Genomic DNA, 70,170 nt, shown 5'->3' on the forward strand with positions numbered 1-70,170 from the left:
GCTAGTTGCTCCCTAGTCCCCTGCCCCATCCTGTGCAAAGGTCCTCTGATGAGGATAGCCCCTTGGAATGGGCATGGAAAAGTCTTGTGGGATGGCAGCTGTTAGCCTTTGCCTAGTCAGCCTTTCTGAGTACCCTGGGCAGTCTTCCAGGATAGGGATGAGGATGAGGATGGGGATGGAGATGGAGATGGAGAAAGGGATGGAGATGGAGTTGGAGAGATGGACAGGGATGGGAATAGGGATGGAGATGTAAGTGGAGATTGCAAAGTAGGGGCAGAGAGGGAGACAGCTCCTCCCCATCCCATACATTACCCCCAAAAGACTGAGTCAGCAGCCTGAGGCCCAGGGAGGAGGAATGGGGATTTTGAAGTCCCCAGGGGCCTAGCTGTCTGGGTCAGGAGCCTGTGGTCACCAGGCTCTGCTGGAAACTCTTGTGGAAAGTCTGGGAAAATATGCAGGAAGGGGAGGAGCTGAGGAAAACATAGGAGAAGGGCTCAGCAGGGGAGAGAAGGAGATTTGGGAAGAGAGGATATAGGACAAAGAATCACACCAAAAAGGACTTAGAGGAGAAGGAGAGAAACATGATTTCTATGTCCTCTTCTGAGTCTTTAAGATACTTGGAGACCTCTCCTGCTCCCCACCCCTCCACCTCAAGCCTGCTCTTCTCCAATCTAAACATCCTCATTCTCTTCATATTATCTGGTTGCCCTTCTCCAGACAATATCCAGCACTGTCCAAAGCTGAAACAGGAGGTAGTGAGTTCCCTGTCTTTGGGGGCTAAGGTGGAGATATTACAGACGGGCTATTGATCAGGTAGACACCTTTTGAGGCCCCTTCTGACTCTGAGAATCTCTGATATTATCTAGCCCAAACCTCACATTTCACAGAGGAAGACCTTTGGGTCCAGAGACATCCAGTGAGTTTTCCAAGGTCATACAATTTGTAAGAGACAGAGGCAGGATTCATTCCTATAACTACAAATAAGCATTTATACCTTCCCCTAGACCATCATTGTACAGATGCAGTAACTGAGAACCAGAGATGTCAAATGTTTTGCCCACAGTCACACAGAGCTGACTCTGAGTGAAAAATGAAAAGCTGAGATTCCAACTGAGATTCTTCAGTCCCAAAGTCAATGTTTTGACCTCCCTGTTGAGAGCAGAAACCCCTAGGTGGAAGAGGGGGAGGGAGGGAGCCAAGTGATCTTAGGGTCCCATCTGGAAAATGGGGGGCGGTGTAAACATTCCTTTCTCCCCTCCCAATCTTCACTATATCACAAGACTATTGCCAAGATTAATAGAGAGGCCAGGGTTTGAGACAGCTCTGTAACTTCTCCCATAGAAAGAATTCAATTCAGCTCAGCAATTAGGTAGCCACACTGGGTGACAGCTGGTGTAATAAAAAGGATATAAAAATCAGAGGACATGGTTCCAAATCTGACCTCTCCTATTTGCTATCTGTATGACCTTTCATTTCTCTGGGCCTCTGTTTCCCTTTCTGTAAAATGACAGAGTTAGACTAGGTGGCTTCTAAGTTTCCTTAATTTATGATCCTAGACCTCTTCTCTAACATAAGGGGGTAGAAGTAGATGGTTCTGAGGTCCCTTGCAGGTCTTAATTTATCATCCTAAAATGCTGTGTACAAGGCTCTGTATTGGACCATGGAGGCACCCTTGTGACCATGTCATTTAATCTCTTTGGGTCTCAGTCTCCTCATCCGTAAAATGGGAGAGTTGGGCTGGATCTCCTCTGAGGTCTCAATCTGGGACTTTATGATTCCTTTCTGTCCTGAACTCTCTTTCCTTTGGGGGATCCACCAGGAGAGGCAGCTTGGACTAATTTATAGATTGGAGCCAAATTTGTCATTAGAGAATCATGAGTTTAATTTCTACCTGAGATACTGACAAGCCATGTGATCAACAGCAAATTACCTCCCCCCCCCCCGACTTAATATCCTCTTCTGTAAAACCAAGGGGTTAGACTAGATGACCCCTGAAGTCCCTTCCTGCTCTAGGATTCTCTAGGTAAATGTAAGGTTGTTTGAGCCAAGAGGGAACTCTGATACCTATGAGGTAGGAGAGTGTCAGGGAAGGCTTCATGGAGGAGTTGGAGCTCAAATGAAGTTAGACTCTGAGAGGCAGAGCTGAGCTGGAAGGGCATTTGAGGCTCAAAGGGAGGGACGGAATGCTGAGTTCCAGTTCAGGGAGTAGTCTGCTTTGGCTGGAAGAGAGAGCACAGAGTAGTGATTGGAATCATTAGCGATCTCATTTCTAGGCTTTAGTTGCCTCATTTCCCCTACTGGGAGTCAGGATTTGCAGTTAGAAGGAAGTGCAAGAGATCATTTGGCTCATTTTACAGAGGAGTAAACTGAGGCCTGAAGCAGGAAAGTGATTTGCCCAAGGTCATACAAGTTCTAAGTAGCAGAGCTCAGTTCTCTGTCTCTCCAAGTCCTCTGCCACCAAATCCATACTTCCATAGTATGGCACTGCCCCCTCCCCCATTGCATCAAGGACTCCTTCCTCTACCCTCCCCCAGCAGCTCCCCAATCCTAGGGTGAGGAACTGGCCTCCAGCTGATCTCTTTGACCTCAGTTACTCATCTTAGCACTAGGGAAGGCAAAGGAGGCTGAAGAGGGAGGGAGGGAGACTGATTGAAACCAGCTGGGACCAGGAGCTCTTATGTAATGCCGGTCTGTGCCTGGACTGGCTGGGGCGGGCCAATCCTGCTCTGACTAGGACTTTAGCAGCAAAGCATCCCCTCCCTGGCCTGCTTCCCTGTCACCGCCTCATCTTTACCCAGGCTTGCCTGGTTTTTGGCTAAGCCATCAGAGCCCAGAGCTTCGATGTCCCTTCCAATCAAGTGGTCCATTGTCTTGCCTAGAGAGCGGGGCGGCGAGGGGCGGGGGTGGTGGTGCTGTCTCACTCTCTTCGCTAAATTCCTGGCCGACTCAGGTTTAGCATTTGGGGAGGAAAGGGACTGCTTCAGGGGATGAAGGAACCCTGTTTGGCCTGGGTAGGGAAGGTAAGATACAGAACAGGACATCAACTAGTGGACATTGAGAGGTGGGGTCCCCTTATTATCTGCACAAAGCTTCAATTTTGTCATCCCCTCGATCTCCCCTTCTATTGTCTCTTTCTCTGTCTCTCTGTCTCTCCGTCTCTCTCTCTGTCTCTCTGTCTCTCTCTGTCTCTCACACACACCCACACACACCCACACACACCCCCCCATAGGTAACTGGAAGAAAGGGAGATAGGACAGTCCCTGACAGTGAGGGTTTCCGCAAGGGGTAGCAGGGAGAAGGGGTCAGTAATGAGAGATTCTTAACTGAAAAGAGCCCATCTCTCCACCCTTCACCCCCCATCAGGCTGTGTAAGCTCAGCTTCAGAGCATCGTCGACTCAGATAGTTTTATAAATGATATAAAGGAAGCATAAAGAGGGGAGGGGACTCCCCCAAAGGCACCCAGCATCAGTGGCAAGAGTCCAAAGGAGGCCCTCTCGCCTTACTATTTCACTCCTAACAGAAGGGACTTCGGGCGCCAATCCCTCAATTGATAGATGGGGAAACTGAGAGTCAGAGAAGTGACTTTCCCAAGGTCTCAAGGCAGTGGCAGAGTTCGGGGGCTAGAAGCTAGATTCTGCGCACATTCCTAGAGTTCGGCCTCCTGTCCCAAGCTCTGAGGGCGCCTTCGTAAGCCGCGGGATGCCCCGGCCACGCTCTGGCCGGCCCAGGATCATGCCACATCCATTTGCTCACTTCATCACCCGGCTCCCAGATACACGCGCCCCGAGCCCCAGGCACAAGGGTGGGTCGTGCCTCCGCAGCTCTGCTGGGGCGGGGTCCTGCCCCCTCCCCTCCGCACCCTCCCTCAGCACCGGGTCAGCTGTGCCTACAGCTGCGGGCTCTGCATCCCCAGCCCGCTAGGCTGAACAAAGCGAACCTGGATGGAGAGGGTGGGGGAAGAAGGGGGAGCCCACGGAGCGGGGCCTGTGCGGCTCAACAGTGACCCCTGCCGCCCAATCTCCGTACCAGCAACCCCGAGCCTGGCCGGGCTATCAACCAGGGACCCAGCCCAGGATGTCCAGAGCCACGGCCTCTCTCCTTTCCTCACCCCCCCCCCCATTCCTCCCCCCGGCCCCGCCCTCCGTCCTCCAATAAGGGGCTAGTAGATCCCCGCGGCCCATCTTGACTGTTGTTAGGCAAATTGTTTATCATCCTTGGGAAATCGAGGCTCGAGACAACGTGCCCCGTGCCCCAGTAGCAAGAAAGCCTGGGAGCTAAGACTTCGGTTGTTGTTTCAGTCCTGTCCCATTCATTCTTCTGACCCCATCTGGGGTTTTCCTGGCAGAGATGCTGCAGTTATTTGCCATTTCCTTCTGCAGCGCATTTTGCAAATGAAGAAACTGAGGCAAACTGGAGAAGCGATTTGCTTGGTGTCACACAGCTAGTGAGTATGTGAGGCCAATTTTTAACTCAGATCTTACTGTTTCCAGGCAATGTCAGAGCTAGGAGGGGCCTGAGAACAGGGGATGTCAGGGCTGGGAGGAGCCTGAGCATAGGGGATGTCAGGGCTGGGAGAGACCTGAGAACAGGGGATGTCAGGGCTGGAAGAGGTCTGAGAACAGGGAATTAGAGCCCTTCCAATCTACCCCCCCTCATTTTACACTGGAGACAACTGAGATAAGAATGAGTTGTCCAAAGTCCCATGGGCAGCTAGTGGCTGAGCCATTCCTAGAAGCCAGGACTCCCAGCCCAGCACCTTGTTCACAAGGCCATGCTTTAGAGCCTGTCGTTGTATGTGCATGTACATGTGCATATATGTTTGGGTGCATGTATCAGAAATGTTAGTGCTGGAAGGGATTTTGATGTGGACCCGTGGATGTTTGTTTAGATCTCGTGTAAGATAGGAATCAGAATACATTTTCAACTGTAAATGCTTGTGTGAGGTATGCGTGTGGATAAAATTCAGGCTATCCTCAGAGCCTCCAAACTGTACTAAGACTTGGGGAATGCCCTATGTGCCAAGCACCTGTATGTATTCAGCTAGAACCTTTGACCTCTGGGGCCTGATGAGACCTCAGTGTGTGTATATGTGTGTGTGAGTGTGTGTGTATGTGTGTGTGTGTGTGTGTGTGTGTGTCCCTACAAATGTGTGGGAACGTTGCTTGTGAGACTGGCAGTAGTTTCAGTATGTGCCATGTGGGTGCATGTTTGTACTTTGGGTTGACCCTGTGTACTCTGTCAGAAAGCCCAGGTGATGTGATGTTTGCTCAGGGTTCTGTGGGGGAGGCAGAGGTCAGCAGGTTTCCGAGAATAAATATTTACATATTTTCTGCTCATTAAAGCTGAAAGGACCAGTAAAGCTGGGACTCCTTCTGCCTGAGCAGGTCAAAGGCCCAACAAATCCATCCCCCTTCTCTGATTTGTTCCGAGGACTTGCCTCAGGTGCTTGGGAGGGACTAGCCCCGGGAAGTGCACTGAGGAGCCAAGAAATTTGTAGGAGAGTCCTATACTCCCCAGAGTGAAGCTGGGACCAGAGATGGGCAGGCGGGACAAGCTTTGGGAGAGGTGGGGGGCCTCTGAACTCTGCCACTGAGCACAAGAGAGGACCTTCCCTTCTCTGGGACTCATCGGTGGAGTAAAGGCATCAAAAGAGGTGGGCTCTACAGTGCCTCAGATCTAACATTCAATTCCCCAAACCCCCTCCCAGCCCTGACATCCCCTGTTCTGAGGCCCCTCCCAGCCCTGACATCCCCTATTCCCAGGGCCTTCCTAGCTCTGAAAATGTATGGTCTAAGGCCCCTCCCAACTCTGCTATTCCTGTTCAAAGATCACTCTTAGATCTGACATTCTCTGCTCCTATGGGAGGCCATGAGCACTGAACTCCTGCCTGAAGGAAATGGATTTTTCTATTCCTGGGAAAGCAGAGAGAGACAAGGGCCCCATCCCAGTGGCCTCTGCACCAAAGCTTGTAGTCTCCTCACGTACAGTCCTGGGCTGGTGTCTGGCACAAGGCCTGGATGCTTCCAGCAACCCCTGCAGTTTGTGCTGCCTCCTCCTCCCAGGCTGCAGATGCTGGGGAGGGGTCCAGGAGCAAACACGTGCGTGCCCACACACCCAGCTTTGTGCAAGTGTATAAAGGGACTTGTCTGTCCATTTGTACTGAGGGCACATGTTCCTGGGCACATTTGCATCTGTGGGATGGGGAGAAGGTGAATCATTGGTGTGGGGTGGGTGGGCAGGGGGAGGGAACCAACATGCTTTATACACTCCAAACATCAATGAATAAGCCCACTGGTCAGCAGAGACTGAACTCCAAGGTCACAGGGAATACAACCACACACACACACACACACACACACACACACACACACACACACCTGCACAAGTCCACTCTCCTTCCTAAGTCATAAATATATGAGCTCCCTGGAAGCTCATGTCTGCCAAATCTAGTAATAAGTGAGGTCCTAACAGCTTCCAAATAATAAAATATCAGCACTGGGAGAGGCCTTAGAAGAGGAGCTGCGAGGGGACTTAGGACAGGGGATGTCAGAGGGGTGGGAGGGGCCTTAGAACATGGAATGGCAGAGTTTAAATAATCAAGATAATTATCTTTTCCTTAATGCTTAAAAGCCTGAGAAGCTTTCCTCACAATGGTCCTGTGAGGCTTGCAGTGAAAGTGACAGGATGCCCGTTATCAGAAAATAGTCTCAGAGAGGTGTGAGGCCTTTCCCATGGGTATTCAGCTAGTAAGTTTCACATCCTAGACTTGGAGTTCAGGTTTCTCCTGACTTCAAGGACATAGATTATGAGAAATTTGGAGGGGACTAAGAAATAATTTTGTCTCCATTTTACAGAAAGGGAAACTGAGGATCCTAAAGGAAGTACATTGCCCAAGGTCAGGAAGCATCCTGATATGATATATGATATGATAAGATACAATACAATGTGATATGATATGGTATGATGACATGATATGACCATGGAGTTGGATTCATGGAGACCTGAGTTCAAATTCAGCCTCAGATACTAACTGTGTGACCATGGGCAGGACACTTTACCTCTGCCTGCCTTAGTTTCTTCATCTGTAAAATGGGGATAATAACAGAATCTGTCTCCCAGGGTTGTTGTGAGTATCAAATGGGACAAAATTTGTAAAGTGCTCAGCATAGTGCCTGAAACATAGTGGGCACTTTATAAATGCTTATTCCCTTATAAAGTTATTAGAATAGGTATACACATATTAAATAAAGCATGTTATTTAAGGTTACACAAAGTATTACTATGTACATGTATTATATAAATACATAGATATGATATGTAATTATATTTTAAATGATACATAATTTTAAAATATAATCACATATGATATATAATTATATGGCATACATAATTACATATAAATATGCATGTATATATCAACAAAGACAAAGGAAACTGAGGCAAACAAGGTTAAGTGACTTGCCTAGGGTCATTCAGCTAGTAAGTGTCTGAAGCCAGATTTGAATGGATTTGAATATGAGTTTTCGTGACACTGTACCTAGCACTCTATCCAATGTGCTACTAAGCTGCTCCAGGGTAAATATACTACAGGATGTGTATTACTTATAGGATACATATAGGATTGATCCAGGATACATACATATGGGATAAATATACTATAATTCAAGGTAATTCAAGGAGTGACCCAGCCAAAACTGATGTCAAAAGAGCTGCCCAGAGCCTATCTGGGGTGCCTAGAAGACCCTGGGTGGCCCAAACTGTGAGAACTCAGACTCCCCACTCCATTCCAAGCCTTAAACCCATCCTCCTTTCCCAAGGGTCCTCTCCAGAAGGTATCTTTAGGTGCCTTTCCATCTGCCCTATAGCCGAATCCCCCCTCTATGTGTTATGTCTCTCTCCGACTCTCCCCAGTTAGAATGTGAACTTGTTGAGTGAAGGTACTCTCTTGCCTTTCTATGTGAACTTAATATAGTATTTGCCACATCTTACACACTTAATCAGTGTTTGTTTTCATTTGTTCCAAACAGCTAGGTTGCTGCTCAGTGAATAAAGTACCAAGTTTAGAATCTGAAAAATCTGTCTTTGAATCCTGTCTCAGCACTTAGCTATATGACCTTCAGGCAAGTCACTTACCCTCTCTGAGGGTAAAATGGACATAAAAATAACAGCTACCTCATGGGGTTGTTGTGAGGATCAAAATGCGAATCTTAAAGCATTCTATATTATATATAATTTACATGTATACATTTAATTATATATTATTATATCATATTCAGATGTGTACACACATATACACATATGTGTGCATAATTACACACATACATATAAAAATTATTCCTATTCTCAATTCAAGCAAGGAAAAGGGCAAATGAGTTTTAACTCTCATTGCTATCTTCTTTTAGAGCTATTGATACTTCAGGTACTGGCTATTCCAAGTAACACTTTCTAAAGGAATTTTACACATCAAAGACTTCAGGCAGATAACTAGATATGATGGAAAGTATACTAGACACCAAGAGCAGAAACTCAGGGATCGTGAGATCATTGATTTAGATGCTAGAAGGGAGCTCATAGGTCATTTAGTCTAACCACCTTTTCTTTTTTTTTTAACAAATAAAGAAATTGAGTCCCACTGTAGTTAAGTGATTTACTCAAGGGTTTAAGGGTAAATGTATCAGAGATAGAATTTGAACCCAGATCCAAAGCCAATATTCTTTCCATCAATTACCTTGCTTCCTCATCCCAGCTTGGACAATGACCAGTTATGTTATCTTCAGTAAGCTATTTCCCTCTCTAAACCTCAATTTCCTCATCTGTAAAATGGAGCAAATAATACTTATAGTCATATTTCTGCCTCACAGGGTTGAAAACAAAGAAAGTTTTTTTTTTCATTTGGAACTTCTCTAGAAATCTCCATCATTGGTGTCTTTATTAAGAAATACACAACAGGAAAAGGGTAATTTCCTTGAAGGACTACCCTCTATTATCCTCTATGAGAAACAGGGCTCCCATCACCATTAGGGTTTTCTCAACATTATCCACTGCTAATTACTGCTAATGGTATCTAGAGGTCACTTAGCCCCACCCCTCATTTTATAGATAACAAAACAGGTTCAGAAAAGGGATGTAATAGGCAGGATTCACACCCAGCTCTTTGGACTCCAAACTCTGCTACCCACCATTTCATTTGCCTTCTCTCAGTGGCCCCTCAGAATTGTAGGCTCGTAGGCCTGGGTGTTCTTTCCTAATGTCTGCCCCTGCCACTCCCCTCCCTTTCCCCTGACAGATACACACACACACACACACACACACACACACACGCTTTGGATCCTCCTTTTTCTTTTAAGTGCTGAAGCCTTCCTCCCCTCACTCTCCCCGTAGCTGGCCATCTTTGTCCTCTGGCTCAGGACTCAGGATGGAGAGTTAATGCTATGGACCACCGTTGCCTAGCAACAGTCTTTTCAGAGAAAGTTCAAGGTGAGCCTACTGTGAGAGTGGGGTGGGAGAGAGAGCCAAGAAGATGGAGGAGACAGAGAGGAAGGATTCTACTGTTTTCTCAAGCCCCTCCCCTCACTGCCCCCTGCCCAGTTCCAGTCCTGGGGTCCCGAACCGCAGGGCACATGTACCAAATAGGTCTCTTCCTGTGTCACCCTCCCCAGTTCAAAAGGCATCCTCCCACATCCCTCATTCTTCACAATATATGCCCTCTTTATTTCCTCACAGATCCATCCAAGTCTGAGGATCTTAAAACTTTAAAACTAGAAGGGACCTTAGAGGTCACTTAGTCCAACTCCTTCATTTTACAAATGGGGGAAATTGAGGTATAGAGGAAGAACATAACTTATCATAGATCCCAGAGCTACTGAGTGACAGAAAACCACCTTTGTATTTCCTCCAGAAATGATTCTTTCCCTGATCCTTACTTCCCTGCCACCCCAATAGTGCAGACCTTTGCCCTTTCCTCACCCCACCCCCCAATCATGTATCATTTCCTCTTTCAGGAGTAGCTGGAGAAGCATGGGGATTCTGGGTGGAGTATCCTAGCTTCACCATCACTCCCTCCCTAACAGAGTGGGGTGAAGAGGGAATTGTGACATTTGTCCAGCCAACCGAGAGGGTTATAGAGAACAAGAAATGAGATCTGTCTGGAATAATAATTATTTCTCAGGTTTCATCCAACAAACATTTATTAAATGTCTTCCAAGTCTGAAGCATTGTATCACACTTGAGATTTACAGAGTGATTTCTCATCTATAATCCCACTGGGCCCTCACAACAGCCCTGTGAGGTAGGTAGGGAAGGGATAAATCACTCCCATTTTACAGATAAAGAGTATGGAGGCTAGGAAGGTTGATTTTATTTGGTCAGGGTCCTACAGCTACTGAACGTCAGGGCCAGGATTGAACCCAGGGCTTCTGACTGAGTCCAGAGCTCCTTTCACTACTGTGCTCTCCAAGTCCCTTCTAGGTACATATAAACCCATGTACATATGTGACTAGAGCCCCTGAACCCTTGGGCCCCACAGGCTGGCCTTTTGAGGATTGGCCTGGTCAACTCTGTGACCTCCTTCCATCTGCCCTCCACAGAATAGCTCTCATCCTCTTACAGCTGCTTCTTTCCTCCAAACTCCCTTTTCCCCTAGCTTCTCTCCCCACCTTCACTCTCCATCAGCAAAGCTGTCCAAGACTACAAAGGAGCATCCTCAGTGGAGTCACCCCAATACTAAGATAAGGATGAAAAGTGAGAAGATGAAAATACATCCTTCCCCCTTCCCAGACCAATAGAATTCACTAAAAATGTCAGAATGGATCAGCCAATGAGACTAGCCTTACTTCTTATCTCCATCCCAAGTGTGTTTCTACTGGTTAAATACTGGGTGGATTTAAAAGTCCAGGACACTGAGGGGATTGGGGTGGAGGAGAAGATAAGGCAAGGAAATATGGAAGGGGTTTGTTGGATCATTGACTTTAGATTTGGAAGGGATCTTAGAGGGCATCTAGTCCAACCATTCCATTTGATAGATGAGTAAACTGATGACCAGAGAGGTGAAGTGATTTGCCCAAGATAATTCAGCCAGTAAATAAATAGCATGAGGACTTCCCCTTCTCCAATAAGGAGATAAGGAGAAAAATTCACTTTCAGTTAGAGCATGTTAGTGATGTTGGTTCAAGGGTCAAAAAATGTCAGAGTTGGCAGGACCTCCATGGCCATCTGGTCCAACTCATACCTGAGCATAAATCCCTTACACAACATCTCCAATAAGGGGTCATCTGGCCTCTGCTGGAAGACCTCTAATGAGGAGGAATGGGTCTTCATGAGGCAATCTATCTATTCCATGGACAGCTCTAATGGTTAAGAAGCTTCTTCTGTAGAGCTGAGATCTGCCTCTTGCCAAGCCTCAGTCCCATACTTCTAGTTCTGTTCTTTGGACCAGGCAGGACAGATCTGCCACTTCTCCCACACAACAGCTCTTTAGGTATTTGAAGAAAACTTTCATCAGATTTAGAGTTGAATGACCCCAACATAATTTAATCCAACCCCGTTGTTATTCAGATAAAGAAACTGAGTCACAGAGGTAACATAACAGCATCATAGAACCATAGTTTAAGGACTGGAAAAGACCCCAAGGGTCATTTAATCCATCCTACTCATTTTACAGATGAGGAAACTGAGTCCCAGAGAAAATTAGTGACTTTACTAAGGTCACAAAGCTATAAAGTGATAAAGCTGAGATTCAGATACACTTCCTTCAATCACCTCTCATAAAACACGATGTCCAGTCCCCTCACCATTTTGACCACTATCTTTTGAACACAGCACCATTGGTCAACTCTTAAAACAGGACACCCAGGATTGGACACAATACCCTAGGTGTGGCCTACTCACATCTGGAGAAGAGAAGGATCATCATCCAGGAGCTATTACATCCAGATCCCAAAACTCCCCTCTTCCTAAGACACTTAAAGGGCAGCTCCTTGGGAAAGAGCCTATGGTCACTTATCTCAATCAGCCCGAGTCCTTCCTGCTCCCAGTTAAAGACACAGGAAAATCAGTCTGGACCTGGGAGGGCTCTTAGGTATCCCTGTGTCCAAACTTCTCATTTTGTAGATGAGGAAACTGAGTACCCCAGAAGTTAAGTGACTTGGCCATGGACATGCAGAATTCTATCTCTTTCCTTCAACCAACCCACCATCTTTTTCCTCAACACTGTCTCATCAACCAGTCCCCTTCCCAATGGTGGAGATGAATTTTAGGGGGTGCCTAGGGCCCCCACTCCCCACTCAGTGGCACCCCAAACCCTTCGCTCTCATCTTCTCTCCAGTTCCTCTCCCTTTCCCCTGCTCAGTCATGTTCCATTGATTATAAATAGCTTGTCTTCGAAGTATTGGGTTTCTCCCCACCAGTCAGCTCCTCTGGGAGAGGTTTCTGTTCACTGCCACAGGATCTGCAGGGTGGGTACTCCTTCCCACCATTGCCTGGTTGGCTGATCTGACTGACACGCCCATTCATCTCCTTTCTAGCTTCTCTTTCATCATCCTCATCTTCCTCTTCTTCCTCTGTCTTTTCGGGGGGCCCAGTGGGTGGCTCTTGATTTCGGACCTTCCTAGAGGGCCGGAGCAAGACCCTTCGGAAACCCTGCTTGAAGCGGTAAGAGAGGAAACCGTAGATGATAGGGTTGGCGCAGCTGTTGGCATAAGGCAGCACCACCACCAGGAAGTAGACGCCGAAGAGGGAGGGTTCCTCAGGCAGGGGACAGACCACGTTGACGATGTTCAGCACATAGAAAGGCAACCAGCACAGCACAAAAAGTGCCACCACAACCACCACCATGCGGGTGACACGCCTCTCAGATCGCCGTCGCTTGGATGATGTCACCTGGACCCGCCGACTGGCTGAACGAACCTTGACCACAATGAGCAGATAGCAGAGGCAGATCACCAGCAGTGGCCCAAAGAACCCCAGAGCCGCAGTGTAGACAATAAAGCCCGTCTGCCAGGCTGCAGCTGGCTCAGGCCACTGGATGTGACAGGTGTTCATGCCACGTGGGACTCCTGAGAAAACCACCACGGGCAGCACCACAATTGCTGAGGCCACCCATACAGCAGCACTCACTGCACGGGCCACAGGGGCCGTCCGCCAGCGGGACGACCTGGTTGGATGTACCACAGCCAGATAGCGGTCCACGCTCATGACAGTCAGGCAGAAGATGCTGGTAAATTGGTTGATACTGTCAACAGCCATGACCAGGCGACACATCAAGGAGCCAAACGGCCAGTAGGAGAGAGCATTCTGGGCAGCCAGGAAGGGCAGACCCAGCATAAATAGCTCGTCAGCCAGGGCCAGGTTGAGAATGTAGACATTGGTCACTGATGGACTCACAGTGTGCCGAAGTACCACATAAATCACCAGTGAATTGCCCAGCAGGCCCACCACACACACAGCCAGGTATACCAGAGGGATCAGAACACCACTCACATCTAGTCCTATGCTGGCTGGGGATGTGGACAGGTTTCCCATGAAAGAGTCTTCTGGCCAGGTGAGGGAGATATTCTCTGGTTCTGAGGATGCAGACACTGGAGAGGGAAAGCTGGTGATGTCCATAGTGGGTGGAGAGACCAGTCAAATGGGAGAGTGGCAAAGATGGTGGTCAGCAGAGGTCACCTTCAAGGACTACAATCAGTTCCAATCCTGGGGAGGAAAGACACAGAGTTATGTAATATATATGTGACAAATAATCTCTGATAACTTTTTCTGTCATTCCTTCAAACTTGTCCCAATCCTTGGTAGAAAACAGAATGGAAGTATGACAAGGAGAAAGAGAGGTCATTTACATCTGAGGGATGGATGGAGAGAAAGCAGTGTATCTCAGACTTCCTAGTGTCAGATTTTGAAGGAACCTGAGAACACTGGGAACATTACAACCAAAGATATAAGCTTGGAGGGATCTTGGAACATTGGATGTCATGGTTGAGATAGACCTTAGAACTTAAAATTTCAGAGCTTGGAGGAATCTTAGAACATGGTATGTCACAACTGCAAGAGACCTTAGAACTTGGAATGTCAAAGCTTAGGATGGTCTTGAACATGTTATGTCAGAACTAGGAAAGATTTCAGAACCCAGACTGTTAGAACATCAGAGACGTTAAAACTGAGAATGTCAGAGCTTAGAAGACCTTAGAACAAAAAAAGTCAGACCAGGGAGAAATCTTAGAATATAGATTGCCAGAACATCAAGGACATTAGAATGGAGAATGTCAGAACCTGGAGGGATCTTAGAATATGGAAGATTAGAAGTGAGAGATCTTAGAGCATGAGATGTTAGATCTGGGAGAGACCTTAGAACATAGAATGCTGGTACACAAAATGTTGAAACTGAAAGAGATCTTAGCTGTCATGTAGTACAACTACTGAATTTAAAAATGGGGGAAAAGATGGGGAAACTGAGACTCAAAGAGAATTAACTTGACTGAAGTCACCTAGTAAGTTATCATCAGAGCTATAATGGGAACCCTAGTCTCCTGACTACCTGCTCAGTATCCTTCCTATTATATGATGCCACTTCTCCTTGTTGAGACCTGGGATCTGGAACCCTTGTGCCCTATGTTTACCTTTGCCCTCAGAGCTTCCATCACAGAGTGTCACCTCCTGGCATCTCAGATCTAGAACAGTGAATTGCTTACCTAGGGTTCTAGAGACCCTAGTTTGGGAGTTAGGACCCGATTTCCCTCACTACCATCCCTTTCTGCCTTCTGCCCATCACCACCACCCCAACACACCCACCCACACCCACACCCACATGCCCCCCCCCCCACATACCCCCCCCCCCACATACACAATCAGCCAATTACATAATCTCAGAGTTGGAAGGTACCCAGAGATGAGCAAATCCAACCCTTAATCGTCTCTGGTATCATTGACAAGTGGTTATCCAGCCTTCTGCTTGAAGACCTCCAGGGATTTTTCCTTTCTGCACCTTCTAGAGCTTTAAGAGAACTCAGAATGTGACCAAACCAACCCTTTCATTGTTACAGATGAGGAAAATGAGGCTAAGGAAAATATAAATGGCATTTCCAAGATCACTGATGTAACAAATATCAGTAGGATCTGAAGTCACGTTCTTTGACTCCCTTCTACTACAGGACTAGTGAGAAGGTTGGTCAATAGCTGGGTGGGGGTGAGAGCAAGAAATTACAGTTTCTCTGACATGAAACAGGACATGATAACTGGTTTTCATCCCTTCATGTTTTCTTTCTTCTTGGCCCTCCCTTGTCCCTCATGGGACAGCCCCAGGGCTAACTTTAAGGCTAGATCTTGGAAGATGCGTCTTTTGGCAAGTTTTTATGCAGGTAAAGAAAAAAGAGATAGGTTTCTTCTCTCTCCAAATCTCTCCTGGTCTTCAGAGTAATGTTAGAGAAACTACTTTCCCTCCCTAGTCACCTACTCATTTGGTTTCTTTTACTCTCATTTTTGAGTTCTAAGAGAGGGAAATGAAAATAACCTTTGAAAAGTAAGGACTCAGAGAGAGTTTCTGTTTGATAGAAGCTCCCTGAGGGCAGGGCTAATATCAAATTTTGTATCCTTTTGTCTGCCTTTATATCTCTAGGACCAAACACAGGGTCTGCTATATAATAAGCATGTGGTCGATACATGCTTGTAGATCGATTGATTGGAGTGGAGATAATTTAATGGGGAAAAAAGGGTGACTCTACCTGGTCTCTCAAGTTATTAGGGGGAGGTTTTTTAAATCTCTTTATTCAAACTGAATCTATTTAAGAATACGCTCCTTGGATCCCCTTTCTCCATTACTCAAATCTCTGTTATCAGTCATTACGGATCCCTGCATGACTCTTTCCCACCTCTAACCCTTTGTGTCCTATTGTCCCCCCCAACTCGGACATTCCACGTCTTAAGGTTCTCTCCAAGTTCTATCATGTTCTCTCCCGTATTTTATAGAGATCACCTAGTCCTTCCCTTTCATTTCACCCAGTAATTATCCTAATGTTAACAGCAGTTTAAGTTTCCATGGCGTTTCATAAAGCTCTTTTCACACTACCAAGCACCGACATGAGGATGATCATTCCCAAGTTTAAAATGAGAGATGGACATATATCTAGTAAGCAGTAGAGCCGTTTGACTGACTAAGTGTCTGATCAACCAAGCAACTGACTGATTGCCTACCTGCCAACCTGCCTGCCTACCTGTCTGCCTGAGGGTTTCGGTGGCCAATAAGTCTGAAGATGAAACTTATGCTCAGCAGATGCCAGGATTCCCTAAACCTTCCTACCCCTTTCCAAGTAACATAGAGCCTCTGCCTGAGGGCATCCCTTAGCCAGTGCTACTAAGTAAAGAGAGAGAAATGTTGAGAGGTTCTCCCCAAGGGCAAGATTAGCCCTAGGTATCAGGAGAACAGGAGGTTGACTATAAGCATATTCCCCTATATCTACACATTGACCTCTGCCCTACCCTAATTGCTCCTCTAGGGATCTAGTTCTGTAAGTCCTGATCTCTCTACCACCCTCTATAAAGCCAAATGATCAAGAAGTTAGCATTTTAGGTACCTGGGATAGCTAAAATTTCTAGGATGTAAGGGGAAGAAATGGTGAGAGAATGGAAATTAGGAAGGCTCCAAGGACAAGGACTTTTACATTCTACCTCCAGAACCCAATGGTAATGATGCTACCACTGTTCTGTAACCCACAGGAACAGGGCTGGTCTTTTCCACCCTTGCCCCTTTCCACCAATTGGCCCATCCCAAGGCTGGGGCAAGGACTTGAGAAGAGATGTACTCGTAGAATCATTTAAACTTCTTCTGACCCTAACCATGCCTCACCTTGGCTATTTTCTTGTGATGCCAACCTGTCTCTTGGTGCTTCTGCTGTTGGCACAATCTCCGAGGGCTGTGTGGTACTGAGAAGTAAACACCAGCTCAACCTAACAAGCTCCAGACCCCTGGATCATGCTTCATTCTGCCTCTACTTTCACTTCTTACATTGGTCACAGGAAGCAAATCAACAGTGCCATTATTTCTGCCAAGGGTCTATTGAGTGACTCCTGTACAGTAGTGTGGTAAGTCAGACATAATCTTAAGATTCAGGAAAACCCAACCTTAACTCTGGCCACTGACACATTTTGGCTGTGTGAGCTTGGGCAAGTAACTTAAATAGCAATCTAAGACTAGTGAAGAGGAGTCTCGAGCCTACACTGACAGGGGGAATTTCCTCATCCTAGATTTCCTTATGTCAGTGAAGTCACAAGTCTAGTCTCTGTCTCTAACTCTATGACTTCACTCACCATCCCTGCAACTTTGAGACAAAAACAACCCTCTCTAGACATCACTCCCCTACATGTGTTGTATTTGAATGTAAGCTCTTTGACGCAGAGGATATCTCTTTTTTATGTTCGTGTCCCCAGAGCTACATAGTGAATGCTTAATAAGTTCTTTCTCATTCATTCATTCATTTATGTTGGTTGAAACCTTAGACACAAGCCCCTCTTTCCCCTCCTTACAGATGCTCTGATACCCTAGGAGAGGAAGAGGGAGCCTTGAAGTTGGCCTATCCTAGCTTCCAATGCCTTAGAGTCCAACTGTCCTGAGAGAACAGAGGAAGTAGGACCCTGAGCTTTGCTCTGCTTCTCTCTTAGGACCATCCATTTTTTTCTGGGCCCTCTCTAGCTATTCCCCCTCTCACCATGCTCTACAAACAGAGTGAGGGCAGAAATTTTATGTTCAGAAGCTCACACTTCCTTTCAGAGTGGGGAGAGGAGACACTGGAAAAGAGGGCAAAAAATATTATCCCCAGAAAAATTGATTAGCTTACATCTTCCTCTTCTTTCTCTCTTCCCCTTCCGGCCCTCCCCACATCGGACTTCACCTTTCCTGAAATGAAAAAGTCCATTGGCCTGTTGGGAGAGCTGAGGAGCAAGACTGCAGCTCTCTGTAACCGCCAAAATTAGCTCTGCAATCTAGGTGACGTCTTTCTTTCCAAGGGACTCAGATATAATTGTATTCATTCTCCGGGTCTGGGAGAGGGAAGGAAGGATAGGTTATTTGTTTCTGTCTGGGATCTTTACAGGGGATGGACTCGATGTCCAGCCCCTGTGTTCTAAGGAGCTATGAGAGTCCAGGACTCATTTCACAAAATGTAGAAGGGATGGAAGTCCAGAGACAGAGAATATCTTGTTCAAGGTCACAGCAAACCTGAAATTTATGCTCCCTTCTAGCTTTCAAGCTGGGGTCCATGACCCTATGGTGCAGGAGTCACAAAGCTTTCTGTAGACTGCACTTAGATCCATGCTGTGGCTCATCCCCTTGACTCCCCCACCCCTGCCTCTCCTCTACCCCATCTCTGTCCGCGAGCTCTGCCCCTTGGGCACAGTGAGTCACTGACTTCTCCCCTTCCCTGCCGCGTCTTTCTGCCCAGGCCTTGATCCTTTCAGTTGGTTCAAGTTTTCCACCCACTCAGCAGTTCTCTGAAATATCATAGAATCAGAGAATGTCAGAGCTGCAAGGAACCTCAGAATTTCTTATATCCAGCTCCCTGGTCTGGCAGTTCTCCCCTGTTAGACCTGGTTAATTCATCCTTTAAAGCTCAGCGTAAAGGTCAGCTTCTTCTTCATTAAACCTTCTCTGTTGTCTCCTCCAACTGCTAACCCCCTTCCTCCTCTGACCCCACAGATCCCATTGTTCACCCATCTTTTATTCACTTACCATATCAGCTGGATGGTTCAGCGGTTAGAGCACCAAGCCTGGAGTCAGGAAGACCTGAGTTCAAATTCAGCCTGAGACACTTACTAGCTGTGTGACCCTGGGCATGTCACTTCACCATGTTTGCCTTAGTTTCCTTATCTGTAAAATGAGCTGGAGAAGGAACTGGCAAACCACTCCAGTGTCTTTGCCAAGAAACAATGGGGTCACAAAAAGTCAGACATGACTGAAATAATTGAACAACATCAACTTGTACTATTGCAAATATTTCACTTATTAGAATTAGCATCCTATCTCCCTTCTAGGAGGTGACCTCCTTGAGAAATCGTCTGTGTTTTGTAACTTTATGTTTCCCAAAGAGCAATTGATAGGCACTTAAATATTTCTTTAATGAATGAATGAACTTGAAAATTCAGTGACTTGCCTAAGGTAACACAACTGTTTAGAGTCAGAACCTAGAGCAGGAGCCAGGACTCTTGACTACCAGTGTAATCCTGTTCCCATTCTATCATACTGCTTACAGGTTTCTCTTTGCATTCGCCCATGTCCCGTTGCCATGGAATAAACATGGATTTTCCCATTCTGGTCCAGCCCCCAGATTTCCTGGTCCTTCTTTTATCCAGAACCCAAATTCAGCCTAGCTTAGCCTAGGGAATTTGATTTTCTACCTCTTCCTCTGAATTTAGACCAGAGGAAGAGAAGGAAGAGAAAGATCTGGAATGGGTAAGGGCTGATGGAAAGGTTCCTCCCAGCTCTAACACCCCAATTTTGGTCAAAGGTGCAGGGGACGGAGCAGTCGGGATTGCCTTAGTTTTGCAGTGAGTTACTGGGGGAGAGAACAGCTTTCTCCTCCCAACAGAAGAAAGGATACAGATTCTATCTTCTTGACCCTTTCTCTAAAGGGTGGGAGCAATGCAGATCTGACCCACTGGTCATTCCATTCCCATAGTTCCACGTCATGGAATTAAGCTGGAAAAGTTCCAGGGAGGATGTCCCATCCCAGGCAATGGGACAAGAGGCAGAGACTCCTTGGTCATTAGGGAAAATGGTAGCAACATGGCAAACCACAAAGGGTAGGGTATGGAAGGAAACTCTATCTCTGCATGACTTTGAGCATGGGCCTCAGTTTCCTCATCTGTAAGACAGGGAGGGAGAAATAGATGATCCCTAAGGTCCCTTCCCATTCTAATATCTTTGATCACAGGTCCTTGCTGGTTCCAGCATTCTATGATACATTGCCCTTCCCAGTGCTATCTGTATCGCAGCCCAAAGGTCACTTCTAGCCTTAACATGCTACATTTTAAAGTTTCTTCTGGTTCTAATGTTCGTTCTTGTTCTAACCTCATGGACCCTAACCATCTATACTACTTCAAATACTGATATCCTAAGACTGGCAGTTCTATTTCCAAGGTTCCTCCAACAATCCCAGGAGGTTTTCCCTGTCCTTTCCACTTCCCCCCTAAAATCCAAGATCTCCAGCCACCACCTGATGCCACCCTCACCCTTCCTGCCCCATGCTGACTCAAACTCAGGCTCTGGACAGAGGAGGACCAGGGAGGGGACTTATAGGGTGTAAGCCTCAATAGTAATAATAGGACTTTTGGCCTTCTTACCTGCTTGTCAGATGAGGGGTTCCCTCGTTGGTTCATCTGTTCCCCCCTCTTCCCTTGTCTGGGTTAGGGTGCTCCCACAGCTCCTTCCCTGGGCCTGGGTTGGGGGGTCTCTTAGGGTCTGGTCTCCTGTTGAAGCTTGCCCTCCCAGTGCCCCAGCCTCCAGTTTCCAGCTGTGCCCCACAAAGGGGCACCCCACTAGCCCCGAGATGGCCACATCTGTCTGTTGAGGGTCTCCCATATGATTTTCATCCCTGCCTTCCCATCGATGCTGAGCGATTCTCCCCACATGCCTCCTGGAAGGAGTCTGGGTACAAGAAAGAGGTCAAGAGGTGGGTGTTGGCAGAGGAGGGAGAATTTAGGGAGAGACCCTCCACGAGGGAAGGAGAGCTCCTGAGGGTGTCAGGCAGAGGGTGTCAGGCAGCCTCAGAAGCCAACAAGAATAAAGGAAATTCGGTAAGGGGAGAGGGCAAGAGGATAGAGGGGCAGAGGGATGAGGGGGTTAGAAAGACACAATGAGTGGGTAGCAAGATGGAGGGGGAGTGCTTAGCAAGGGAGCGAGAGATGCCTGAAGAGCAAGAGAAAAGGAGGAAGGAGAGAAAGAGAAGGGGAGAGAGAAGGAGTGATGCAGGGAGAGAGGTAACAACAGAGAAAGGAAGAATGAGGGGGTGGTAAGGAGAATGACAGAGAATGACTGTGCCACAGATGGTGACAGAGAGCCAGGGAAGAGGAGAAAAAGAATGAGGGGGTGTGGAAGGGAGGGGGGAGAGAGAGAGAGAGAGAGAGAGAGAGAGAGAGAGAGAGAGAGAGAGAGAGAGAGAGAGAGAGAGGAGAGAGAGAGAGAGAAGGAGGGGGAGAGGGAGAGGGAGGGAGGAGGGAAGGAGGAGGGGCAGAGAGGGAATGCAGAGAGCAGGTGCCTAGTGTGAGAGGATGGGAGGAAGGACAGAAGGTTAGAGAGAAGGGGGAGGGAGAAGGAGAGAAGGAGAGAGAGAAAGGGGGAGGGGGAAGACCCTTGTTACCGGGGAGATTTCAGCCACCCACGCTGGGCCTTGGAGCTAAGAGCTAGTTCAAGTTAGAGAAGTGGGCCCAGCAGCAGAAGGAAGTAGGGTGCCAGCCCAAAGCAGGCCCCCACCCCTCCACCGCCCCTCGTCTGCTGCTCCCTACATCAATCTCCTTCTGTTTTCCAGGATAACATCTGTCACTCCCTCCTCTCCTCGACCCTCCGAACCCTGTTCTCCCAAGGAAATGGGACAATGAGCAGGTTCTGGCCGAGTTGATGAGCCTCAGAAAACAGATGGGTGCAGTGGACAGGAGGGGGAAGACTCGCCTTTACAAAGGAGCCATAGTGCTATGGTGGAGAGACCACCGGGTCTGGAGTAACAGTATCAGCATGCAAATCTCAATTCTGGCTTCTACCACCTTGGTGACAAAGTCACTTTGCTTCCTTGGGACTCTGTTTCCTCATCTGTAAAAAGAAAGGACTGGTCTCTGAAGTCCTTTCAGTTCTAAATATATGAGCCTATCAGTTTCTTCATTTGACCTGACTGGGTCTCAGTTTCCTCATTTGTCAAAGGAGAGGTTTGGACTAAATGTCCTCTGATGCATTTTCCATCCCCAGGTCTACAAACCCACAACCCTGCCTGCGAGGCTTCCTCCCTGTGTGACCTTGAATAAAGCACTTCATGTCTCCAGGTTTCTACTTCTTCACATGGAAAATGAGGAAGTTTAACTAGATGATCTCTGAGGTCCCTCATGTTCAAGTCCCATGTGTAGTAACCTTGGACCCTGTCCCCTTTTCCTTCCTTCTCTTCCCTGATTCCCAAGGCTCCATGGGCAGCAACAGTTTTCCAACCCACTGTGTGAGCATGGGTACAAATCACCGAATCTCCATTGGCTTAGCTCTTCTATTCTGGGGTAGATATACCCCATTAACAGTACCGAAAGGTCACCCCCAGGCTGGGCATCTCTGGTCAACCAGATGGACCTTTAGATATCCCTTCTCTCCCCTGTGATTTATGTCCTCTGTTCCCCAGCGATTTTTCCTCCAGTGGTCTCATCTGGCAAATTCTTGTGATCAGTCGGTCCAAGACTTTAACCATGGAAGAAAGAAATGTATTTCCAAGTCTGGCCCCCCAAAAGCAGGCAGGGGAACCCCAGAAGCAGTTTTCAGGCCTCAGTTCCCATGGCTACCCCCAAAGGATGAAAAAGATCAAGCAACACTTAAACAAAGAGAACAGACTGCCTGACTCTGGAGGACTTGGCTTCAAGTCATCATCATTATCAAGAAGTATTTATTAAGCACCTACTATATACCAAGCCCTGTGCTAAGTGGTGGGGATAGATAGGAAGGCAAAAGCACAGTCCCTTCCCACAAGGAGCTTATAATCTAGTGGGGTAGACAACATGCAAGCAATTATAAACATACAAGGTACATACAGTGTACATGGAAGGTAATCTCAAAAGGGAAGGTCCTAGTGGGGATGGAGCCTTAGAAAGACTCCTTGCAGAAGGTGAAATTTGAACTAAGTCTTCAAGGAAGCCAGGGAAGGGGTGGGGAAGAGACATATTTCTTGGCTATGCTGTTGGGTAGGTAACTTAAACCTCTCAGATTCCTCATCTATAAAATGAGGAGGGTTGGAGCATGTAGCTCCTGAGAATTCTCTCAGGTCTGAATCTGTGACAGAAGCCTACTCCTTCCACCAAAACAGATTTCAACCCCTTCCATACTTTGCTAGACTATTTTTTTGGTGACTTGATGCAGAAAAAGACAAATTCCTTCCCTGGTGACCAATCAGTCCTCTGGTAATGAGCCTCTCTAAGCTGAGCCAAGCTAGTCCTTGGATGACGAGCGCATCATGAGTCATTCGGCTCATTCTGAGTCTTCCTTGTTTTGTGGGCCCTGACATGGTTGGCCTAGCCTTCAAGGCCTCAGGGTCATCTGCACAGCCCAATGAATCATCAGACAAGGGCTTTCGTATAGGGTCCGCAGAGCAGGGAGGAAAAAACTGTGAGGTTTGCAAGAAAGGAATTTGACCTTGGGTGCCTCCACTTTCTCATCTGTGAAAGGGAGGTGATATCACCTGGATTTCTGGTGTGATGATTTCACAGGGGGATTGTGATGATCAAATGAATTGTTTTTAAACTCTGAAAGAGCTTAAAGAGTCCGGAGCACTTTACAAATGTAGAAGATGATTGTTACAAAGAATTTCGGGTGCACCCTGCTGATCCCTGAGCCCCTTGTGTCAGAGAATGAGGGATCATATCCAGGGGCTCTGGAATCAAATGGTCTGGGTTCAAATCACACCTCTGATGCTTAGTCTTGGGCAAGTTATTTTATTTCTTTGTGTATAAAATAGAGGAGAGAGGGTTGGATTAGATGGTCTATGAGGTCCAGCTCAAGGTCAATGATCCTATGATCCTCCCTGGGCCTCAGTTTCCATATCTGTAAAATGAGAGGTTGAACTGGGTGGCTTCTGAGATCCCTCTCAGCTCTAGAGACATAATCCTGTGAATACTGGACTAAACTAGCAGTGATCGTTACTAGTTCTATGATCATGGACAGTTCCATTGACCTATCTGGGCCACAGTTTCATCATCTCTAAAATTAGGGGGTCCAATAAAGGGTCTCTGAGGCTCCTTCCACCTCTAGATTTAGGATTCTTTGATCTTGATTGGTTGCTAGTAATTCAGAGTAGTTCTTAACCAGGGGTCCAGAAACCCCAAAGGAGTCAGTATAGATATTTCAGTAGTTCTGTGAAATTTTTAAAAGACATATTTTGATCCACAACTGGAGAAAAAACTATAGGGTCAGAAAGCAGAATAAAGTGACTATTTTCTCTTTTGTTTTATTTTGTTTTTTTCTAATGGTTTCTCTCATTCGTTTTCATTCTTTTTATGCAACATGACTAATGTGAAAATGTGTTTAATAGAACTGTATGGGTAGAGCCCATATAAGATTGCATGTTGTTGAGGGGAGGGAGCAGAGAAGGAAGGGGAGAAAATTTATAGATTGTTGAAAACTGAAAACAAATTAATTGTAAAAAAGAGACATTCTGATAGATGAATATTTAGAGAAATATAAACTACCTAGAATAATAGAAGAGGAAATAGAATGTTTAAATAGCCCTATCTTAGAAAAAAAATTGAACAAGTCATAAATGAGCTCCAGAAGGAAAAAAATCTATTTTGATAACTGTCTCAACAGAATCAACTCATATTGTAAACTCCTGGAAGGCAGGGACTGTCTTTTGTCTCTTTTTGTATTCCCAGAGATTAGCAGAGTGCTTGGTACACAGTAGACACATAACAAAAATTGATTACTGATTAATTGATTAAGAATTACTTTCCTTTGTAATACTAAGCATTTTATTTTATTCATTTAAAAGCATGATTCTAAGAAGGATTGCCAAAGTGGTCCATTACACCCAGAGAGAGAAAGGCTAAGGACCCGTCTTCTCCAGCAGCTTCATTAGGTCAGCTCACTCCTCCACAGTACCATCTTCCAAAAAACAGCTTCCTTTTTCCTGTCAGTCTGGAGCCATCTTCATTCATAGTACCCTTCTAGGGCTGAGAAGGAGAATAGTGCTCTCCATGATTTGGACATTTTCGTCCAAGCTATAGATTGCCTTTTGGGCATCGCTCTGCAGAGGACCAGACCTAACTGGCCCCACATAATTCACAAACAGGTCCTTTTCCAGTGGTCTAGAGGAAAACAAACCTAACTGGGAGTTGTGAGGATGGGATTTTATCCCTGACTTCAAGTAATTTGCAGTATGACCTTGGGCAAGTCCCTTCCCCCAATCTCTGGTCCTCTGATTCTGTGTGGTCATGGGCAATTCACTTCCTCCTTCAGGGCCTCACTTTTTTCCTTTATGAAATGAAGTGTTTGGACTAGGTGATATCCAAGTCCTCTTCTGGATTCTGTGGAGTTGCTCAGGGAAGGAATGAGAAGGAAAGGGATTTCAAAGTTCCCTGCTCTCCTCATTACCATGACTACTTCTTGTCACAGCTGGGTCAGTTTGCACATCCCAGTCTCTTCATCCACCTTCTCATATTAGTTGCAGTGGGACCTGACCTGATTCCCATCTGATCTGATTCATATGAGACCAGAATCTCCCTGACATCAGGGGCTGAATCTTCTCCTTCAGATCAGCAACCACCTGAGACCTGTCTCTCTTGAAGGATGTGAGGTTCTCCAGGGTTGGGGACTGTAACCCCCATCCTATATGGACTGTCCTCTTCCTACCCACTCTTCCCAGAAGGGGACTGTATTTGCTCCCTTTACCCCAGGGCCTCCCCCCAAAGCAGGAAATGGGTCTCCAATGGATGAGGGAAGGCTGGGAGGGATGTGTCTCCCCCTTTTGAATAGGGTCTGGTGGGGATATGTCTCCCCCATATGAATAGGGGCTCCTCAAGGACAAAAGACTTGCCTCCCATATCAGACTGGGAGTTGTCCAAAAGCAGGGGCTCTATCTCCACTAGAGTCAGAGAGCCTAGGTTTAAATCTCCCTCTAATGCTGTGTGACTTGAGCAAGTCACTACCCTTCTCTAAACCTCAATTTCTTCACCTGTAAAATGAATGGATAGGCCTTGGTAGTCTCTGAGGTTCCTTGCTGCCTTAGAGCCACTATGCCTAGTGGTTTCTTAAGGGCATAAGCCTTGTCTACCCCTTCATGCCAAGGGCTCTCCAAGCTTGGGGAACATGTGCCTCCCATTAGATTATGACTCCCCCTTGAGTCAATAACCATCTCCTTGCTAGACTGGGAGCTCCCTGAGGGCAAAGACTGAATATCTGCCTTTTTGTTTATTTTCCCCACAGGGTTTAGGATAGGGCGCTTTGCCCAAAAGGGGCACTCAGTTACTGGTTTGTTTGGGGAGGAGGAAAATTGTCCTATTCAAAATTTGAGGGACAGAGACAGAGAACAGAGAGGAAAATGTGGGGGGGGGGAGTGGGAGGGATGCATGGCTATATAAAAATAGCCATCCCTGGGGACCCAGAGCAGGGCAGGCTGCTGTGTGTGTTGGTAGGATGCCTTGGGCCCCAACAGGGCCCTCCCAGCCTATATCTTAGCCCACTGACCTTCATCCCCTCCCATCTCAGTGGGTCCTTCATCTCTGTCTGGACCCAGTCGTTTGTCTCCTTTTTGCTTGTCAGACAACTGCAGAGCATGCAAGAGACTGCAGGGTCTGCGTCTAGCTGGATGACTCATGCTCTGGTGTCTCCCTGAGCCTTAGCCTGAGCATGCGCATGTGCGCACACACACACACACACACACACACACACACACACACACACACACAGAGTTAGCCTATACTTTAGCCCATCTCGGTTTCCTTATTTCTCTGGAGGAAAGAAGCAGGATCAGCCCAGATTCTGGTCCACACAGGAGCATTTGAGCTCCTATTCAGACCTCTAGCTCCCCAAAGGGCACTGTTTCAAGGCCTACCCTTCCTCTGGCCTTGGGGGAAGGAGGAAGGGCACAATGGAAAGAGTATGAGACTGAGATTCAGAAAAGATGGCTTCACAGTGGAGTGGGATGACCTGGGGCTGGTCACTTTGCCTTCCTGAAACTCAGTTTCCACATCTGTAGACAGGGAATTCTTGAAGGCAGCAAAACCTTAGTTCCAAGGTAGGACAACCTCCCCTCCCTCTACTCTCCTCCACCTTCCCAGCCACAAGGTAGAATTTTAGGAGCTTTCTGCTATGTAATGGAATGATCCCTGGACACTGAGCCAGAAGACAATTTGGGTGCAAGCCTTGGCTGTCATTTACAAGCTGTGTGAACTGGACTTAGTTATTTCACTTGTAAATGATATAACCATACCTCTACTCCCTACCTTATAGGGTCTTATGAGAACAGCAAACAAGCTAGGAGATGTGAAAGCATCCTGTAGACAGCGAGATATGAAACTGAGTCCTATGTCTGTGGGAGGGGAAAGTGTGACCCTCAAATCGCATGCAGGTGGACACCTACTTTGCTTCTCACGAGGCCAGCACTTCTCACGGGACTTGAGCTATTCTTATCAATGCTGATGTTTCACATTTCTAGAAGGTTTGGAGGTGCACAGGCCATTTTTCTTTCAACAAGTTTGTGAGCAAATGAAGGCAAAGATTCCTATCCCCATTTTACTGATGAAAAATGAGGCCTCAGAGAGAGAAAGGGACAGATATACAGTTACACAGAGCAAGGCAGCAGATCTAGATCCCTAGGATCCCAGGTACTATTTCTTCCAAGTCATCTGTGAACAGTCTTTCCCCCATGAGTTTTACAGAGAATGAGGCTGGGGCAGGATGAAAACTTCCCCTAGTGGCCATCCAGTGCATCTCTCTGGTGATCTTATCTCATCCAGTGCATCTTAAGGGGAAACACGGACCCAGTCCCTGCAATTCTAGAGGAGTGCTCCTTACCTGCTGGAGGTTCATGAAATGAAAGATACCATAGAAATGAGTTATACTTTTCATTTCGGTGCTCTTGATCTAGTAGCCAGGAGATCTGGGTTTGTGTCCTTGCTTCACTCCTAACTTTCAGTACTATCCCAGTAAGGAAGCCAAGGGAAGTGAGATGTGGGAAAAGCTGCTGCAGACAAAATCCCTGACAAGGAGCACCAACTTCTCTACTACTTGGGGGGCTGCAAGAGGTCTCTACTGCTGTCACTGGGCTATTCATTGGGAGAGGAGAGGGAAAGGTCTTCATGGCAGAGCAGTGGGTAAGCTGGGGAAGGGCTCAGTTGTTCCTGGGGCTTTCCCTGAGTGTCTTTGTGTGCTAAAAGACCAATAAGCATTGAGGTCATCGGAGGATGTTTCATGGGGCTTCAGAAAGAGTGCTGGAGGACCCAGGTTCGGCCATCTGTACGATGTTGGAAAAGTCATTCATTTCTCTGAGCCCATGTTTGTTTATCTATGAAATGAAGGATGGCAGTTGATGACCTGTGAAGTCCTCTCTCCATTCCAGTCACTGTTTGACCAAATGACTTCTGAGGTCCCCTCCAGCACTCATTCTGTATCCTCTGATGCCTTTGTTTACAAAGTCATTACCAGGACCATCCTTGACAATGTCTACTCAACCCCTTTCCTATTCTCTATGTGGGATCCTGGAAACCAGAAATCTGGGAAACCTTTATACTGTGTTATTACAGACAAGGTAACTGACCACTCTATAATACTGGCCTCCACCTACCTTCCTAGGTTTATTGTTAGGATGAACAAAGCTAGAGGTTGTAGCACTGACCCCTACTCCAGTGCAAATTACCATTACTATTAAGCAACACTCCAGGTCAGAAAAGATGACGTGATGACCGTGATGGGGACAACTAGGCTCCAGAATAGGAAACACTTGGGAAGGAATGACTTCTAGAAGGTGTGGCAGCACCCCCTAGGGGTTCTCGGTGCCTAATAGAGTACCTGCTGTTGAGATCCTGGGAGGCGTCACACAAGAGTTTCCACTGTAGCAAAAAAAGGTCTGTTTTATTGGTTGTCTTCCCCCAGAAGCCACTTGTTCTGGTAGGAGAGCCAAGCAGAGAGTGGGGAACAGCTTTGCATGTGCTCATACAATCTTGTCCTGGAAATGTCTCTGGCAAGCAGGATGAAAATCTCCATTCATCTGTTAAGGAACACCAAGGGGACAAGGCTGGCTGACTGACTGAAAACTTCCCAGGCATTGAAATCAGGGAACTGGGTAGTAGAGCGACACAGCCCTGGGGAACACATATACACCAAGGACATATCTGGATAGGAAAGAGACAAAGAATGAGAATTAGGAGATCTCTTGGCCATGTTCATCTCTGCCATCACTTGCCCCATAAGATCATAGATACAGAACCAGGTTGGACCTTAGAGGTCAACTTAGAAGTCAACTAATCCACATTATTCCCTCTCCCAATTTTACAGATAAAGATGGGTTAAAGTGACTTGCCCAAGGTCGAGTATATAGTAAGTGGAACAAGGCCTCAGGTTCTTATACTCAAAATCGAGCATACTTTCCGCTGTCTCCCATGACTCTCTAGCAGGCTCTAACTGGGCAGGTCCTTCTCATAATGTGCCTAATCATATCTCCAAACTCCAACCTCTCCTTATAATGACTTAATTTTTGAGTAATTATTTTTTTAATTAACAAGCATTTACTTTTTCTGAAGATGTAAGCAGAAATAATTCTGATGAACAGAAAAAAGAGAGACTGCTGTGTATGTCCAGGGAACTCTTTCACTGTAATCCTCATTCATGACCCTCCAACCCAGCATGTAATTAGTAGGTGATCTGATTGGTTAAGACAGAGCAAGACAGTTGGGTAGGCCAGTGAACGTCAACCATCCCCAATGCACGAGTGGTTGGGGCTGAAAAATCCATTGTTCTCTGGGGCTAGTGGTTCAAAGCCTTGGCTTAGGGTTTCCATCCTAAAAAGGGTCTCATTGTAGCTAAAGGTGGGAGTAGAACCCAGGTCTTTGGACTCTAGGGACTCTTTCTACTATGTCCCTGAGTTCAAACCTCATCCCTATAATTTACTACCCATGTAACCTTCGATAATTCACTAAATTCCCTTGGGCCTCAGTTTCCTCATCTGTAAAAGGAGGTTTATGTCTGTGGGCCTTTCTAGCCCTAGGCTTCTATGACTGATGAAGGAGGTCATGATCCACTCCTGGGAATCTCCCACTCTACCCTGTCCTTAATTCTACAGGTAAGTGACCTGTAAGTACTGGGAACCCACCCTCAGAACACCTCACTCTCTTCGAAGTTCCACCCAAGACTGGCATTATAGGAACAGTGCCAGGCACACAGTAGGCGACTAATAAATGCTTACTGATTGAGTCCTTGTCAAAAAGGATCCTGCTTAGTTGAGCAGATGTGAGTCAGTCTTGCGGGAGAGGGCAGTGAGCTGTGCAGTTGAGTTGGGCTAAAGGAGTTGTCCTTAATACTTACCCCTAGAGTAGGCTACAGGGGCGTTTCTGCTGTCGAGTTGGCTGGGGGCAAAGGACAGCCCGGATGGCCTCATCAAAGACAGTTTTCAGTCCACGCTGAGTGAGGGCAGAACACTCCAGATACTTCACAGAGTCTGGTGGGGGAGAGAGGGAAAGGGAGAGGAGGAGGGAGAAGGAAGAGAGGGAGAAAGACAGAGATAAGGAGAAGGAGGAAAAGGAGAAGGGGAAGGAAGAGGATGGGGAGGAGGAAGAGGAATAGAAGGAAGAGGAAGAGGAGAAAAAGGAAGAGGAGGAGGAGGAGAAAGAGAAGGGGAGGAGGAGAGAAAAAGAGAGGGAGGGAGGGAGGGAGGAAGAGAGAGACTTTTAGCCAGGGAATCAGCATCCCATAACCATTAAACTAGGCAAGAGACAGATGATGGAAAAGCAAATCACAGGATCGTAGATTGTGAGCTGGAAGAAACCTCCGAAGTCATCTAGAACAAACCCTTTACTTTACAGATGATGAAACTGAGGCCCAAAGAAATTAAAAGATTTACCCTAGTCACAAGAAGAGATATAAGAAGGCACCATTTCCTACTCCTTTAAAGAGGTGGGAGGTCCATGGATGTGGAATATTGTATATATTTTCAGATTTGTTTCAAAGTAGTAATCAATTTTTACTATATTTCATTTTCTTCTTTTGTTTCTCTTTAAAAATATTCTTTGTTATATGAGATGGATCTCTGGAAAGAGGGAGGGAGAAGGATATGGGGGAAATTTAGATGATGTAAAGCTATCAATGAAATTTTATTATAAAAAGAAATGATAATCATATCTAGCATCTACATGATGGATTAAGGTTTGCAAAGCGCTTTGCAAATGTTATCTCATTTTATCCTCACAACCTTGGGTGATAGGTACTATTATTAGCCCCATTTTATAGATGAGGAAACTAAGGCACAGAGGTCGTGACTTGTCAAGGGTCATACAGCTTGTAAGTTTCTGAGGCTGGATTTGAATTCAGATTTTCCTGACTCTAGGTCCAGAGCTATAGGGACAACTAGGCGTCTCTGTGACTTGTTCAAGATCACACAGGTAGTAAGTGGTATTCAATGCCAAGTCCTATGCTCCTCCTAATGCACGATGCCCCCCTACACAAGATGAGAAAAAATTAGTCCAATTGATTTTAAAGTTCCAACATAACAATAATTGATACTGATGGTAGTCAAAAATCCGGAGGGAGAGGTCATAGAACTGCAGAATCACCAAATTTAAAAAAAAAATGATCCTATAATATAACCAAATCTTTATTTGATGCATGAACTTCCAAGAACTCCATCCTCCACTAAAATACCTCCAATGATGAAGAACTCACCATCTATCAAAGTAGCTCATTCAACTTTCAGACAATTTTAATTATTAGGAAATGCTTCCTTTTGTCAAGTCAAAATCTGAGCATAGTGTCTTGTGCAAAGAAACACTATATTAAAAAGGTCAATTGAATTGATTTAGAAATATAGAACTTCAGAGATTGAAGGAACATCAGTGGTCATGGAGCATAAGCTGTATCTGAGAAGACATCTCCCCCTAGAACATCCCTAGGAAGTGGTTGTATGGCATCCACTTGAATACTTCCAATGATGGAAAACTCAGTACCTCACAAAGCATTTCATTCTACAATTTAAACGCTCTGATTGTCAGGAAATCTTTCCTTATGTTGGACTGAAATTAGTCTCCTAGGGAGGGGTCTGCTGGTAAATGTTTAATACTCAGCTCTTGCATGGGGGGGAGGGGGTAGGATATGCCCAGAATACATTTTTAAGTTTAATTTTTATTTCTAAAATTTTCTCCATCACCTTCATAAGTCTAGACATTCAATAAAACAAAAAATCAAACCTTGATTTGGATTATCTGCCATCTTCCAAGATATAAATGCTCACAATGAAAATTTAATAATCAGCTCTAGAGAGACTGGAGCTGGCCTCAGCATACTCTTGTTTCCACATTAAATTCTTCCTGATCCGTCCCTGTCCCTTTTCCCCTCTGCACAGAATCTAGAGCCCTGGAGACATACTTTCAATGCCTCCTACGGACTCCTTTCTTGGCCCCTTCAGTATATCAATGGTCTCCCAACACTCTAACTCCTTAAATTGGCTCCATTCTGTGACCTTGGACAATTTCTCTCTGCTGAAATTTTCCCGTCTGTACAATGGGAATGATGCCTGCCCTGACCTCCTCAAAGGGAAAGACTAAATTAAACAACGCTTGTAAGAGCTGCCATTTGCAGAGAGTGTTACGGTTTGAAAAGCACTTTGGGAATCTGTCCTCTTTGCCTTGTCAAGACCAGAGGTGTAAATGCAAGATGTACCAGCTATAGGCAGCCAGTCTGGCTTGGCACAAACCAAGATTCAGTTGCAAAGTCACACAGATAGTACATGTCTTAGGCTAGATTTGAATTCAAGTCTTCTTTATCAGTTCAGTTCTTACAGAAATGTGTTGGAGGCAGCTCTAAGTGCCAATGGATACATTTTCATTGTTTTTACACTTCAGAAATCAGCAAATGCTATAAATCAAGGCTTAATTTTCAGTTTTGTTGATGGTCTAGACTTAAGAACATGATGACAAAAATATTAATAATTGAGATTAAACTTGCCAAGTATCATGTGTGCTTCTTTTTCCTGGAAAGATGCTTGTTAAACATTCATCCCTACACCCCAGTGTCACTATGCCACTCAGGGTAAAGAACATTGAGTTTGGCATCAGGAGATCTGGGCTTGAATCCATATTGTGGATCTCGGATATGTCATTTACCACCCATGGGTCCTTGGGTAAGCCACCTTATTGTTCTAACCTCACTTTCCTCATTTGCGAAGAGCAGACACTTGACATTTGTCTGGCCAGTCTCATGGGGTATTGGGAGCTGGGAGAGTACATGTTCTCTGAACCCAAATGTGCCTTTGAATGGGAATGAGCCCTGGAGAACTCAATTAAGATGAGGGCAGCAAAGGCTTTGAGGGAGGCCAAGAGAGGAAGAAGTTTCAGCTTGATTGGTGGTGCCCATCTCCCAAGATGGAGTAAGAGAAGCCGTGTTAAGGTCAGCTAGTCAATTCTTCAACAATTTGAACTTGGGCAAGTCATTTTTCCTTCCTAGATATGTTTATTTATCTGTAAGATCAGGGAATTAAACTAATCTCTCTAACATTCCCTATTTTAAGGACCCTCCCAGCTCTGACATCCCCTGTTCTGAGGGCCCTCCCAGCTCTGACATTCTATCATATAAGGTTCTACCTAGTTCTGACATTTGACAATCCTACAATAATCCTAAAAATTTTCAATAAATACAAGAAGTTTTCATTTAGATGATTCCCAAGCATCTTTCTAGAAAACTCAGATTCTAATACAGGGTCTGCTCTGTGCTCCCTGTGGCATGTCAGACAAATGATTTTCTCCTCTCTGAGTCTCAGTTTCCCCATCTGCACAATGAGGAAGTTAAAATATCTAGGATCACATCAGTCAGTCAACCTAGGTTGGCTAAGGAGACCATCAGCTCCCTGAAGCCAGGGAAAATATCCTTGCCTTATTCCAAAAGCCCATGGTACATTGGAGAGATCTCAACGTCTCCCTCTCAAATAATCTGGAAATCCCTCCTGGTTTCCATTTGGGTCCATTATCCCCAACCCTTAAGTTCCCTGACTTTCCCTTCCATCCTTCCTGCCTCTGCTATTTCCTTGAGACAGCTGTCAGTCAGGCGGGTTGGTGGAACTAAGGGAAGAGAGTCGGTAGTGACCAGGCCAAGTTCTGGGCATGGCAGGGCCATGGTGAGTGCTGTAGCATACAAGGAGGGAGAGGAAGAAAGAGACAGCCAGCAGGAGCAAGACTCAGTGGGTCAGGACTAAGCCCTGAAGATTAAGTTAGTCATGAGGAGAACAGAACAGGAAGTTGTGGTCTCTTTTCCTGTTAACCACAGAAGAGGTGTGGAGGCCTCCCCCTCGAAGGCCCTCCCAGTTCCGGCCGGAAGAAGGAGATGGTGAAGTCAGAGAGAGACTGAAAGAGTGGGGGTAGGGAGGTCAGGGCTTCTGTGTGGCCACAAGGGTATAAAATGTCAACAGGCAGAGTGTCAGAACCCAAGAGGAACAGAGAACCAGGGCACTTGATGGCAGGGCCACACTTCCTCTTGAATTGGTCTTTGAAAGTGCAAGGGGCCCTGATGGACTTGGGGCAAAACCCTGGGTCCAAGCCAGACTCTGCCACTTACTCTATGGTCTTGGACTAAGTCATTCTGGACCTCAGTTTCTTGACCTAGAAAATGGGGTTAATAGATATATGTGTCATATGTGCCTCACAGGTTAGTTGTGAGGCTCCAGTGTTTTAAAGGCTGCAAAGCTCCTGCATCAATCAATAAATGTCAGCTTTGAGGGCTTTTGATTAGAACTGGGCAAGGAGCTTCAAGTAAGGAAAGTGACTTCACTAATGAGTTTAGCACCTGCGCCATCAGATACATAGTCTTAGAGAATCACATGGGGCACTGAAGATGGTATGCCATGGTCACATAGCCTCTATGTATCAGAGACGACCCTTGAACCCAGGTCTTCCTGGCTCCAAGGCCCCATACTGCCTCAGCTAGCAGTTGTAGTAGTAGTGATGGTGGTGGTGGTAGTGGTGGTAGTTTATTGGCATTGATAGTAATAGTGGTGGTATTGATAGTAGTAGTAGTAGTAATAGGGGTGATGGTGGTGGTAACAGTAGTAGTTGTAGTAGTAATGGTGGTAGTGGTAATAATAGCAATGGTGGTGGTGGTATAAGCAGGTCAGATAGTTACCTACCATGCCTGGGCAGAATCATAGAATCTTAGAACTGAATAGACCTCCAGGACCATGTAGCTAGTCTGATATAAGAATTCCCTCTCCCACCTTCCCAACAAGTCATCATCCAACCTTTTCTTGAAAGCCTCTCCTAAAAGGGAGCCCAGAGGGCTGGTACCCTGCCTTCCATTGCCCCATTCAACACTGGGATAGTTGTCGTTAGAAATATTTTCCCACCTCCAGATGAAATGTTCCTCTCTCCAGCTACCAGCTCATTGCTGTACTACATGACAGGCCTATGAACATTCAACTCTATAGCAATTATGTCTCCTCTGAATCTTCTCTTCTATAGGATAAACATCCCCAGCTCCTTCTTCTGATGCTCAGATGGCAGGCTCTCTGGGCCCTTTGCCCCAATTTGGCCATCCTGCCCCTGCCAGCTTGTCCATATCCTTCCTAAAATGTGATGCCCACAATGAGTTTATTATTTTTGATATAGTGACCAATGCATGACTTCCATCATCCTAGTCCTGGGCACGCTGCCTCTACTAAGGCAACATGAGTCTGCATTAGCTTTGGAGGTTGCCATGCTACTGACTACTAACACTGGGTATGTTGTGTTATATTATGTTGTTATATTACGTTATATTTTATTTTATTATATTATGTTGTATTAGGCTATGTTATATTGTGTTATATTATGTCACATTGTGTTATGTCATGTTACATTTCTATTGTATCTTCTATTGGGTTATATCATATTTTATCATATAATATTTTACTGTGTATTATCTTGTGTTATACTATTCCATTTTGTTATATCATCTTGAATTCTATTGCATTGCATCAAATCATATAAATATATATTATGCATATAACCTTATATATTTTGTCACATTATATAATGCTTTATAATATATGTTAGTTTTTGAATTATATGATATGATACAATCTGATATGATACGATACTATTCTCATTTATTAATATGAGTACATTTTCCCTTATGGATCACAAATGCAAAGTCCAGGAACTGGATTTGGAGTTTTGTGTTTTTGGTCTCTTTATCCTAAACATAACACTTGGCATATAGTAGGTGCTTAATAAATGTTTGTTGACCCATTGATTAAGCTTGCAGCTCAGAAATACCTCCAGTTTTTTTTTGAAGATCACCTGCTGTCTAGCCATCCTTCTACCATCTTGCTCTTGTAAAAAAAATAAATCTGTATCAGACTTCTCATTGATCTCCATCAAATTCCATCATAATCAAGAAAGTAAGCCTATTAGTTGCAGAGCAGGGGGTGATCCCCATTGGCGGAGTGAATTCTTCACAGTAATGTAAGGATGTGAAATCCCAGATCCAACTAAAAAAGAAGGCTTAGTAGATTTGTACTAGAGTTCTATCTGAGCTCGTTCAGCCTTCCAAGTCTGCTCTCCAACAAGTTAGTTATCCCTCCAAGCTTTGGTCATTGACCAAAGGATGGGCACCATCTATATCTTTACCTGATAGATTAACAGAAATCCACAACTTGGACAAAACTCTAAGGTAACAGAGCAAACTTGGCAAAAACTGGAGACCTATTTGCTCTCACCTCCCTCACAATGTCTAGGTCTAAAGATGTAAATTTTTAAGGGTGCCCCTGGACAACGAAATAAATAGCACCAGTGTTTGAGGAGTCTCCTATCCTCAGAGCTCATAGAACTTAAGGGAGGAAGGTGACTTGGGAGTCTTCAAATCTAACCACCACATTTTACAATGGGTGATTCTGAGGCTCAGATAGGGAAACAGCTTGTCCAAGGTCACATGCTTAATAAATTTCTAAGCCAGAATTTGAACCCTGGTCCTCTGACTCTAAATCCATCGCTCTTCCTATCATGTTGAGCTCCTGAAAAAGAAGAACAGGTAAGAGGGCACATCCTAGACCTGGGCGAAGAAAGAATTGGGAGAATCTAAAGAATCAGACAGAGGAAGAGGTAGGTGTTCCCATCCCACCTCACCACCATGGGGGCACCCTTCCCATTTTATCCCTCCACTTTATTCTCTGTCTATATAAGCTGCCCAGACTCCAAGTAGGAAGACTGGGCAGCAGATGGCCCTCCACAAATGGGTTACCTTCCCTGCGCCCCTGGCCCCAGACCACTCAGAATCCATCTGAGCTACTTAACTGCTCAAAATACCTGGCTGAGATGAGAGCCACCAACTCTATTCCTCTGATGAGATGGCAGACCACTAGATCTTACCCTCAGCCACTGTATTCTAAGGGCCTTACCATCTGCCCTGCTTCTACCCCCTTCAGATTCATAGATGCTGAACTTTCTTTTTTATGTACTATCTACCCCAATTAGCTCTTGGAGGACAGGGAGTATCTCACTTTATCTATTTATATCTTTAATTCTTAGAACAGTGCTGGGCATAGTGATTAGTCAATACTTTATTCATTCATACAGGGAGAGGGAACCAAGAAAAAAAAAGAATGAAAGACAGCACCTTAGAATCATGGAATCCAAATCGGAAAGTGACTTCACAGGCCATGTGGTCGAACCCTCTCTTTGAACAAAACTCCTCATCTCCAACATTCCCAACAGGAGGCTAACCGCTCTATCCCCACTAGTGCCTTCCCTCAGAGATGACTACCCATTTATACTGATTTTATCTTCTATGAACATAGCTATTTGGATATTATCTATTTCATTAGACTGTAAAGTTGTTTGAGGGCAAAGACTATGGTTTTACCTTTCTTTGTGCTCCTAGCACTTAGCATACTGCCTGGCACCTAAAAAGTGCTCAGTCAGTGTTTATGGACCAACTGTTTGATGATGCTTAGTGAGAGAGAACCCAATGTGACTGTCCCTGATTATTAGGAAAAGCTGCTTTTCTTTTTTAGTAGAACCATTTCTGAATCTATGATCTTCTCACACAATTGGGTGAGGCAGGATATTAAGGGACCTTCATTTGGGTACAGAGTCCACAGGGTATGCCCAAGTCTTCGTCTTTGTCACTTTGCCAGTCACTTTCTGAAACTAAGGAGAATTTCCCCAGTATGGGAAGATCCCCTCCCCTCCCTCCTGCCTTTCCTATCCTCTAGTGTGAAGGGAAGGAATAAGTGTTTATATAATACCTACTACATTCCCAGCACTGTGCTAAGCAGTTTTTATAAATATTATCACATCTGATCCCCATAACACTCCTGCTATGTAGGTGCCATTATTAGCCCTATTTTACAGTTGAAGAAACTAAGGCAAACATAGGTTAAATGACTTTCCAAGGGTAATACAGTTAGTAAGTGATTGAGGTAGAATTGGAACTCAGGACTTCCTAACTGCAGGCCCAATGCTCCATCTATCCTACTACCTCTAGAGAAGTAGACACTAGAGAAACAAAGACAAAAATGACGGTCTCTGCCCTTAGATCTCCACTAGAAGGTCACAGAATTCTTACCTATTTCCTTGGCAAGAGCAAGGCCCTGTGGATATGTGATGGGTGTTAGCTTCTTCTCCTTCAACTTCTCGATGGTATCCTTGTCATCACGCAGATCCAATTTGGTACCCACCAGGATAATGGGGGTGCTAGGGCAATGATGCCGAACCTCAGGGTACCACTGAGCAGGGAAAGGGGCAGCAGAGAGGGAGAAAAAGAGTCACAAAGTTGGGAGGGAGGTGAGTAGGGAACCAAAACATACCTCCTGGAGTCCTCTTCCCCCACTGAACACAACTGGTTACCCATCACAACCACCACCATTCAAAGCTGCCTTTATGGTGGTAAGCTGATGAAGCCACCCTGTGTCCCTGTCCCAAAGCTGCCATTCCTCTTTTGCTGGGTCTCACTCACCTTCGCACGAACATTCTCATATGAGGCTGGGCTCACAAGGGAGAAGCAGATCAAGAAGACATCCTGAGAAGAGAAGAGAGGAAGGGTACAAATCAGCAGAGTGGGGGGGGCAAACTAGGAACAGGCAGTCCTCCCTCCTCATTCCCTCTATGACTCATGGTTGAATTGAACAACTCAGGGGAAGGTGAAGGAAGAGAGGTTTGATGTTGGCTGGCTAACACTCTGTACCCACGTTTTACTTAACATCTTTCATTTACTCACCACCCTTCCCTCATCCATTATAAACCATCTATTATTCACCCACCTTAATCAATGAGCATTGATTAAGCCCCCACTAGGTGCCAGATACCATGATGGGTACTGGGGATACAAAGAGAAAGAATTCCTACCTTTAAAGAGCTTACATACTATTGGGAGAATGCACTTTGTCCATAGAGAAGTAGATAGAAGATATGGGCCAAATACATGTGAAGTATTGGGAAGAGTGGGAGAAAGAAACACTGAAAACTGGGGAATCTGAATTCTAACTGGTGTAAGTCAAGAGGGAAAAGGTACTCTAGGTATGGGGGAACAAACAGCCTGTTCAAGGGTCCAGAAATGGGAGATGAATGTCATATACAGAGAACAGCCAATAAAAGAGTCTGACTGGTCCAATAGAATGTGGGATCATTTATTCCACATCTATACTTCACCTCTGACCCACTGTTCACCACTCACCCATCATCCTCCATTATCCATAATTCTGCCTTCACCTGTAATTCATTCATCTGCCACTATTCACCATTCACTCACTTTCTATCTTTTACCTATCTACCTTTCATTCACTTTACTTATCAGTTGCCATTCACCCATCATCCACCCTTTGCCCATCAACCATTCTTCACCACCATCTGTCACTCATTCACCATCTTCCATTCACTTATTTTCCACCATTCACACACAAATCTTCATCCATCAGCTACCATCAACTCATCAATCTCTTTTCACCTATTAACCACCATCTACCCATCATCCACTATTATCTTACCATCCACTCTTCACTTGTCAAACACCATTTACCATCTGCCTATCATCTACCAATTTTCTTTCACCTATCACTCACCAACCACTCATAAGCCATCATTCCTCCATCATCCACCCTTTACCCATTAGCAATCACTTACCATTCAACTTTTACCAGTCATTCACCATACAACCACCAGCTTTCCCTCACCTATCATCTACTATGTACCATTAGCCAGCATTCATCCATCTTTTACCTATCACCATTCATTGTTCATCTTTCACCCACCATCTTTTACCTCTCAACAATCATCCACTCTTTACTCAGGATCCATTCTTTTGCTACTCACCCACTGTGTTTTATTCACCACTATCCCTCAAGTATACCATTTTTTTTCTGGGTGGGAGAGAGGGGCTTTCAATATCAAAAGGTGATATAGTCTTCTGAGACTATGCTATTTCATATATTATCAGCCATGGCCTCCTAGAAAACTTAAGATCTATTAGTCTGAGGAATTCCAAGATAGGAAGCCAGGCTGACATCATTACATTTCCTACCTCCTCACTCCAGAAGTCATGGACTAGGAGGCTTCCTGGGGGTGAAGTGGAGTCAGTAGACTCTACATCTAGGACCAAATTCCTCAAATTTCTCATCAGCACCCCTGAGCTACCCAGCCTTTTGGGAAGAGGCTGAAGGATTCTTGTTGAAGACAGCCTGTCAGTCTCCCATGAGAGAAGGGAAGGAAGAAGAGACCACTTGCTGCTGATTCACCTTCTCCATTCCAATGATGAGCAATAGTGAAGGAGACAAGACAGGAAGAAGGATGTAGAGAGGGGGAGGCAGAGTACCTGGGAAAAGAGGAAGGTAGAACTTACTGTTTGAGGATAGGAAAGAGGCCGAAGACGGTCATAGTCCTCCTGTCCAGCTGTATCCCACAGTCCCAGGTTCACTGGTTTGCTGTCAACCATCACATTGGCTGAATAGTTATCAAATCTGCAATTTAAGCAGAAGAAATGAAGAAATATGTACTCACTGGATGCTGAGCACTGAAAAAGTCAATGTTGAAGGGAAAATTTGAGTCCCCAGGAAGAGCAAATGAAGAACTGGAATAGATTAACTCCCTCATTTTACAGGTGAAGAAATTGAGCCAGAGAAGGGAAGTGACTCAGCTGAGGGAGCAGAGTAAAGGGAAGTTAATGTGGTACAATGGAAAGAACAAGAACTCTAGAGTCAAGAAACCTGGGCTCAAAACTTGGCTCTACATGAGCATGAGTAAATGACTTCCCCCGGACCTCAGTTTCCACATTTATAAAATTAGAGTATTGGATTAGGTGGCTTCCAAGGATCCTTCCATCTCTATTCATATGGATACTGTCACCTAACTTCCCTGGGCCTCAGTTTCCCCATTTGTAAAATGAAGGAGTTGGACTAGATAACCTTTGAGCTATCTATCCCTTCCAGCTCTAAATCTATGGTCATTTTTGTGACTCAGCAAAATGAGGAGGTTGGACTCAATGACCCTGAAGAGCTTTTCCAGCTCTACAACTATGATCCTCAGTAGCAGAGCTTAGCTTTAAATTTATATCCCTCTACTCCAAATCTAATGTACTTAGCACTACCCCATGTTGTTTCTTAGTTTAGTCAAAATGGAGAGATGAGCTCTCCCTCTTCCATTAATCCTAGACCCAGGCAGGCAGGGTTCATAGCCCTACTCATCAGATGGAATATTGAGGCACAGGGAAGCTATGAAGACTTTGTGTTATCACTGAGCAAGGACAATGAAGGAGCCAAGTCTGAGGGCTGAGGCATACACAGCATAGAATATCTTCCATCAACATTCAAGGGACAGTATGGTATAGTAACCATGTCTTTGGATGTAGAGTCAGATAGACGAGTTCAAATCCCACCTTAGACACTTACTAGCTGTATAACTCTGGACAAGTCACTAAACCTACCTGTGCCTCAGTTTCCTTTTGTGTAAAATGAAATTGGACTTGATGGCCTCTAAGATCCTTTACACTTCTAAATTTATGACCCTGTTCAGCCCAATGTGGTGGCGGGGGAGGGGGGGGGGAGACTGAGGGACTCCTGTTGAAGGCAGCCCTATCAGAATCCAAGTCTTTCAACTCTGTCTATCTTCTAAAGCCCACCTAAAATGCCACCTCCTGTAGGAAGCTTTCCTTGATCTCCACGGCCAGTACAGATCTTATTCATTCAACTTTACATAGGCCCTGGAACCTCACCTGTCCCCCCTGCCAACAGACCAAGTTGCTGGGCAGTTTCCTACCTCCCTGGAAAATCATATGTTGGACAAAGCCCCCAAAGTTAACTTGCCATTAGGTTTCATTCATAGAATCATAGAGGCCAGAGGCAGGAAAGTCCCCACTGCTCTGAGCCCTGGCCAGACACCATCAGGAACAGTTTCCAGTTTAGGGGTGCCACACTGGGGGAGCTTCACTGACAAGCCAGAGCAAATAAATAAATACATGGATCATCAGGATGGCAAAAGGTTGAAAGAAAAAAGGAAGGCAGATGTAGGATCAATATGATATCCATGGATGACTGTGGCAGAGTGGCCAATTCCTGTTGACGAGGGAAAATCTGTCTTACCATTACAGCCAACCCATAGGAGAATTGATTGCTTTGGGAGATAGTGAGCTCCCCTTTCCTACAGGAAAAGACAAGTCTTTAAGAAAAGGTCAACTGGTCATTTGTTGGAGTTATTGTAGAAGCAATGCCTATTCATTTAGGGGCTGACCTCAAGCGATCTTACCATACTTACATTCTTTAATGTTTAACCTGGAGAGGAATCGATATCTTTAAATATTTAAAGGGCAGTCACAGGGAAGATAGATTAGATGTGTTCAGGTTGGCCTCATAGGGCAAGAAGTTACAGGAAGCCAAATTTCAACTCTGTGTAATGAAAGACTTTGAGCTGTACCACGATGGAAGGAGCTGTCCCAAGAGGTAGTGGGTTCTGTATTGACCAGACGTCTTCCAGTATTGTTTAAATGAACTTTGGTTGGGGACTCTCATTCAGACACAAAACTGATGCTCCCCAAGCTCCCTCCTGAGTATCAGATTCTATGGGGCTAGATTTATGATACCAGTGGCATAAGGAACCCCCTTAGAGAAAGCTCTACCTACTCAGAATGGCACCTTCTCTGTTCTTTATAGTCATAGAGAATGCTGGGAAATTATGAGATGAAGTGACTTGCTCAGAGTTGCACAACCAAAATATGTTCCATGCTGATCTTCCCAAGTGTACCCATCCTCTTAAGCCCAATTAAATATCCCTCTGTCAGGAAACCTTCCCTGATCTCTATGGTCAATAATGGTCAATAATGGTCTAATGTTCTTGTCCTTCATATAGCCCTTCAGCAGGTGGGATCAGATGGTCTCTGAGGTCCCTTCCAACTCCAGATTTGGACTCTAGGTATGTGATGTTGTGTATCATAGCTATCTGTGTTGGTGTCCTAAAATGTTTAAACCTATGATCATGGCCCACCATAGGGTTTTCTCTTCTCCACATTACATACCATAGAACCAGAGAATCTCAGAGTCAAAGGGAACTTCCAAGACCAACTAATCCAAAATGTACCTGACCAAGAATCCTCTTCCCAACATTCTTGTCAAGTATTCATCCAGTCCTGCTTGAAGATTGACCTCCCAAGGTCATCTTTTCCACTTTGGGGAGGTTCAGTGTATATTAGAATCTGCTTATACTGGTTCCTGAGAGTGAACTGTTAAATTTTCAGTATGAGAGTTCTCATCTCAGGGATCAGAAAATTCTATAAATCAGGGTTTGATGTGCCTATTTATTTATTTGGCAGTAAAAGGACTTGCCCAGGGTCACACAGTTAATAAGTGTCTGAGGCTAGACTTGAACTCAGGTCCTCCTGACTCCAGGGCCAGTGCTTTATCATCTGCACCTCCTAGCTACCTCTTCATCTACTGTATTACTAACTGTCTAGGCAAGAAAATGATGGAGGAAATGTTAATCATGCAGATTACACTTATAAGTGTGTCATGCATATGTTGTAAATATCTGGTTGCTAAACATTTACCAAGCACACCCCTGGTTATAGTTATTAGGAAATGTTTCCCTGAATTGAACCAAATTTTTTTTCTCTATAATTTTTCCCTGTTTTCCATAGTTCTGCTCTCTAGGGACAATTAGAACAAATCTGATCCTTGTTTATAAAGCTAGACATTTGGAACTAGAGACCATCAAGTACAACTTACTCATTTTATGGATCAGGAAACTGAGGTGCAGAGAGGTTGAGTCATTCATATATTGAGATCATATAAATAGTCAGTAGCAGAACCAAAATTTGAACTCAGATCCTAGCTCTCTGAGTTCACTTAGGGGAAAGTGATCTTTCTCCTAAAAGTGATCTTTTCCAGTACTAGCACAGTGTCTGACACATAGTAGATACTTAATATGGGTTGACTGACTCTTACCCCACCTGATACCCCTTCGAACACTTCCCCTAAGTTTTCTCCAGCTCCTTCAACCAATCCCCTTCACCATGACTGCTCCCTCCTTTGGGCACTCTCTTATCAATGGCTTTCCAATTCCTATTTCACCTAGAAATGAATACAATCTTGCAGATGCAGTCAGACCGGGCAGAGGGTGAATACTAGTGTGACTTGGGATTCCCTTGCTCTGAATTCTCTGCATTTAGATCTTAAAGTTAGCCACTTAGCTATAGCACCAAGAGATTGCCAATACCCCTTCTCAAGGGGGATTTTAGTGTTAAAGAAATATTAATAATATTAGTAATTCACATTTCTATGATGCTTTCAAGATTGCAGAATTCTTCCCCCACAACAACCTGAGTCCCTTGGGATTTCTCAAACATGCAGATTAGCACAGTCCTAGGGATGGGAAAGGGGAAGCCCTGTCCCCTCCTTTCTACAGTCTACTTAGAACCATAACCTTAGGGATAGAAGGGGTCTTCGAGATCGTCTCATCCAATCCCTTCATTTTACAAACGAGGAAAACAAGGTCCAGGGAGTAAAGTGACTTGCCCAAGATTACCTAGCTAGTAAATGGCAGAGTTGGGATCTGGACTCTGACTCTAGACTTAGCATTCTTTCCTGTGCTATTGGGGACCTAGAGGTACCTGACTTCAAAGAAGTACAAGGCAAGGCAGTTCATTTCTACTCAATTAACATTTATTAAGCCCCTACTGTATGTGCAGCATCATAGGGAGAAGGAGAACAACAACTGGATTTCTATGGTACCTTCCTTATATGTCATATACTTACAGGAGTCAGAGCTGACAGACTTTGGAAAGCATCTATTCCAACTCTTTTGTTTACTAGATGAGGAAATCGAGGCCCTCCCATGTTGCAGTGGAGGAAAATCCTCTAATTTTGGAGTTAGAAGCCTTGGGTTCAACTCTGAGCTCTGCTTGACCACCGGTGGGACCTTGGGCAGTCATTTCATCTCTCCAGGCCTCAGTTTTCTCACCTGTAAAATGAGATACTAGGACTCGATGACCTTTAGTGGTCCCTGTCAGCTGCTAGCACAGATGGCCTGGTTTAGTTGGTGATGCTTTCATATGTACAGCTTATCTTCTCAACTAGAATATAAATTTCTTGGGGGCAAGAGCTCTGTGTTCTCCACAATACATAGCATTGAGCTTAACATTCAAGGCCTTCCACTGTCTGGGGCTACTTTAGCTTCCTGTTTTAATTCAAAGCACTCTCTTCTATATCCAGTCAATGTGGTCTGTGTCTCTCTCTGTTTCTATCTATTGGTCTCTTTGCTTTTATCTCTCTTTATTTCTCTCTATCTCTTCTCCTCTCCTCTCCTCTCCCCCCCCCCTTTCTTCTTCTCTCCCTCCTAAACAATAAAATGAAGAGGTCAGCCCAGAAAGTCTCTGTGTAAGAAGCCTTTAAAAATCTCTCTCCATAGAATTCTAGGGTCCTAGACCTAGAGCTAAAAAGGACCTCAAGGTTCATCAAATCCAACCCTCTCATTTTACAAATAAGGAAACTGAGGCCCAGAGAAGCCATAAGATCCTGGATATAGAGCTAGAAAGGACCTTAGAAGTCATCTTATCCAATTCACTCATTTTTCAGATGAGAAAACTGAGGACTAGATCAAGAAAGTGACTTGTCAAAGATCTGTAACTGACAGAAACAGGATTTTAAGCCCAGGCTTCTGACTCTTCCTCCAACACTATTTCCAATGAAAAAGCAAAGTGAAATCTTAAAATTACAATAGATTCTTGGAGAGAGTAAAATGTGCATTCACAGGACGGCAGGGCTGTGTGGGTATGTGGTCAGAGATAGAAATCATGTGAACACCTCTCCATGGCTCCCATCCAAAACGTGGCAGATGCTCACAGGAATTGGTTAATAGTTTCTCTTCCTCCTTAAATTACCATGCCAATGTTTACCTGCTTACATGTAGAATTTTCCCCAGCAGAATGGAACAGAGCAGGGACTGTCTGGTTTTTTATTGATCCCCCCAGTGCCTAGTACATAGGAGGGGATTGACAAATGCTTATTAGATTGGCTTTGACTGATTTGGATTTGGACAATAACGCTGATATTCCCTACCACGCTGGATTTCTGCAAAGAAGGCATTTTTCAAATTATGCAGAGCTATTGAAATGGATCAGTTCACAAGATCAGAAGCCATTTTACAGATGGGGAAACTGAAGCTGAGAGAAAGGCAAGTGATTTGTCCAAGGTCATGCAGGTAGCAGAAGGGGGATTTAAGCCCAAATTCCCTTGAGTTTAAATTAGTTGTTTTTCCTACTCTACCCCTCTTCCTCTATATTATTTTTAAAAATGGAAGAGATTATTATTAGTCTTATTTGGGTTCCCTGGGAACCAGAGAGATGGGGACACGGGTGTTGGAGTAAGGGACTCAGCATTATTAAGAGGTCCCTGGGCATGTCCAGACTTCAAGTCTCCTTGTTTCATAGGTCTGAGAAGAATCATTTTTTCTGGATCTTCAAAGATAAGACCTCAGGAAGTGACCAGATAAATGCGGAAAGGAGAGGAGCCAGGAGGAAGTGAGCAGGCACCATGACAGGGTCTGGACTACACTGTCTGGGAGAGTCTAGAGATGTTGAGAGGCTTGATTTTATTCCAGAGGACTTCTCTGACCCACCCTTAACCAGCTGCCATTAGAGACTGGCTGGAGGCAAGGGAGGCTAAGGGAGGCTGAAGGAGGAGAGGGAGGGGAGGGAGGCTGAGGGAGGCTTACCAAGGTGAGGGAGCCTGAGGGAAGCTGAGAAAGATTGAGGGAGATGAGGGAGGCCAAGATTCTACCTTGTTCTTTCTCACCCACTCCCGTTTCTTTTTTTGAGCTGACACAAAAGTGAGTCCTAAGCTCCCCCACTCCCTCCTTCTCTCATGTTCTCTCTCTGGCACTGCCAGCCTGTCTCATTCTTAGGCTCTCACTTCCTCTAGCTCATGGCGCCTTATGCTCTGCCTCTCTATCTTTCTGTCTCAATACCTTCCTTCCTCTGTGACCCTCCCACTTGGTCTCTCTGTTGCTCTTTCAATGTTTTCTGTCTCTCACTGCTTCTCTGTTTTTCTCACATTCTATTTCTCCTTGTCTTACACTATCTCTATTTTTCTGTCTCTCCTTCTCTGTGTGTGTCTCTATCTCTCTGTGTCTTTCTTCTCTCTTTGTCTCTGTGTCTCTCTCCATCCCCTCTGCAGGGACAGAACAGATAAGGAGGGACTGTCATCTTGCCCAAGTCCTATCTCAAGCAGCCCATGGAAAGTGGACACTTCTGAAGTCAGTACCTTTTCTACCCATCTTCCCAAAGGGATGAAAGCATGAAGGGGAGATATCCAAGTGTCCAGGGTCCCAGGACACCTGCTAGAATCATTACCAGAAGTGGTGCCCAGAATGTTTGTCAGGATTTGTTTTGCCATGTGAATAGGATTCCACCTTCTCTGTTCCCTCACTCCCTCAAGGTCCATCCAAAAGACCCACTTGGTGATTTATGAGCATTTTTCAGAGACTCTGGGCAAGTCCAACTCATCCAGGGCACTCCACCCCACCCCATCCTGCTGGGACCTTTAATTGATGTCAACTGAGAGTCCCCAGCTTCAGATCATAGCAAAGAACCTACCCTGGCATTCTAGCTGAGCCTGAGTGACATTCAGAGGTATTTACCATCTTTACTCTCTCCAGATACATAACAGGGGTGAAGCCCAGGGTTCTAACATTGAGCAGCTGGGAGAACTTGACAAAGCAAAATTCTCTTCCTAGACTCACTTTCTAGAATCATGGATTCATAACATCCTAGAACAGAAGGATCTTTGGAGGTCACTCCCTCATTTTGCAGATGGAGAAACTGAGGCCCAGATCTGATGAGATAAGATCTTACATCTTATAACAGGAAGGGGCCTCAGAGGTCATCTAATCCAAACTCCTTATTTTACATATGAGTCCCAAGGAGATGAAGTGACTTGCCCAAGGTCACATAGGAGTGTGACAGGCAGAATATGAACCCTGGTCCTCTCAGTCTTAGAATTCAAAAGTTTATCAAGTCTTCCAATCTGATACATACTGGAAGAGCCTTTGAGTAAAGCCCTCCAGCGATTGAGACTCTCCCCAGGCAGCCAAGTTAATTTTTTTCAGGGTCATACTTGTTAGAACATTATTTCCTGACAACAAACCAAAATCTTCTCCCTCTCATCCTCTCTCTGTGATTCCTGGTTCTGCCCACTAGATCTGAGCAGAAGCAGGCTATCTTCCAAAGATAACTCTTTAAATATCTGAAATTTATCATCGTAATCATATCCAGCATTCCTATAACACTTTAAAGTTTGCAAATCACTTTACAAATTTATTATCCTCATAACATAACAAATAGGTGCTACTATTTTCTTCATTTTACAGATAAGGAAACTGAGACCAAAAGAAGTTAAGTGAATTTCCCAGTATCATAAAGGCAGAATCTGAACTTGGGATATCAATTAATCGATAAATACAGTCTACCATTAAGAGTCCTAAAATGGGTATTGTGGGCACCTGAGACTGAACATGCTCCTCAGAGGGGGTCTGGCAAGGCAATCAAGTCACAGGAGGACTGGCTCCTCCTTGGTTCTGAGGACTTTGCTTCTACTGACTCCCCACAGATATAGAGGGCTGGACTCTGTGACTTCTAAGGTTCCTTTCAGCTTCAGATCTATGATCCATTGATTCTCATTTATGAAATAAGTGGGTTGGATCAACAATTTGATGATTCTACAGTTCTTGACTGTCTTGGTTAGGCTTCAAAGGTCATCTGTAATTGTTTGCTCATCTGATCCCTCTCAACAACCTTTGGCTTGTGACATTCATTAAGGGCTAGTTGATACAGATAATGGGGCTAGGATTTAACAAGGGATGCTCAGAGCTAGAAGGGACCTTGGAAGAGAGCAAGTGTGAACCTTACTAGAACAAGAATGCCCGAGTGTCCTTCCATGCTTGGAGCTGTCCAGTGGAAAGGACCCTACTGCCTCCCAAGAAGGCCATTCCAATAAACAGCTTTAATTGTTTATAAATCTGTTTTGGTTTTTTTTTTTTTATAACTGGGCTGTTCTGTGGGACGAGGCTAACAACAGCTAATGCCTCTTACACGTGAGATCCCTGTAAATACTTGAAAGACAGTTACCATATCTCCCTAAATCTTCTTTTCTCCAGAGAAAACATTCCCCAGTTTCTTCAACAGACTTAGCGCCCATGGTGTGATCTCAAGACTTGAAATTCTGTCTTCCTGAAGGCAGACTTCTATATACACTATGGCTTATTAACATTCTTCTAAGAAATGGATATAATACACCAGATACCAAGCAGAGGACAGCTAGGGATGGTCACCTCCCTACTGTCCTGTGAATACTTCATCATAGCTTTGGAGCTAGAAGAGACCTTAGGAGTCATCTAATCTTACTCACTTATTTTAGAGTTAAGGAAACTGAGTCCCAGAAAGGTAAGATTACTTAGAATCATAGATTCAGTGCTTAAAAAACCTTTAACACCCTAATTTTACAGGTGAGAAAAATGAGTTGTGACTTGTCCAAGATCACACAAGTAGTGGATGGCAGAGGTAAGATTCGAGCTCAGGCCCCCTGATTCCAAAGTCAGCATTCTTGTCAGTACACCATGCTACTCCCTCTCAAGGATTCCTTTGCCTCTACTCCCACCTCACTGAACAGGTAAGGAAGCTGAACTATTCAGAGAGGGTGTAGTGACTTGCCAAGGTCACACAGCTAATGGCAGAGTCAGAGTTTGAACTGGTGTGCTCTGATCACACTTTCAGTGAGGTTTTCCCACTGTATCATGTGCTTTTCCTATCACTCCTACTGCCCCTCCCCCTGCCCCCCATCAACTGACAAATGGAGGACATTATCAGGAAGTAGCCATGATAATCAAGATATAGGATCTGACTTAGGTAAACAGATGACTATCCTCCAATTCTCTCAGTTGTTAGGCCTACAGATGAGGCCTGAGCTGAGGAAGGTGTCTAGAAACCTTCCATTCTTTTGTCTAATATCTTAGGGAAGCTAAGGCTGCCCTTGGTACCTGGGTTCTTGATGTCTAGCATTCCCACTAAAGAATGATGATTATAGCTCATTGGTAAGCTCATCAATCAATCAATAAGCACTTATTAAGCCCCAACTACATGTCAAGCCTTGTGCAAAGTGCTGGGGACACAAAAAGAGGCTGACAATATGCTGCAGCTTACAAAGTCCTTTTCACAAATGACTCTGCAAGGCAGGAAATACCACTATGACTAGACTCATTTCATGAACAAGTTATCTGAGACTCATGAAAGACTTACAATATAATTTAGAGCAAGAAGGGACCTTAGAAATCACTCTGTACAATGCCCTCATTTTACAAATGAGGAAACTGATGCCAGAGAGAGGAAGTCATTTCCCCATGGCAATCACAGGAGACAAGATGGGATTCAATCCAAGCTATGTGGTTCCCAATCCAGGGATCTCTCCACCATGCCTTGCTTCTTGTCTTTGCCTAATGTGGTTCTTTGGACTCTGGGTCCATCATTCCTTCTAGCAGGCCTCCTTTTTCATCACACATGTCCTTGTCATCACCATTTATTAGGGATCTCTCTCTCACATATAGTCATAGCCCTCATGGGGCCTATAGGAGACAGGAGGAGCCTCCTTCATTTTATAGATGAGGATATTGAAAAAAGATAAGGGATTTTTCCAGGGATCACAAATAGTAGGAGATAGGCAGGATTTGAACTCAGGCCTTTGGACTCCAAACCCAGCCTTCTTTCTAGCAGCAATTTCCCTCCCAAATCTACCTGCCTTCAGACCACTGCACTCTAAGGTCACTTTGGTGACCTTGAACAAGGCAGTTCTCACTGAGTCTCAGTTTTCTCAGTTGTAAAATGAGGGGTTAGGATTAGATGAGGAGCTCCTGACCTTGATGGACCCCACTTCTCAGGATCATGTTGTCAAATGCTTAAAATAAGATGCAAAGGATTGCCAAGGAGATCAATTTTAATGAAATGCAGTTAACAAAATATATAATTTATAAATATATTAATCAAACATAGCTGCATAATATAATATGTAAGGAAGTATATTCATATAATATATTTATATAAATATCTATAAATATTAACCCTAAATAGTTATACAAATATATCACATATGTTATCTAGAAATATAATTATAATGTATAAATATAACCATATATAATGCATGCTGTGTATACATAGACCTCAGTGTGAAAATCCCTAGACTGGGGATTCTAACTTCTAACTAATAATCTATAATTCAGTGAAGCTATGATGTTGGATGTAGGGCACTGAGGTTCTAGTACTGAACATGCCCCTGACAAGCCATGTGACCTTCAGTAAGTCACTTCCCTTCTCTGAGCCTCAGTTTCCCTCATTTACAAAATGAGGGGGGCTTGACTAATGTTCTCTACAGCCCCTTCCAGCTCCAGATCATCTGGTCGCCTTGGACCCTGAAGGTCACTTTAAAGTCAAAGAGGAAAGAGACTTCAGTGGCTGGAGGGGTCAGCAGAGCCCTCTCTCCTCTGACCAACCCTCCTGAGGTCCCTTGTAACTCTCCAACCATCTCTTCCACCCCTCCCTTGTCTCTCACCCCGGAAGCAACCCCATTGTCTTACACCTAATTAGGCCTTGATCAAAGCTTGTTGAATTAAATTGAGTCAGCACCCACGACACTGAGCAAAGCCCTTTCTGAGTCTCCTACTCTTCCAAAAGCCTATCTCCTTTTAGGATTCAGAGTCTCTTCCAATCACACCAACCAACCACATGGGCGTGATGTTCCTGAGCCCTCAGCACTGGGGTCCCCCAGGATGCTGGTATTAGAGCAGAGGCAGCCAGTGAGGAAGAGCACTGTGGCTTCTTAAAAAAAAAAAAAAAAAGACCCAAGGCTCATGTGCATTAGAAACATGGGAAACTCCCTCGACTTGGCACCCAGAGACCTGGTGTCACTTCCTTGTCCACCCTGCCCCCCACTTCAGGCTGCAATCACTCGTTTGTGACTTCTTTTCCTCTCCAGGGCTACTCTAAATAGTACTAGTAACTCTCATTTGTTTAGGTAAAGTTCTCCAGAGTTTTCTTTCTCACTCAACTCTGTAAATCAGATAGGACTGGTACTAGCATCTCCATTTTACAGATGAGGAAAGTAAAGCTCAGAGGCCTGAATCAGAAAACTGACTAACTCTGTACAGTACCAAGGGTCTTGGATTTGTAGGCATAGTTCTTATCCTTTATCAGCTACTAACTACCTTATGACCTTGGGGAAGTCACTTCTGGTGTCTGGGTCTCAGTTTATTCATCTGTAAAATGGGAGTTATTGTAGGGCCTACCTCACAGAGTTGTTACGAGGATCCAATGCTGTTGTGAGTGTGTGGAGCTTTAAGTGCTACAGCAACCTCAGAAGCTACTTTTGTATTGACAACATTTTGCATATAGCAAACGCCTAATAGAAGTTTTCTCATCTATTCATTCTATTCCATTTTCATCTATATTTGCTATTTTGTCCTATTATTATTATTACTATTAACTGTATGACGTTGGGCAAAGTTTTGGATTGAAATGTACTGGACTGAACTGGATTGGATTGGACTAGATTGCACTGGATTGAATTGGATTGGACCAGGCTGAGGTGGATTGGACTGCACTGAATTGAATTGGACTGGATTGGGCTGGACTAGACTGAGATGGACTGGATTGAACCAAATTGGACCAAATTTGATTGGACTAGACTAGATTGAATTGGACTAGACAGGATTGGAATGAATTGAACTGGACTGGATTAAACTAGATTAGTTTGAATTGAACTGGGCTGGATTGAACTAGACTAGATTGATTGAATTGAGCTGGGCTGGACTGAATTGGATTGGATTAGACTACATTGAGTTGGACTGGAATGAAGTGGACTAGACTAGATTGATTTGGACTGACCTGGAATTGAATTGGACTGGCCTAGATTAGGAAATGTTAAATTTAGAGAGGTCACAAGGATTCTTCAGGGTCCCACAGATGTTCAGTCAGGCTTTCTGGCTCTTTGCTCAATGATTTTCCCATATGACACAGGGCTGGCACAGCCATACACATCCCTTCCACCTCTGGCCTCCTCCTTGGTCAGTGCTCTTCCCCAAGATAGTAAATGGTGGGATTTTCCTCCCCTCTAAACCTCTTCCCCTTTGGTGACTGACTGTTCCTCTGAAGGCTTGATCAGTGTATCTGAGAGAGAAAGAGCCACATGACTGGATGGAAAGAAACATGCCAAGGCACTGTTTACACCCGATTATAAACCCTGTAAACACTGGGTTTGGATTGGACCCACATAGAAGGAAACTCTCAGAATTGCTAAACTGTTATTTAGTTCCTTATCTAAAAACTCCAAATGTTCATCATAAATTTTTTTAAAATTCCTAGATTCTGTGTTCCAAAATCACCATTTTACAAAGAGGAGATTGTAGTTCGGACAAGTTCAGTGTTTGGCTCAGAGTAACAGTCAGCCAGGGGGTGCTGGGGCCCTGTGGCCAACAGACCCAGACTCCACACATGAGGTTTTTTTCCTTTTCATTTTTTAATTTACTCTTTGTACCATCAATGTGCAAACCCTGAGCCCTCTAAATGGACTTTGTTATTGTCCCTAAGGCCTCCAGACACAGTCCCATGAGGAGCTTCATTCTGGAACAGCCAGAGGGGGAGACCTCATAGCTTCATCCTTGTTAGTCATCAGTCCTTTTCATATCCTGGTTTTCTTGCTTTTCCTCACACGTGACATTCCATCTCCCATCTCCAAGTGTTTGCACAGACTCTCCTGCATGCCTGGAATGTGCTTCCTCCTCATGGCTGCTTCTTAGAATCCCTAATCTCTTTCAAAGACCTGCTCCAATGTTACCTTCAACAGGAAGCTTTTCCTGATCCTCCCAGTCCTTCCCCTAAATATCTTGCCTATACTCTGTATATACTTATTCCCCCTGATAGAACAGAAGCTTCTTGAGGCAAGAAATGTTTCACTTTTCTCTTGATATCCCTACTATGCACCTCACACATAGCAGACACTTCATAAAAGCTTGTGGATTCATTGGTGCTACCCACAATTACTGAGCAGAGGTCATACAATGTTAGAACCTGACAGTACTTATAGATGACGTATTTCTTCCTCTCATTTTCCAGATGAGAAAACAGAAGAAGAGAGAAGATTTTCCCCAAAGTCATAAAGTCAGTTAAAAGTGCCTCCAGAACCCAAATTTCTTGATCTCCTTTGGTGGCTAACTGTTCCTCTGAAGACTTGATCAGAGTGGCTAAAATGGCTGGCTGATAGTAAACATGACAAGATCCACTGCGCTGCTCTAACCAAGGAGGAGGTCAGAGGTGGGGGGCTGTATGTGGCTATGGTAGCCCTGTGTCATATAGTTAATGGAGCAAATTCATTTACTCTTCCATTTTCCCTTATCCCTCAAATACCTTCTAAAAGAATGGGAGGAGGGGAGGGATTCTGCAAACAAATATATCTGATCTCTATTGAATGAAGTAAGGAATTTCACATCCTAGGCTCTTAAGACCTGGACCTCAGGAGTCAGCTACTTCAACCTCCTTTCCAAGCAAGAACCCACTCAATAGTATCTCTGATAGGGGCTGTGTTGATGGACTGGAGGTGGTATGATAATAGAAAGTCTTTTCTTTAATACTCGCAGAGATAGGGAACTCAGTATCTCCCAAAGCATCATATTCCATTGGCAACTCTTAATGACAGGAAGTTCTTCCTTCTCTTGATCCTAAATCTGCCTCTCTTTAACTTCCATGGTTCTTATCCAAGATAAATTGCAAGAGGATCCCAAAGTTCCAAGAGGCACTTTGGAGGAGGTTGGAGGGGGAAGGACGGAAGTATAGTAGAAAGATCCATGCCTCCAAGGTCGGAGGGCCTGGGGTAAAAATTTGCCTCTGATGCTCACTCTCTGTGTGACCTTGGGTGAATCACTTAACCTACCTGGGCCTTAGTTTCCTCATCAGCAAAACAAAGGGGTTGTACAAGATGGCCTCTGAGATCCCTAACATCACTAAACCCGTGAGCCTATGATCCCATGAAAGGCAAGAGTCAATGTTTTGGAATTTGCCTCCAACTTCTGATGGGACATTTGAGAATCCCTCAGCAAGGGTCAGAACTAGGACCACAGCAGAAGAAAAACTATCTTGAAAGCCCAAGCTGCATCAATCAACGTCATGCACTTATTATTCATAAAGTAAAGAAAATAGTGATGAGGTTAATAAGAACAAAGGATCCTAGATCTGGGGCTAGAAGGGTCTTTTGAGAACATCTAGTCTAACCACCCTCATTTGGCAGATGGGGAAACTGAGATCCAGAGGGAAAAATGACTTGTCTAAGGTCACACTGCTAGTAAGTTACTTAAACAAGATCTGAACTCAGGTCTCCTTGATTCTACAATCAATGTGCTAGCTATCATTCAATGTTCCTGCCTAATGACAACAGTCCCTCTGGACTAGATGAGGAAAGGACTAAGAAATCATGACATACAAAGACCAAATGAAGGAATTGACTAATATATTTAGCCATATTGGTGGGGAGTGGGAAGTGGAGAGAGAACGTTCTTCTAATTAGAGTTGTCCCAAAGCTACTTTTTGAGGTAGCAAGTTGCCTGTCAAAAAGAGTTGGAAAGCTACTTCTCATGGACATTGAAGAGGAAAGTCTTTTTTACATCCAACCTGAAATAGAGCATGTCTGAAGTCTCTTCCAGCTCTGAGATTCTATGATCTCTTTGCTGAGTTCATGTGCATGAAGCCCCACTGGACAGATGCTGCCACTAGGGTTTGGACAAAAGATCATCCCTCTCCTAGAAGGTAGTTCTTTAAGCTCACAGAATGGAAACAGAAATATCTCCTGTGTGAGGGCCTACAATATCTGGAAGGAATGTTCAGGGCTAAAATAGTCCCTGTAAAGAAATAATCTCGGGCCAGAAAGGGATAGTGCACACAACTGAACTCTAGACTTTTCTTTAAGAAGACTTGGGTTAGAATTCTGCTTCAGACATACTCCCTAGCTGTGTGACACTGTAAGACTCAGTGCCTTCCACCTGTAAAATAGGGCTATTAAAAGCACTCTATGAATCAAGCATGTAGGAGAGTCTCCAAAAAGCTAAAAGCATTTTAGCCTGCATGAAATGGGGCATAATGACTGGGACAAGGGAAGGAATGGACCTTCCATATTCTACTCTGGTTGGATCACAACAAGCGCCATGTTCTATTTAGATAGGACATGAACAAGCAGGAGACAATCTAAAGAAGAACTACCATGTTGACAAAGGAACTGGCAACTGTACCATACAAGGATTAGTAGAAAGAATTGTTAACCTGGGGAAGAAAAGGCTTAGGGACCTGGTTTCAAGTGTTCATAAAATTATTGCATAAAATAGGAATTAACTTTATTCTGTTGGATCCAAAAGGCAGAAGCAGAATCTGCCAAGAGGCAGATTTCAGATCTCTGTATATGTGTGTGTGTGTGTGTGTGTGTGTGTATGTGTGTGTGTGTGTGTGTGTGTGTGTGTGTGTACATATATAAAATCTTTCTAATGATTGTATCTACTCCAAAGTAGAATAATCTAGCTCTATGAACAATCATGGGAAGCTAGGTGGCCCTGCAGTAGATAGAGGCCTGAAGTCAGGGAGACTCATCTTCCTGAATTCAAATCTAGTTTCAAACACTTACTAGCTGTGTGACCCTGGAAAATTCATTTAACCTTATTTGCCTCAGTTTCCTCATCTGTAAAATGAGCTGGAGAAGGAAATGGCAAACCACTCCAGTGTTTTTATCAAAAAACCCCGAAACAAATGGGGTCATGAAGAGTTGGGAATGACTGAAAATAATTAAACAACACCAGCAATGAAATCTCTATCACTGGACGTATTCAGATGAAGACTTTGGCTCCTTGCCAATAATACTGTTCTAAAGGGAATTCTAGCTCATGACCAGGCTGGGCTAAACCCCTGAGTATTCCTTCTCACTCAGATTCCGTAATTCAGAGTGAGGATAGAATTTAAAGATTTTCTGGTCTACCATTTTCATTTTAAGGTAGAGAAATGGAGTGATTAGCCCACAGTTACACAGCTAGTAAATGGACAACATAGGATCTGAACCCAGGTCCTGACTCCAGAACTGGTTTTATACACTACACCACTCAGTCTGGGTGGGATTAAATTCTCCTCCCACACATAGAGCTCTTGAGTTTGCCCCCTTCCCCCTTCCCAGACCATCTCTGGATACTCTGAATATTCTGGATACTCACACCGTGGGAATATATTCTCCAGGAAAGGCATTGGTGGTATAGCTGATGAGGAGGCAGGTTTTACCCACAGCTCTGAAATGAAGAAGAGACAGGACAGAAGTTTAGTGCTTCCCCCTTTGTATTTCCTATCTACAGTGAAGAAGCAGCCCTCCCTTTTAGGGCCTTCTGGCTAGCCACTCCTTAACCCCCTCAAGCCAATCACACCAGGCTGGCCAGGTATAACAAACTCTAAGTTCACCATACTTTCTGTGGGGCCCCAATATTCCTCCTCCTCCTTCCAGTAATGGAACAGGAAAACCACTTGAGAGCCAGGAGTCCTGGGTCTGGTCTCACTTCTGCCACAAGTTCAGTGTGAGACCTCCCTTCTCTGGGCCTCAGTGTCCTCATATGTAAAATGAGAGATCTAGAACTGATGGTATCTCTCAGTGCTGACATTGCATATTCTAAGGTATTTCTCAGCTCTGACATTCCCTGTTCTTAGGCCCCTGCCATCGATGATGTTCCATGTTCCAAGGTCCCTCCTAGTTCTGGCATTCTAAAGTTTTATGATTTAAAGATTACATAAGTATCTGAACCCCCACTCCCAGGGCCTTCCTTTGCCCATCTCTCCCAGCCCCTTTCTGTCTCTCTCATTTCTTCTCCTTTGGTCTAAGTCTCCTACTTCTATGATCTGCTCAGGGACAATTCACTTCGGAATCAAAGCTATAGGGGACAGGAGGGGAAAGAAGGCTCTGGAAAGCACAACCTGAGATGAAAGAGGGGGAGAGGGTTGTTCCCTGGATCAGGTGTGGGGTATAAAGACCAGCCTCCACATTTGGGTCCTTAACATCCTGTGTATTGAACAATTTGCTACTAAGTTTCCTTTTCTTCCTATCCCTGTCTGGTTCAGTTTGTTCTCCCCTGGGGCCCCCTCCCCCCATTTTGAATAAGAAGAGGGCTTGGCTCACCAACTTCCGCTCAATAACAAGGTCAGAGAAGTATTGAGTGGGAAGAGGAGGGGGAAGGGATCAGTGTAGATAACACCTTAGCTGCATTAACTGTCCCAGGGCCAAGGGTGCTTGTCATGTGGACAAAATCCTCCCCAGCAGGTTCAGGAAAGTACCCTGGTGTTTGGGTCAGCAGACCTGCTTCAAGGTATAGGCTCAGTGTGTGTGTGTGTGTGTGTGTGTGTGTGTGTGTGTGTGTCTGTGTGTGTGTGTGTGTGTGTGTGTGTGTCTGTGTGTGTGTGTGTGTGTGTGTGTGTGTGTGTCTCCTTGAACTAGTTACCTGCTTCAAGGTGTAGGCTCAGCCAGAGTGTGTGTGTGTGACCTTGAATAAGTTACTCTGGCCATCACATCCCTCACCTTCCCAGCTCTGACATTTCAAGTTCTAAATTTCAATATTCTCTTCCCTGACATTCAATTTTCTAGAGTCTCATCCAACTGGGATCCCACTCCCCACACCCAACTCTGGCCTTCTGTGCTCTGAGGGCCTTCCCAGCTCTGCCATTCCACATTCTAAGGCTTCTCCCAGCCCTACGTGGAGTCTTTCTGGTTCTTGTCTCTCCCTATCTCTTCCCCATACAAAATGTCACACCCTGGTCCTCTTGGAAAAAAAAAACCAAAACAAAACATGCAACTTAGATGTAGAACAGCCCCTGGAGATGGAGTGCTCACTTTGCAGAAAAGAAAATGGAGACTCAGGGGGAAGCAACTTATTCAAGGTCATGCCAGGGAGAGTTGGAGCCTGAATCCTAGTAGAGGATGATGGAAGGTCAGAGAATTTAGTATCTGAAGGAAACATTAAAACCATCTAGTCCTCCCTCCACCCCCTCTTTATCTTGTAGAGGAACAAACAAGCTCAGAGAATTTCAATAACTTGTCCAAGACTGAAGAACTTGCAAGTAGCAGAGAACATAAGGAAATAGCTTATATACTTAGAACTGCCAGGGGCCATAGAGATCATCTAACCTAACCTTATTTTACAGATGAGGAAACTGAGGCCTAGAAATATTATAGTATCATGGATTTAGATCTGGGAGGGACCCCAAAGGTCAGAGTCTACCCCCTTCATTTTGCAGAAGAGGTTCAGAGTGACTTGCCCAAGGTCACACGGCTAATAACAGTCAGGGGCAGGATTTTAACCTAGATCTTCCTGACTCCAGGTCCAGTACTTTGTGAGACTTGAGCCAAATGCAATTTCCATGACTTCCAACCTCTTCCCACATTAATGTTCATACCAGTCAAGCCTCTCCCACTACTACCAACCTTCACATTCCCTCTGAAGACCAGCAAGATCCCAATCTGGTGGTGGGACCAGGTAGAGGTCTCATCATGACCCTGGCCCTGGACAGATTTTCCCAGAGATAAAAGAAGGGAAGCCACCTCCCAGTCCCACATTGCTGCTTCAAGGATGCACCAATGCCCATGATGCTGAGCTCAGTCTAGGTACAGAATCTTAGCCTAATCTCACCCCACCTCACCTCATCCCAGCCCCAATTCTTCAGCAGACTTAAGGTCAGAGGATGATGAAGAAGGTGAGACACAATAAATAGCCCAAGTCACCCTGTCCCACCCAGGTTGAAGACTTCTAACCACCACTGAGAGAAGACTTGACTCTACAGCTGTTCCCCATCAGATCCCAAGTTTTAGAAGGCAGAGAATTCTCTTGGGGTGAAGAGAAAGGGACTGGGGATGGAGTTGGCAAGAGAAATAGGAAAAAACTCCAACTAGAGAAAACAATTAAACATTGGTAACCTCCCCCCCCCCCCCAAAAGATGTCCCCACCACCTGGTCCAGAAGCAAACCAAGTTACCTACCCATCTCCCACCACCACACATTTGATAGCCTGCATTTTCTCTGGGCTCCTGGAGGCGCTGAGACAGGGAAAGAAGAGAAGGCTGACTCCTCCCGGGCAGTCAAGGAAGGAGGGAAGCCGGCCTCCCAGGGAGAGAGACAGAGAGAAGGAGTAAAAATAATAATTAACAGGCTGGTGGATTGGCAGGTCGTTGGAAAGCAGTGGGGAGAAGCGGAAGGGGAACTGACTTACTCAATCTGCTGCCTCCCCCTCCCCCAGCTCCACCGTTCAAAGGAGGCGGGGCATGTGGTTTGAAAGAGAAGTTTGGGCCCCTTTGGGTGACTGGGAGCCCCAGTGCTCTAGGGTGCCTTAAAAGAAGGTTACCCCGGCATGGTGAATGGTGGAGATGTCGCTGCTGAGCCTGCAAGGCAGGCTCCCAGGTTAGCACTCCTGTTCCCTTGCTTTAATTTATCACCTGCCATGCAGGAAAGGCAAACCCTTCTTCCCTCCAACTTAGAGAATCCCTCTCCTCTCTAAGATACAGTTTCAGCACCATCTTCTGCAGAAAGCCTGTCCTGAGCTCCCCAAATTACGTTACCAAATGATCTTGTATCCAATTACTTTGTATTCATTCTCTTTAGCTCAAACAGCAAGTTGATTGTTAAAATTTCGGTGTGAGCATTTACACCTGGGAAATCCCCAAATGCTACAAATCAGGTCTTCATTTATTGTTTTAATGATGACTAGACTTAAGAAAGTAATGAAGAAAAAGTTAATATGGCAGATTAAAAGTAAAAGTGTGGCCTGCATTGCCCCACCCCGAAAGCCCATTGTTAAACATTTACCTACTAACCCTGGTTATAGTGGCTATATTTATATATTTTTTTCTCCCTCACAGAGAGACTGTTTTATTCTCTATCCTTGTGCTCTTAGCATCAAGCACAGTCCTTTGCATTTCATAAACATTTGTAGATTGATAGATTGAAGGAGATTCCTGTTCAGTTACAGTTTGGACTGGATGACATCTAAGGGTCCTTCCAATTCAGAGATTTTGAGATTTTATGAAATACCAAAAGTGTCTTTCCTCTTTCTTGGACTTTGGTTTCCTCATTTGTAAAAGGTGGGGAGGAAGGGGGTGAACCAGATGACCTCCCAGACCCCTTCCACTATGGCACCATGACCAATGCTTCCTAATACATCCACAGCTTCTCTTTCCAATGGAACCTCAACCTTCCACCACAAGGCAAAGAGGGATCACAGGGTCATAGAATTCAGAGTTGGGTCAACTCTGTCACTTTATAGAAGATGGAACTGAAGCCCAGATAGAGCAAGGAACGAGTCAACACACACAGAGCCTCAAACTCCAAATCCAGACTTCCTTCCAGTATACCAAGACAACTTCCCCAAAGCAGATAGGGCAAAGTGATGGGAGACCCAGCAAACTCATAACTAATACAAGGCAGATGGAGCTGTACCTAAGGGTGCTCACATCCAGTGGGATGAGCTTCCTTCTCATGGCAAGTGCTGTGGTCATCCCTAGCTTGAAGGATTTTGGCTGGTTCATGGCTTCCAGGTGCCACCCCCAGGGGCCAGTCACTGTGGTAGCCACTCTCCCAGGTCTACTTTAATCTTTCAGGGGCTTCAGGGGAGTCTGTCCTACCCCCATGCAGCTGCACCTGTGGTTGGCTTGTCTCATGCCCTGCCCCCATATGCCCCTTCCCAGTTTTCATGTTTGCTCCCAGGTAAAAATTCCTGGTGACAGTTCTGAGCCTGGGCCACCAGATTGGCTGATTTGTTTAATCACCATGTATTATATGCCCAGGATCATAAACCAGAGCAGAAAGGAATCTCAGAGATCATCTCATCCTGTCTTCCATTTTACAGATGAGGACATTGAGACTCTTTTGGATCACAGGGCCACAGACCTAGAGGCCTCAGAAGCCATCTGGTTCAACCCCCTTATGATACATCTGTGAAAACTGAGACCCAAACTGAGTAACCCAAAGTCACAGATCCAAGATTCAAACTCCAGTCATAGGCTCAAAGATATGAAGGTGGCAGGTGCCTAAGACATCATGGTGTACAACTCCCGCATTTTACAAAGGAGCGAATTCAGGTCACTGTAGCGAAATCAATTGCTCAAAGTCATCCAGGTCATAAATGACAGGGGCAGTGGAAAAATAGAAGGAGCAGTACCAAATGCAAGACCCTTCCCAGACTGCCTGGCCTTCATAGAATCTTAAAACCCAAATGCTCACCCATTTTAAAAATGAGGAAACAGATCCAGAGATTTAAGGTAGCTTGAGATAACTCAATCCAACTTAATTTAGCAAAATCATTTCTACTCATTATATTCTATGTACAGATGGGGTATTAACAGAAATATCGAGTTTAGATAAGACATATTCTATTTTTTCAGGGAGATGGGAAAGAAAGTAGGTTTGGATAGGGAAGGTAGGATGGCATTTCAGGTAAGAGTACCAGCAGAAGCAAAGGGACAGAGTTGGGAAATGAAAGAGGCAACAGCTCTGTGTATCTCATCTCATTGTTGGTGTTCCCCAGGCAACTCACTAACACATATAAGTGACATTATATAAGAATATTTAAGAGGGCAGAAACAACCAGCTTTGTGAGGTCTGAGGGCCAAGGCCATCATTGCCCAAGGGAATCAGAGCAGACTCCCTAGAGGAGACAGCCAGGTTTCTTATCTGGAAAATGAGGGAGTTGGACTGGGTGATGTGTAAGGCCCCTTCCAGGTCTCAATCTATTGCTTTCCTTCCTAGGTTCCTAGGAAGGGCTCTTCTGGACCCTCCTGATTTTAGAGTGATTATCAATAGTAACTGCTGCTGTTTCCCACCCAGCCTGATGTCTTCCTTTTTCTTGACTTCATTAAAAGGACCATGCCCTGGCTACTTCTTAAACAGGCCTATTCAATGAGTGGGTGTTGCCTCACCCTAAGTGAGTGCCTGCAAAGACCTTGGCCTAAAGGGTCCAAGGTCTCCCAGTGCATCCTGGGTCATCTCCAGTCATCCTGATGAATATCTCTGGTCACTGGATTCAGATGGCTCCAGAGGAGAAGTGAGGCTGGTCACCTTGCACAGCCCTCCCTCACTCAGAACAAAGTCAAGTGCAAGTCATGTCATCATTTCTCCGATGGCGTGGTCTTCTTCAGCAACGAAGGATGAACCCAAAGTTCCTAGGGAATTCTGTGGCCAAGGCTGCGCCTTCTTCCACTGAATAACAGTAGACCTCAGGGGCAAAGAGGAGATATGATGTCATTCCCAGGAAGGGAATCAGCTGAAACAAAGGTGCCTTTGTGTCTTGCTCCTACCCCCTCCTAGGAGTCCCCAGGCAAACTAGATTTCCACCATCCCTACTTCCAGTGGTGCTACTTATCAGTTATGTGACCTTGGACAAAACCTTCTCTCTGACCTCACTTTTCTCCTAAAAATCAGGGGAATAGACTAAAGTCCTCCCATCTGTAAATGATTTGAAGTATTTCCTATACAGGTAAAATGACTTGTCCAAGATCACATGGATAGTGAGGAGTAGAATTGGATCTTAAATCTAAATGAAGTTGGGGAGAAACTCAGAGATGAAGCCAATTTAGGTTGATCATTGAGGGGATAACATGTGAAAAAGGTAATAAGTTAGAAAGGCAGGATGGGGCCCGATTCTGTTGGACTGGAAATCCAAAGTGAAAGGATGTGCTTTGGTCCTAGAGGTAATAAGGAGCCACTGGAGGTTATTGACCAGGGAAGGGATAGGGTCAGATATGTGGGCAGTTCAGGAAGGATGGACTGGAGTGGGAAGAGACTGGAAGGAAGGAAGCCAATTAAGAAGCTTTTACAATAGGCCAGGTGAGAGGTGATGAGGACCTGAAATGGGAGAACAGAAGAGGACCTGGCGATTCCCAATGGTAAACTTTCTCCACACATCTTCCTCTGATGCCTCATTATAACACAGAGGTGGCCCTATTATCAACCATTATCAAGAGAACCCACTCTCTAGAAGGTCCTGCCAAGCCAGAAAGGGTTCAAATCAAATCCCTGCAATGGACATTTTCTCCTTTCCAAGGCCCAGCCAGGCTAAGCATGGGGAGGTTGGTGGTGAATCCGTTGGCTGTAGGAGAGACAAAAAAACCCCAAAAGACTCATCAGTTCTTGATCTTGTCTGGTCTTTTTCTGCCTCCCCAGCAACTTAGCAGAGCATCTGGAAAGGGGGCAGGGAGGGCTGAGTGTTACAGTTTTTAGCCAGTCTATAGACATATTTAAGCAAAGATGTGGACAAGACTCAGAGTTGATGGGCAAGCCCTGCGTGGTTGGTATCTTCAAAGCTTCCTTCAAGCTCAGCTCATGTGAAACCTTTCCTCTACCCTCCAAATCATCTGGTTTCTTTTGTGTATAGGTTTCTATAAGGACAGGAGGCTTTTGGCTTACTTAATCACCCCACCCCATTGCTTAAAGTAACTGCCTCAATCAAGTGAGAACATGATTAATCAGCAGGCATTAAAGTAAGGGCAAAAAGTTCTTAGTCAATTTGGAGAGAATGAAAGCTACTGGATGAAATGAGATGATAATAGGGGAAGGGTTTGAGGATTGACTGAAGAGACTCAGACACGGCCTGTGAGTTTTGTACAAAATAGCAGACCCAGCTTAGATGAGAAACTGGCATAACCAAGCCCAGCTGAGGAAATCATCTGGGGGAAGAATGGAGAGAGAGAAGTGCTGCTCTTTCTTCCCCATCCCTCACCTTGCAAGCTGAAGGAAAACCTTTTGAACTTCTAAAGGCTGGTAGATATTGAACTTCTCCAGAACACCAGTATTTGACGTTGACAAAGTCTGCATCCAGAGCTGAGGTCAGAACAGATACACTGTGGGGGACCCTACGGAGGGAGAAGGGGCCTCGTTTTTTATATCCTGAGCCAATTTCCTCTGGTCTCATGGTGTTCTTGGGGGAGAGTGTGCCCCTGATTGGAGCAGGGGCACTGGGGGTTGGGGAGGGAATATTTATGCCAACTGTTCTTACCAGTCCACCTTAACAAATACCTATTTCCAAAAGATAATTGGATCCGGATGGCTAACTGCTTTAAACTGATTGTCAGTGGGAAAGCATAATGTTCATGGGGGCTCATAAGCAACAGTGTTAGACGTTGATCCCCTTTCCACCTGCCCCAGCTTCTTAGGATTTCCTAGAACCCTAAGGAGTAAAGCTCACCTTCTAAGGGACCAGGAGTTTGGGAGAGGAGACCTAAGGCATATGCTTCACATATACACATGTATACACGCATGAAATATACATACACATAATTATATATAATATTAAACATATAATATTGCATGTATATGTGCTTATAGGAGTGTACATAAACCATGCATCTGTGTTTAATATCATATATATGAATTGATATATGTCTATCATACATATATGTATATGTGTATATAAACATGTGTTGCCAACACCATGAGAACCTGGAGGTGAGGGTTGTTTCATTTTTTATCTTTCTGTCTCCAGAACCTAGCACCGTGACTGGTTCACAGCAGGTACTTCATAAATACTTGCAGTTATTTGGTTGATTGATTGACATGTTGGTTGGTTGTTGTCCTTCGTTTTCGAAGAGGACCAAAATGACATGACGATAAAGTGAAGTGTCAGTGTGTCCGACTGTGGCTGATCAGATGAATATGAGCTCTGAATGCTCTACCACAGGTTGGGCACAGATAGTCCATGTGAGTATTTGGGATGGATACTGCAAACTTGCACATCCTACATTGACTTTGTGCTTTCTCAATTCTGCTTTGCTCATAAAGCACAGTACCCTTTCAGATGTGGGCACACCATGCTGAGCAGTCCTGTGCCAGTGTCTCCCATGTTGCACAAATTCAGAGTTCTTGAGAAAGACTTTGGGAGTGTCCTTGTATCTCTTCTTCTGACCACCATGTGACCGCCTGCCCCATGTGAGTTTTCCATAAAATAGTTGTTTTGGTAAGCATACATTTTCCATTTGAACACTGTGGCCAGCCCATTGGAGTGGCACTCTCTGAATCATAGTTTGAATGTTTGGCAGTTCAGCTCGAGCAAGGACCTCAGTGCCTGATACCTTATCCTGCCAGGTGATCCTCAGAATCATCCTAAGAAAGTTCAGATGGGAGCGATTCAGTTTCCTGGCATGGCGCTGGTAGACTGTCCATGTTTCACAGGCATACAACGATGAGGTCAGCACAACGGCTCTGTAGACCTTCAGTTTGGTCGTCAGTCTAATACCTCTTCTCTCTCAAACTTTTCTTTGGAACCTCCCAAACACTAACTCTGGCAACATGTGTGTCAACCTCATTGACAATGTTTACATCCCTGCAAAGTACACTACCAAGACAAGTGAACTTGTCCACAGCATTCAAAACTTCTCCATTTGTTGAGACAGAACCAATGGCTCCATGTATGGATGTTGTGTTGGTGGCTGATGGAGCACTTGTGTTTTCTTGGTGCTAATTATTAGGCCAAAATGAGCACAGGCAGCAGAGAATTGATCCATACTCTGCTGCATCTCAACTTCAGAGGCTGCATTGAGTGCACAATCATCTGCAAACAGAAAATCATGTACCAACACTCCCTCCACTTTGGTCTTGGCTTGCAGCCTTTTCAAATTGAAGAACTTGCCATCAGTATGGTAGCTGACGATGCCATGTTCATTGTCATTGAAAGCATTTGACAACATGACTGAAAACGTCATGTTAAAAAGCATGGGAGCAAGAACACTGCCCTGTTTTACCCCATTGGTGACTGGGAAGGCATGAGAGCATTGTCCACTATCCGGAACCTGGGCAAACATGCCATCATGAAATTGACGTACAATATTGATGAACTTCTCTGGGTAACCAAATTTTGACATAATTTTCCATAATCTATCACGACTAACAGTGTCAAAGGCCTCGGTCGGATCTACAAACATTGTATACAGATCTCTGTTCGGCTCCTGAAATTTCTCCTGGACATGTATTATTGGCTGTAAGACCCTAATAGACCGGGTCCCAAATGCCACTCACCCACAGGATCATAGCTCAGAAGCTGGAAAGGACCACAGAAGTCATCCAATCTAACTTCTACCATATTACTGATGAAGAAACTGAATCCTGAGAAGTAATTGGAAGCACTAAAGTACCTCCTTAGTTTCCCCATCTGTAAAATGAAATGACTGGACTAGAATCTAGTCATTAGACAATATCCAAGTTCTCTTTAGCTCTAAATAATTCCCAAGGCCTGGGATTCTGCCTAAACCTAGACAGATGACGGAGACATCTGGAGCCTGTAGACTCCTGTTTTCTAGCATTTTCAAACTCTCTCTTGCCTCCACCTCTGCTCTGGGGGATTCCTGCTGTGTTCCTGCTTCTTCCCTGCCCTGGCTGGGTTCCCTCTTCTCCCCTGCCCTGGCTGAGTTCCCTCTTCCTTGCCCTGGCTGGGTTCCTGTTATTCTTTCACCCATGGCCCACCCGGAGTGGCCAGTCCTATCTGCTTCCTCACTTCCTCTATTTGCTTATTATTCCTCATTCCTTTGTGCCCATCACTCCCCCTCCCCAGGCCTGCTGAATTGTCCCAGACAGCCCCAAAGGGGAACACATTTGATTCCATTCAATAAACATTTACTCAGGGCTAGGTGCAGTGCTAGGCACGGGGAGATACAATGGAGAAAAGCATGACTGTATACATGGATACTGATAAGAAAATAGAAGGCAATGGGAGGATCTCTGGGGGAGGTAACACCTCAGCTGAGCCTCCAAGGAAATTGTCTTTTGACAGCCTGAAGGGTGGTTTCTGGATGGATCATCCTGATTTTATTTTTTAGAGACACCTAAGTGGTGCAATGAATGGCTCTGGAGTCAGGAGTTCAAATCTACTCCCAAACATTTACTACCTGTGTGACCTTGCACAAGTCATTTCAGCCTATTTGCCTCAGTTTCCTCATCTGTAAAATGAATTGGAGAAAGAAATGGCAAACCACTCCAGTATCTTTGCTAAGAAAACCTCAAATGGAGTCATGAAGAGTCAGACACAGCTGAAAAATGACTGAGCAACAACATCCTGATTTTGGGAGCCGACGAAGGTATGACCTTTATCTAGTAAGACCCCTGGTTAAAAAGTCAAGAATCCTAGATTAGAGCTGGAAGCGACATTTGAGGCCACCTCTCCACCCCCCTTATTTACAGATAAGGCTCAGGAATAAGAAGTCATTTGACAATGCTCACGGGACAGCTAGGTGGCTCAGGGAATAGAGCACTGGGCTTGGGATCAACAAATTCGGCCTCAGACACTTACTAGCTGTGTGACCCTGAGCAAATCACTTAACCCCTATCTGCCTCAGTTCTTCGACTATAAAACAAGGATATACTGGAGAAGGAAAAGACAAACTACTCCAGTATTTTTGCCCCCCCTCCCCCAAAAAAAACCCCATGGACTTGTCACAAAGAATCAGACATGCCTGGAATAACTGAACAGCAAAGACAGGTAGTAAGTATCAGGGTTAGGGTTTAAACCCAGGCTTTCAAATCCAATGTCTTTTCACTCTACCACAATGAGAAATATGTTTTTTTCTTTTCTCAATCCTCATCCTTCTGGACATTTCTGTAGCTTTGCCATGTTGATTACCTTATCCTCCTGGATGGTCTCTCCTCTCTGGCTTTTCATGACACTGCTCTCTCTCTTCCTCTCTCTTTCTCTCTCTCTCTCTTTTCCTCTCTCTCTCTCTTTCCCTTCCCTCCCTCTCTTTTCCCTCTCCCTCACCTTGAATCTTCTCTTACTTTCCTGACTATTCCTTTGCAACCCCGCTTACTGACTTCTATTCCATGTCCCCCAGTACTCTGTCCTGGGTCCTTTTCCCTTTCCTTTCTATCCTCCCTCATTTGGTGATCTCATCATCTTCCATGATTACAATCATCCCCTCTGTGCCAAGAAGTCAGATTTCTAGTTTCAGACCATCTCTCTCCTGAGCTTCAGCCCCAATGATCAATGACCTATTGATCATTTTGAACTGGATGTTCCCTAGGCATCTCATTCTCAACATACCCCAAACAGAACTTCTATTTTCCCCAGACTCACTAATTTTCCAGATCCCCCTCTTCCTGTCAAAGGCACCACCATCTCCCAGTTACCCAAGCTCACAACCTAGGGGTCATCCTCAGCTCTTTACTCAAACTCATCCCACACCCTCAAACTATTATCACAGATTGTCATTTCTATCTTTACACAATCTATGCCATTATCACCACCTATATAACCACCACCAAATCAATAAACAAAGAGAGGGAGGCAGACGCATGGGGAGGGAGAAGGTGTAGAGCATCACCCAGTTCAGTTCAGTTAGAGAAGACAGAAAGGAGAGGATAAGTAGGGTACCATCAGACTTTGAGGCCCCTCATTACCCCTTGCCTACACCATCACCATGGTCTTCTCATTATCCTTCCTGCCTGCCTTAGGTCTCCTCTCTCTGAGCCATCTTTCACTCATCAAAGTGATTTTCCTCAAGCATGATCATGTCACCACTAACCCTACTTAATAAACCCCATTGGTTCCCCATTATCCTGAGCATCAACTCCTGTTTGAAAACCCTTCTTAACCTGGTCCTTTGTCTTTCCAGTCTTTTTATACATCACTACCCTCCATGCCCTTTACAAGGTTATCTTCTATTGCAATGCCTTTGCACTGACTGTCCCTCATACCTGGAGTGCCCTCCTTCCTCACTTCTACCTTTTAATCCTTGACTTCCCTTA

The 70,170-nt window shown here is 44.9% G+C and overlaps 2 protein-coding genes and 1 long non-coding RNA gene across 6 annotated transcripts; 1 reads left to right on the forward strand and 2 right to left on the reverse strand.

Moving 5' to 3' along the window:
* Window positions 1–5,485: 5,485 nt before the first annotated feature.
* LOC140534674 (uncharacterized) lies at window positions 5,486–24,165 on the forward strand. Of its 3 annotated transcripts, none has more exons than XR_011977418.1 (3): window positions 5,486–5,654; window positions 9,383–9,478; window positions 21,505–24,165. It is a non-coding gene; the product is annotated as an uncharacterized lncRNA (long non-coding RNA). The 3 variants fall into 3 exon arrangements; XR_011977420.1 differs by lacking the exon at window positions 21,505–24,165 and adding an exon at window positions 10,003–10,149; XR_011977419.1 differs by lacking the exon at window positions 9,383–9,478.
* SSTR3 (somatostatin receptor 3) lies at window positions 10,163–21,035 on the reverse strand. 2 transcript variants are annotated; one of them, XM_072655968.1, is made up of 4 exons: window positions 20,321–21,035; window positions 18,711–19,842; window positions 17,821–17,879; window positions 10,163–13,690 (listed from the first exon to the last, which is right to left on the reverse strand). In XM_072655968.1, the coding sequence occupies exon 4, from the start codon at window positions 13,601–13,603 to the stop codon at window positions 12,362–12,364; it is 1,242 nt and encodes a 413-aa protein (XP_072512069.1). In that variant the 5' UTR covers window positions 13,604–13,690; window positions 17,821–17,879; window positions 18,711–19,842; window positions 20,321–21,035; the 3' UTR covers window positions 10,163–12,361. The 2 variants fall into 2 exon arrangements, with proteins under 2 accessions (XP_072512069.1, XP_072512070.1); XM_072655969.1 differs by lacking the exon at window positions 17,821–17,879.
* A 4,595-nt stretch (window positions 24,166–28,760) lies between the features above and the next one.
* Window positions 28,761–60,690, reverse strand: RAC2 (Rac family small GTPase 2). Its single transcript, XM_072655970.1, has 7 exons — window positions 60,432–60,690; window positions 57,635–57,706; window positions 40,716–40,833; window positions 38,838–38,900; window positions 38,448–38,607; window positions 30,231–30,363; window positions 28,761–29,041 (listed from the first exon to the last, which is right to left on the reverse strand). Exons 1-6 carry the CDS (start codon window positions 60,464–60,466, stop codon window positions 30,233–30,235), a joined length of 579 nt encoding a protein of 192 aa, XP_072512071.1. The 5' UTR covers window positions 60,467–60,690; the 3' UTR covers window positions 28,761–29,041; window positions 30,231–30,232.
* Between the last annotated feature and the right edge of the window lie 9,480 nt (window positions 60,691–70,170).

This window comes from Notamacropus eugenii, chromosome 3 (genome assembly GCF_028372415.1).
Source record: "Notamacropus eugenii isolate mMacEug1 chromosome 3, mMacEug1.pri_v2, whole genome shotgun sequence".
In the NCBI taxonomy this organism is placed as follows: domain Eukaryota; kingdom Metazoa; phylum Chordata; class Mammalia; order Diprotodontia; family Macropodidae; genus Notamacropus; species Notamacropus eugenii.

Excerpts from the sequence above, each read along its gene's own strand:
- SSTR3 (XM_072655969.1), bottom strand. The coding sequence starts at position 13,603 with ATGGACATCACCAGCTTTCCCTCTCCAGTGTCTGCATCCTCAGAACCA.
- RAC2 (XM_072655970.1), bottom strand. The coding sequence starts at position 60,466 with ATGCAGGCTATCAAATGTGTGGTGGTGGGAGATGG. Across the intron at positions 38,608-38,837 it reads ATGAGAATGTTCGTGCGAAG|TGGTACCCTGAGGTTCGGCA; the intron begins GTGAGTGAGACC and ends TTCCCTGCTCAG. Across the intron at positions 30,364-38,447 it reads TGCTCTTGCCAAGGAAATAG|ACTCTGTGAAGTATCTGGAG; the intron begins GTAAGAATTCTG and ends CTCCCCCACCAG.